This window comes from Aythya marila, assembly GCF_965140915.1.
Source record: "Aythya marila genome assembly, chromosome: 1".
Lineage (NCBI taxonomy): Eukaryota > Metazoa > Chordata > Aves > Anseriformes > Anatidae > Aythya > Aythya marila.
Window position 1 is genome coordinate 1,235,534 of NC_139042.1, and position 70,542 is coordinate 1,306,075.

A 70,542-nucleotide genomic window follows, 5' to 3' on the forward strand; every position below is an offset into this window, starting at 1 on the left:
TGATCTGCCCCTGGATGTGAGGCATCATGCAGCCGGCCCACGTAGCGCTCCTCCAGCCCTGCGGAGGCTGCTGGCACTCCATCAGATAACGAGGATTTCCTCTTCAGGTTATCAATAACTCTAAATAGCTCCTGAAGAGTTCCCCTCGTGCTGCCTCAGAACACGACAGGCTTGCTCAGCACCAGGAACAATGCAAGGCTGCTTCCAAAGACCAAGATTGGGTTGGATGCCTCAGTGACCTCTTCCTTTGTCAGCAGCATGCCCAGGTCCAGGAGAGGGTGGGAGCCTCAGGATGAGGTGTGGAAAGGAAATTTGGCCTCATCCAGACACAGTTCTCACTGAGAAGTGCAAAGTGAACTAGTGGGACTGGTCAGCAAAGGACCAAGGGATGTCCAGCCTGGAGGAGGCAGAGTGGGATCCAGCACCAGAAAGGATGCTGCCTTCACCAAGATGTGCAAAGCAAAGCATAGATGGAGGATGGTGACCCCCATCTCCTTGCTCCCCTTGTGCCACCACCACTATCAGCTCCTGGGAGGGCTGTGGCATGTCAGCATGCCTCTGGGTGTACAAGATCTTCCCCAGCATTTCACGAGGGCAAAAAGAGTCCCTGCTCCACAAAATATCCAAGCCACCTCTTCTTTCTTTGTCTTTCCCTAGCCCAATCAATGATGGACTATTTTCTCCTCTCCCTTCTGTTTGGGAATTGCAAACATTTATTTTTCTTTTTAATCCAGGTGATGGCCTGCAGCAGAGCAAGGGAGAGGCCCTGCTCTAGGCTTGCTGCAGCTGAAGGACTCAAAATAAACCTTGAAATGAAATGAGAAACAAAACCAGGAACAGATCAGTGGTGAGTGCCAGGTTGAAATTTGCTTTATTTTCAATTTTTACAAGCAGCCACCCCAAATCCTGACCTTTCTACCCAGGACAGAACCCCCCATCCAGCCCCAGAGCATTTAGCCCCTACGTGTCCGGCTGAAACATGCACTTGGCTCTTTGGCTTTGCTAGGACTTTCTCACCTTCCTGCTAGGGGAGAAGCACAGCCAGAAACGGCGACGAGAACTTTCCACAGCAGGTACATTTAAATGCAATCTTCCTGGCCATAAATCACAGTTTAATCTGACACAAGAGTACACCTCAAGTCCTCATCAATTTGCCTTCCTGAGCTGCACGTGAACGTGAATATAAAGGGCTCCTTGATTTATCCAGCCCGGAGGAGCTGCACGGTGTTTCTTTTAATAGCTGATGCTTTATCTATCAATTCCCCACTCCCCCGTGTCTACTCCTGAGCAGGTGATTAGAATTTGTCGAGATCTATACTTCACCACAAAGCAGACCCACTTCCCATTACAGTTCTAATGCACTAGCTTTTATCAGGGGAAAATGCAAATATTTATCAGCCCCCGGATTTATAGGCACCAGAAAAAAAAAAAAAATAAGACATTACCATTTTAAAGCTCCTTTTCATTGCTTTTTCATGCCATCTTTCAGTACTGCTCACGTGCCTGTGCTGCTGCAGAGCAGGGGAAGGGCTGATCCCACCCAGACCCAAGCACAGGTCCCTAAGGTTTCATCCAGAGGGGTTTGAATTTCAAGGGGCCCTTTTGCAATATGCAAAGCCAATTAACTGATTAGCTGAGCCACCTGCTCACAGAAAGTCCCCTTCAGAGGCTAAGCTCAGGATAGAGGTGCAAAAGTTGTTTTGGGGGGATTTAGCCTGGATTTCCACCTTTAGCTGTAAAAGTACTCACCCACAGCTCCTCCAAAGCCCAGCATCTTCCTCTCTGAGGTTTGTATTTACCCCCAGAAGGGCATCCCTGGGCAGCTCTTTAGTGATTTTTGGACATTTCTGGGTCGGTCCCCATCAGGGCACCTGCCAGAAAAAAATAGGATTGCTGGGGACTCTGTGAGGAGTCCCCTGTGTCCCATCCATGCATCGAGATACATGGTGTTCAGCTGTTATTTCTATTACCCAGCATTTAAGTCCCTCATTAAGAGGTGTTAACTCTCATTTAATTCCCTCTCAGGATGGCAAGTGTTCATGTTTAATGAACTTTCTGCAGAGCCATCTGGGGAGATTTAAAACAACCCCTCCGGCAGCTGGTCGGGGTGTGATTAATGACGGCTGCGGACTCGAGCAGAGCAGAACCAAGGGGACAAGGCTCCTGCAAAGAGATGCAAGCTCAGTCGTGGTGAGCATCCCTTGCTCCTCCCCAAAAACAGCACAGCTCATGGCGAGGGGCCCCATCAGCCTTTCGCTTGGAGGAGAGGTCGAAGTCTTGCAACAAATTATTTGGGGACTGCGTACATGAGCACTTCCAAGCAATGGAGATGGGCAGATCCATTCCAAAGACACTTTCAAGCCTCCTTCTGTTTTGCTGCGCTGTTAATCTTTGCATCCTGCACAAAATCCTTAAACAGTCCCCAGTGCATCAGTCTCAGGAATGAAACTGCACAGAAATAAAAAATAATAATAATTGCTGTGCTCTTCGCTCAGGTCCATAATCAGTAATCCCCTCTGCTCCGTGGCTGTCCCTTCTGTATCCCCCTCCTGGCAATTAACCAAGGAGGAACCAGGGTTCACTGAAAGCATCTTCCAACCTTGCGTTGGCGATCATTTGCAAAGCTCTGACAGAGCCATCAACAGAACAAGAAATAATTTGGCAATAATCCTATGTCACAAGCAAAGATGACAAAGCTGCAGTCAGCTCCCCTGCACTTCCCCGACAGATAATGTAGGGAAATTCATTGAGCAGCTCAAGGCTGCTTACAAATAACTTCCCTAGGACCGGGGGCATGCTCTGAATCTCTCCACATGCACACGAGGCATTTATCAATTTTATTCACTTTTTTTTTTTTTTCCAGGTCGAAGCACTCTTCTCAGCTGTTCCTTGCTGCACCACGTTGTCTGTAGAGCAGCAGACCGTGGCCACGCATCCCTGCTGCTCTTCTCCAGCCACAGCCTGCAGGGGCTCGCAGCGCTCAGCCGGTGGCACCGGGCATTCCTGGGGACACGGGACATTTATTTTTCAATATGTTGTGGTCTGTGTTAGGTTTTCTGCTGCCTCGGTGAAGCCCCTTAAATCTTGCTCCAAGTGACAGCTATACGACTGCCCCTTGCTTTCCGGAGAGGTCGTTAGATTTTAGCAGCAGTGGCATTCACCCAGCGTTTTGCCAGGGGAATACTGAAGGTCCAGCATGTCACAGCGTTATGTAAGGCTGTAAAAATATGGCTTTCCCCCGCGTAAATCACATTTCTATGTCAGCAGCCAGCGAGCAGTAAGGGAATTTGTTTAACCCTGCCGTGCCTGGCAGCTGGGTCACCTTCCCACAACGCAGCCACGAACCCAAGTGGAATCATCCCTGCCTTTTCCCTTGTGGCCCCGAAGAGTTTGCCCCCTGTCCTTGTGCAGGAGTTGTAAATCCTTTCAATCCACTTATCTGCTTCTTCCTCCCCTTCGTTATTCCTGCTTCGTGCAACCCCAGCTGCCTGCAGCAGGAGGAGGCACATCCAGGCGTGCCCCTGGCATCGCAGCCATCCATCACCCGTGGCACTTCTGGCTCTCCTCCCCTGAGACCCATCACCATCACACTTCGTGCCTCTCCTTCAGTCCACAAACGCTCTCCTCACCCTCATTGTCTGTTGTCAGAGTCCTCACAAAGAGCAGCAATCACCGAGAAGGTGGCCAGCACAAAGCAGGGGTAGGATGGATGGGGATAATTCAGCAGAAGACAGAAGGAGATGGACCACAACCAAGCTTAACTCAATGCCACCAAATTCGCAGTGCTGTACTTTTATATGGGGATCTTAGCACAAAAAGTGACCCTTGGGTATCTCTCGAATGCAGCTGTGTCCTCCTGGTGCTCCTCTTTCACTGTGCATGCTGTAGGGAACACGATGAATGAGGCTCTCATATGACACCAACCCCAAGGACTATTCCAGTCTATTCAAGACAGCTGAGAAATGACAGCAGAATTATTCCCATTTTATATATTAGGAACTGGGTCCAGACTCTGACCACCATGTACCCACTGACAGAGCTGGGAATGGAAATTGTACCTCCTTAGCCTCCAAGCAGAGCTTTATTTGCAACTACCCTCCCTCTGTGTCTGAATATTTGTTTTACATCCATCCCTTGAGCTCAGCGACTGAATTCCTGGCTCAGGGTGGCTTGCCAACAGTTTTGCTCCAAACTGGTGGAGGAGTCAGGACTAGAATTACACTTCGTGTCTGCTTTGTGTACACCCAAAGGAAATTTGGCATTAAGGGGGTGCTTTGGCCAAGGCAAGACCCTAACTTGCAGATTGGTGTCATCATGGGTGACATAAACCTCTGTGCTTTGAGGCTGTTGACTGCCTCATGGATGCAATCAGCAGGGACTGGTCACCCACCAGCTGTGTGGTGGCCTCTTTGCCCCAGGGGATGTGTGCTCCATCCCTCCTGGATCAGAACTGGAAGGTGCTTTCTGGGCTGCTCTGCTAACACAATGCTTACCTGGAACAGCTGGGTACCACTTCACGTGCAGTCTGGAGCACAGAAATGGAGCTCAAAATCAAGCAGAAATTCCAGGCTGGGACGTGCACAACCTCCCCCCTGGCACCAGGGCATCCTTTCTGCAAGGGGTCCCGTCCCAACAGCATACAAAGGCAAGGCTGCCGCAGGGACAGCACTTGGGAGATGTATTTTGGGGTGGTGGCATGTTTCCCAGGTGCCCTAACAGAAGGTAGACAGGGATCAGCCCCTCTGGCTGTGGATGGAGCCATCCGGCTGATGCAGCACTTCCATTCCCTACGGTGAATTGCTGCCTCCTTCCTCGTCCCTCTTTGTAATTCGGAGGCCTTTTTCATTTCCCCTCGGTTGCTTATTCATACCTTAATGGCACTTGATTTTCAATGGGCTCTCACAGCCCTCGCCTGTGCATCCTCTGCAATGCTATTAGGCTTCTCGGCGCTCCTCTGTTCTTTAAACAACCTTTTCTGCATTTCCTGCAGAGACATCTAACTGTGCCGGGGTTACACAGCTTCTGTCGGCGTCCCCATCCAGCTGAACGTGGCCATTCTCAGAGGGTAACAAGAATAGCAACAAAGCCTTTGAAATATATAACAATTCAGATCTGAGTCCCTCGAGCTCTTTGTGTCGGCTGGTGCATGCACCGAGGAGGGAAATTGGTCTTCAGTGCTTATCAAGCACCGGTGCTGAGCTCCCCTCAGCTTCAGCCGGCCTGAAATTGCTTTTCCCCTTCCAAGGTAAAGCTCAACACCATTTAATTATACAGTGCACCAGTATGAGAAGCAGTGAGGGGAGTGAGTGGCAGACTTAAGAGCCCCTCAGCCTCCTGGTTTGGGAGTGGGGTCTTACGAGATGTGAAGTCCTCCTTGCACAACCCCTTCCCTGCTGGCCTTTGCTGTTTGGACCCTGTGTGCCTGCTCTGTGGCACGTCTTCCCTCTCCCAGAGATGTTTGCTGAAGGGACTGTGTTTGCTAAGCCTCTACTTTCCCATTTGAATCAGGACTTCTGCCTGAATCCCTTTCCTGGATGACGAGGAAGACGCGATCACGAGCTCTCCAGTGAATGCTGATACTGGTATTTGCTTTCCAAGCACTTAGCTGGTCCTCTGAGGCCTGGTGCACATCCACCTGCTAAGACAAGAAATGGCATTTCAGTCCCTTCATCATCACATTATTGTTTTTTTTTTTTCAGCGATTGCATCTTCCCTGCCATGGCAAATGCACCCGCAGCCCTGCGGGTGGGTGCTGGTCCTTGCTGGCCTGCGGGGAGTTGCAGCACCTCTGCTGTCCTCCCACCTGCATAAACTGAACCCGAATTTAGCAATTTCTCACCATGGGGGTGAGAAATGAGCCCTGTGTCTGCCCTTGCATGTGCCCACGGATGTTGTTGGTTTTCGGTGGGGCTGACAGGAGGGAAGAAAGGAGAGGGAGATCCTGCAGGGACAACTGAGAGGCCCGTCTAGATTAATGCGACCTTAAAGCTTACTCATTGAGGTTGTTTTTCAGTGCCCAAAGCACAGATATTTTAACTTGCTCCTTAATTTGCTCTTAAGGCAGTTAGCAAAATTCCTATTATCAATCAGTCCGTGGCAGGCTATCCGAGAGGCAAGGCCAGGAACTGCGCATTAATTGTGAATGCTTTGCTGAATTTACTGCATGGCAGGACCGAATTTTTCACTCCAGGATGAAGCATGGATGCGCCGTTTGACACAATCAATACTTTTCTAGATTGCCAGGAAATTATTGGGGCTGCAGAACCCACATGTGGAGTGTTATCACCTCTCTTGGGCGATGTACAGAAATATATCAACTCTTTCCCTGGAGTAGAGCATCCATGGATCAGCATGGGAAATAGGCTGGGGATAAAAGGTGACACCTCCCTGCCTGCAAAAACACCTCTGTGTTTGCCATTCCAGACCCAATGAGACCCTTATCCCTCCCAAAATTGTTCTGCTGTTGCTCCAGCAGAGCTCCTTGCCACCCCATCACGACAGCACAGCTGGATTCCCAACCAGCAAACCAAGGCAAATCCTCTCATTTTTTCCCAGTTCTCTCAATAAGTTTAAGTTCTGTGTCCAGTGTAACACTGGAAGCAGCACTCGATGACCATTAAAACCCACATGAGGTGAGAATCTGAGCAGTAGTTTAGTAATTTTTCTGGGAGTTTATCTCAAAGTAGCTTTTGACAGATCCATGGGAGATGTGGTTACTGGGAACATCCCAAGCAAGAGGCAGAGAGTCAGAGAACCTGCTTGGCCAATAGTAGGGACCATTTCCACCTTGCTTGGATCCAAGGAAGATGTGCAGAGGTATATGGCTGCCTTGTAGAGCTTAAAATGATTTTTAGGAGAGGGAGAAGCTGGGCTTTGCCTTCCTGCAGCTCTGAACCCAATTTTTTGCAGAAGCTCCCACTTGCAAATTTTATCTCTGAACAGATTAACTCCTTGTCAGGCCTCTTTGTAACAGCCTTTTCTTTTAAATTAAAACATCTTTTCCTTCTCATATTTACTCATCACTTTCCTGCAGTTTCCATCCAAGGATCAAATGCAAATGGATTTTCTGTGGTCTCTATTTGCTTGTGCTATGGAAAATTCCCCGTTTCAGGCAAGTTTCTTTTCAAGGGGCCATCTCGAACACCCTTAGATTGCAGATATTGAATATAGAAAAGAAAAAATAAATGGGAGAGGAAGGAGAGAAGGGTGTGGAGAGGTGGAAAATCCCATTATATCATAGTATGGGTAATTAGTGCAGGGATATAATAGACTCAGTACTACAAACTGACAACCAGCATCCTCCCAAACACCTGCAGCTAAAGGGACCTCAGCTCTGCCGTGGCTGTCCCTGGTGCTGCCCTGGCTCCTTCCCGTTGGCGAGGTGGGGAGGAGGGCAGACACCTCCCCAGGCCATTTCTTTTGTCACCTGGGTGTGTGTGACAGCTCCTCCAGGTCTCCAAGCCTGGTGACGAGTGGCTCCGTGACAGCTGGTCCAGCGCCTGGTGGCACCGATGCCCGTAAGCATCCACCACGCTCCTCAGCAGCAGGGAAACTCAGCGAGGTGTTTGTCAAAAGTGATGGAGGACCAAACCTTGGGGTCTTTAAAATTCATTGATTTGTGTTATGGGGAGCAGGTTTTTACTGCAGGTCATTGTCCCGAGCTGGTGGCCCCAACATCAGGAGATGCACAGCAGGATGGGCTTGGTGCTTGGCCACCAGATGGGTAGGAGACAGGCTAAATGCACAGACAAGTCCCTGCTATTTAGTGTGTAGATTAAAAAATACAATACAATACAATACAATACAATACAATACAATACAATACAATAAATGAGCCCTTAATAGTTGGCCATCAGATTTCTTTGTGAACCTGTTGCCTGTGCACCAGCTCTGCAGAGGGGCTCCCAGCATCACGTCCCCATGGAGGAGGCCAAAGCAGCATCCCTGTGCCCATGGGTCTGGATGCAGAAGAACTCAGCTCAGAGGGATGCCATGAGCTTACAAGCCCCTGGAGCATCCCTTGGTGAGCCCAGCACCCGTCACAAGCTGGCTGGGGCTGGCAGAAACCTCCTGAGAGCATCCTATCCAACACCCAGCTCGAGCAGCAACACCAGAGCTGCTTTTCCAGTGCCCTCTGTTTCCTCCCAGTGCTTTTTTCACCTCTACACCCTGCCCAGTTTCAGCTCTGTGCTCCTTGCTTGCTCAGACCTTTCCCTCTGCCCACCGTGCCCAGCAAACCTGGGAGGGACACAGCCCGCAGCAGGAGGAGATGCGGGATGGAAATCTCCTGCACAGCCTTTTTTTTTCACATGGAAATAATTTGGAGGAATTATTAGAGAGGATCCCAGCACGGAGGTGCACGGGGCTGGCAATATCTCCCCCTCCTGCTGCCGCTGCAGGAGCCTTGGCACTGGCTCCAAGAGGCTCTGGCACCAAGCTGGGGGAGCCAGGCAGAGAGGTGATGTGCCCTCACTGTTGGGATTTGTTTGCTCTAAATAAAGGTTTAATTAACAATATCCATCACTCACACCAAGAGGTTAGTGCAGTCCCAGTGGGGGTTGTTCACAAGGTTTTACAGGAGCTTTTTCTCATATCCAGTGTCGCCAGTTTGTTTCTCACCCCAAGTGCCACAACAGACGGCTCCTTCCCTCCTCCCAGCTTCTTTCCAGAGGGATGGCCACTGATGGGGTCAAACCTGTTGTCTCCCTTTAATCTGCACAGCATGGGGAGAAAAAAAATGAAAAATGAAACTCCTTTTAAAACAAAAACCTTTGCTGCAATCGGTTTCCTGCACTGTGTTGCAGGTCTGGGGAGATTTTGTAGGGTTTGGACACACCACAGTGTGGCCACCGCTGTCCTGGGCACGTGCTGCATTTGCAGTCCATCTGCAAAATCTTCAAGATTTTAAGAGCCAGCAGCTCCTGGATTTAAGATCCTGCAGGAAAAGCACGGATAGGAATGACAAGATCCCAGCAGCAGCTTGGAAAGAAGTCATTTTCTGGGGAATAAAGAATAAAGAAGTCTCATTTGGAAGCTTCTACCCTGCAATTGCCCTCAAGGCATGAGGAAAGACATTGGTGTGAAGCTGTAGCACAGCACCAAAATCCCTTGACCAGATTCAGAAGCAATGTTTCCTTGCAGGATCCCAATTTAATTGAGCCCAAAATGTCTCTCTGTGCCCTGCCACGCAGAGGCAGGAGTTCCCTGAGCAGGGCGATGCCTCAGTGTCCTTCCTCTGCTGGACCTGCCTACCTCCATGGACACGGGGACCAAATTTTCCACCCTTCCAGCTAGAAGGGGCATCATATCCAATCCCAATGCTGTTTGGAGTGGTGAGCAGGGCTGCAGCAAGCTGACAGCCAGGGATGCAAAAAAAAAAAAAATATATATATATATATATATATTTTATATATAATAAATATATATATATATATATAATTTATTTATAATATTTATATATTTTATACAATATTTTATTTATAAAATATATATTTATATAATATATAATAATATTATATTATATATAAATATATATAATATATGAAATTATATATATATTATATAATATATATATTAATATAAATGAAATATTTAAATAATAATTAAAATCTATAATGTATTTAAATATTTAAATTAATATTTAAATAATAAATAAGAAATAAATAAACCAAGAACCAAGCTCCACTCTGCCCTGGGGAAAAACCCACATGGGAGAACAAGGGGAGGAAGGATGGGGACTGGGACCTGGGAGGGAGTGAGGGGGACACAAGAGGGACAAAAGGGGCTTCCCAACAGATTCTGGGTCTCAACAGAGGCAGGCTTCATTTCTGGCTGAGCCATTAGACAAGGTTTTTAGGTCCAGTTCGTGAAGGAATAATCTTGTTTTGGGGTGCACCCGCTGCCTTAATACCTGAAGGATGGGTCCTTGTGCTCCACGGGTCTCTGAGCTCTCCAGATATTTCCCCTCTCTCCTGGTTTCTGGAGGTTGGTGCTTTGCTCTTAGTGCTAACGAGCCAAGAAGGCACCTGCAGAGGTTGAGTTGGCACTGAAATTTAATTTTAGGAATAGATTGAAGCTCTCCAGCATTTATTTTATCATTTTATTTTATTTTATTTTATTTTATTTTATTTTATTTTATTTTATTTTATTTTATTTTATTTATTTTATTTTATTTCATATTTTATTTTTGTAGAGGAAAGAGGGTATTTTCCCTTCTTGCACAGTCTGAGAAAGGGAGAACCTTCAGAAATCTCTTTGCCCATGTTGCAAGCACGCTGGCTGTTCTTGGACAAACAACCAAACCTGACTTCCTACAGACTTCGGGGAAGAATTGGTGTTTTTCAGTGAGATGCTGCATTTTTATTTATTTTTTATTTATTTTTGTCTGGCTACCTCATGGATCCCTGCAAATGCTGTGTACATCTACGTGTGCCTGCAGGTACGGAGCTGAAATCCTGAGGAGCTGAAGGCCTGGCCCAGCAGAGCCTGAATTTTCAGGCAGTCCTACAACACCTGGGAAAAATTATCTAAGCTTGTGCTGGATTTTTTGAATATGGGTTTTCTGAAATTAAAACACACCCACAGTCAGGCCAGGAAGAAGAAGAGCACTGACTGTCCTTCGTGCACCCTGGAAATAGGGCAAGAAAAAGGAGGTTTAGACAACCCCAGGGAGATTTAGGGTAGAGGTTGCAGAAGCTCTGTGGATTAGGATAGTTGAGTTCTCACACGTTTCCCAAAGCAACCACAAAATTATTTGTGGTCCTACTGAAGATCCCCACGGGTCTGCATGACCCAAGCCCAAAACCTCCTGCTCTTCCCCCAAAACTTTGAGCATCATAGGCTGCAGAGTTCACCAGTCCCATCTCCATCACGTTACCTCCTCTCTGCTCAGCCCTACAGGAGAGGGCTTGTGATTTCCATCCTTTCCAGTAAACAGAGCCGTGATCCAGGCTTTGAAATAATTACTTGCAGCCTCCTAACTCGCACCAGGTTAGATTTAAGCCTTAATTTAATGGTTTATCTGGAGAGCAGGAAGTAAGCTGGGCCTGCCAATTAGGAGCCATCTGTTTTCTCCTAATCCTTTGCAGGCTCCAGACCAGCAAAAAGCAACCACCACGGTGGGACCACCACTTGCAGACAACCCACCAGCTCTCCGTGAGACGATGCCTCCAGGGACCACGTCCAGGGGTGCTCAGCACCAAGTGGCTCCTTCCAGCCCTGGGGACCACGGCGAGGTCCCATGGGGATGATTTGGATCCCCAAGGACCACGACGGGCAGTGCTGGAGGGGTTGGAGCCTTAAGATGATGGAGATTGCTGTTTTGGGGAGTACCTTGAGCCCTGCTGAAGAAAGACCTTCGGAGGGTGGATGGATGGAGAAACTCTTGTCACGGAGGGGTGGGCAGATCCCTCCTGTGGAAATACCCATTTCCCAAATCCCTCCTTCCACCCCCCAACAGCCCATGGAGCATCTTTCCTCCTGGAGATGTGACCATGGCTGGGAGAGGATCAGCCCCATGATATGAGCCCCCTGCCCAGCTGGGGACACCCGTGTCCCCAGGGTTGGCACAGGGACCTTCCCCTCTCTTATTCCCCACATGCAGCCCCCAGGTGAGGCCAGATCCTGGAAACCAGACCTGGCTCTGCTCCCGAGCCAGCCAGTCCCATGCCCTTGGTGCATCACCAGCAGCTCTGAAGATAATAATAACTCTGGATGCGATCGCATCAGGCTTGCTCATCTCAAACATTGTGCAGCAGGACTTTTTTAGACCTCTATTATAAACTATTTAAGGGGTGCTGAGAGCTATCTGCCCTCCGATACGGGGACCCCGTGGAGATGACATCTCCCACGCCATGGGCAGAGCCCCCTTGGGGACGTGACCCAGAAAAAAATCTTTGAGAAGTCAGAATTTGGGGGCTCCCCCCTGCTCCCTCCCACGCAGCAGCCTCAGAGCAGCCCTTGCTCTAATTGTCGGAAGGTTTTTCGCCGCAACCTTGATGAAGCTTGGGGTTTTTTTTATACGCCAACCATTAAACAAAAATAAAACAGCAATAACAGAGGGATCGTTTGCCAGATGTTATTGCCACCCTCGTCTGCATTTTCTCCTGCAAAAAAAACCTTCTGGCTGCAGCGTTTCGTTCAGGCATCGCATCCTGGGGGGTGATTTCCCTGTGCCCCCACCCAAGATGCCCCCACAAAGCCGGGGGCTGCTTGCTCCCCGTGCCCCCCACAGCCTCCCCATCTCCTGCTCCCCCTGGGGGGAACCAGCCCAGGGGCTGCCCCATCCCTGGCAGGGGAAGCTCTTGGGGGGGAGGCTGCTTTGTGGGTTGTTTGTGGCTTTGATTCATGGTGCTGGAGATGCTCCTGCGGGAAATATCCCGCTGCTGAGTCACTCCCTGGCTTTTGACAGCAATCCCTCCCTGCAAACACCTTCCCAGCCCAGCGGGAGGCTGGATCAGTGCCGGGGGGGACCTGGTTTTGGTGGCCAAACCCAGAGCCCCCCGGCTCTCCATGTGTCCAGCCTCCCTTTGGCACAGTCAGGGGTGCCCCAGGCTCCATCCAACACAACCTCCTGACACCTTGCTCACCCCTAGACCTCACAAATGGGATTTCTCAGTGCAGCCCGGGATAAATCATAAAGTTGTTGGCCAAGGACAGTGCAGAAATGTCAAGGAATGACTCGAAGGTGCCTTGGAGAAGGTACCAGTGATGGATAGATGTAAACGTGGCTCCACAAGACCTTCCCATGCTGGGCTGCCGAGGCAGCTTGCCCACCCAGAGCTCTGTGCAACCCCTTGGTGACCCCCCCAGGCCACCAAGCACCCCTCTGGGGCAGGATTGATACCCCCAGAGAGTCTGCATTGCTGGGCTGACCCCTGCCCAGGACCATGCAAGTGCAACACCTCCTGTTTCCACCCACACACAGCACCTTTATCCCGAGTGGTCCCCTGGGTCAGAAGCTCCTGGAAAGCATCCCCAAAGCACCTTGATCCCCTTCTGACATTGCCTTCACCCTTGTCCCCTGGGTGGGAGGCAGGGGCAGGTCTGTCCTTGTTGGCTTTGGTCTGTGAGTCCCCTAAGACGCATTTCAAGCTGGCAGATCCCTGCGGTTCATAAAAGGAAATGGGATTCATTTTTCTCCCTTTTTTTTTTTTTTTTGCTGGGCTTTCAGTCCGCAGTGCCAAGCCAAAGCCCTCGATGTTTTACACCTCTCACTAATGCAGCGGTGCTTCCCAAAGCAAACTGTTTATGAACGCGCCACGGCAAGGAAGGGGGAAGGTCCCCACGGCGAGTTATTTATAATCCCGCTGATCACTGGCCTCCGCTTCTCCCCCGAGCACCTCGTTCGGAGGCTGGAGGCAGGAGTTTTCAAGCACACAGTTGGCTCCGTTGTCCCTTCTTGCTCAGAAATCATCACCGAATCTCCCCCAGGAAGAATTCACCATAAACGTTGTCTGCGGAGCTCCGGTTCATCGCAGGCGAGCCGCTGGTTGCTATATAGCCATTATTCGTCCCAAATTCAAGGCAGCCTCAAATAGCCCCAAAATCCTGTTGTGCACAGGAGAAGAGGAACAAACCACGGCCCAACATCTCACCTATCCCTTAGGGTCTCTGGGGACCACAGGACACTCAGGTCTTGTGCTCTCAGCGGGTTCCCCTTGTCTCCGAGGAGCCACGTTTCCCATCCATCAGCACGGCCATAGCCCTGTGTACATTTTACACTACCTATTTTTTCCCCTTTAGACTCAGGAGACCATTTATGCCACCTAAAATATACAAATCTGGGTCTTACCACAGTGCCTGAGCAGCTGGAAGGCAGCAATACCCAGGGGTGACCTGGCCACATCAGCTCCATCTCCATCACTGCTCCCTGGGGAGATGAGTGAGGAGACTTCTGCCCTGGAGCAGAGCTGGGCAGGGACATTCCTGTCTGTTCAGATGGATGCAGCAGGGGGGTGGCTAAAGGTTTTTCCATGTCCGTTGCACTCCAGGGACACTAAATTTGGGTGGCTAACACCAAACACTCTGGGCAAGCCCTGCTGGGACTACACAACAGCTCCATCCCCACCCGTGCTGATCCCCAGCCCCATGGCATAACAGAAGAGGTTCAGACAGGGACAGGGGACCTCCCTGTGTCCCCACCTCTCTCCGTCCTCCTCATTTTGTTTTTTAATTTCTCACAGCAGGACAGAAATGGATTTGCAACAGCTTCCTGCCCATCTCCACTCACAGTGCTGAGTGCTGATTTCAATGCACCTCTGCTTCTGATGTGCCTGTCCATCATCACCATCCCCACTATCACTATCACCATCATCACCATCACCACGATCATCACCACCACCATCACCACCATCACTACCACCATCATCATTACCACCACTACCATCACTACCATCGCCAACACCAACACCATCACCATTACCACCACCACCATCACCATCATCATCACCACCATCACCACCATGAATATCACCACAACCATCATCACCATCACCACAACCACTGTCACCACCACCAGCACCACCACCAGCACCACCACAAGCAACACCACCACCACTAGCACAACCACCATCACCACCACCATCATCATCACCACCAATACTATCACTACCACCGCCAACACCAACACCATCACCATTACCACCACCACCATCACCACCACCATCACCATCATCACCATCACCACCATGAATATCACCACAACCATCATCACCATCATCACCATCATCACCATCATCATCACCACCATCAGTAACACCACCACCAGCAACACCACCATCACCACCATGAACATCACCACCACCATCATCACTGCCATCACCACCACCACCAGCAGCACCAGCAGCACCACCACCAGCACCACCAACACCATCACCATCACTATTACCACCACCAACACCATCACCACCAACACCATCACCATCACAGCATGTTCAGCCTCCTCCACACCACCCCCCAGCCTACAGAGATGGGGAAGAAAGCCCCCAGGAGCAGATGGCACCAAGCAGATGTCCCCATAGCCCTGTCCCCAACTGCCAGCCCTGTCCCCAATGATCCCCACCCCTCCACCTGCCCTCACCACATGCACAGGAGGAGCTCCAAGTTTACCCCTGCTGTTGGACATCAAAACCAGGACTCCCCAGCTCCATGCCCAGAAGCCGCAGACCCAAGCTTTAATTAAATATTCTCAAGGTGCCGCACGCTGCCGTGGGCGAGAGTGTAATTTGTCATGTCTCTGTTATTAATTGTCGGTGACGATATGGGTAATTTCAGCCCCCCGGTCCCAGGCTCAGGAAAATTTATGGCTTTTTTTTTTTTTTTGCTTGGCACAGTCGCGGGAGCTCAGCTGCCTGGCGAGGAGAAGGATCCAGGGGGAGCACAAGCTGGAGATGCGGTGACCATCAGCTTCTGGCTGCCTGATTTGCCCTGGTCTCCTCTTTCTGTACCTCAGGAGGCTACGAGCAGCTCCACATCCTCCTGCCCTGGGTGCAAAGCTCAGCATCGTGCAGCACGGGGAGGCAGGATGCTGCTCACCCCCTCCTCCAGCCCACGTCATTAACGCGCTTTCCAACCCAACTCTGAAAATGGATTTGACACCCTGAAAAGCATGAAATAATATTTTTTTTTCTGCAGTGGTGCAAAGAGATAAACAGGCCCTGGGGGTGTTTCTGCAGCAAGGAGAGGCACGAGGCCACTCTGAGCCCTTTGCCTAATTACCCATCCCACAGCATCGGGCAGATAATTCTCCTCTGTGGACAACCTCCAATAAAACTGACTTAAATATTAAAACCTTGAAGAGAAATCAGCTTTTCTCACCCTTTTTGTTACCTATTTTGTGTATATGCTAATGGCCCGTGCCACTTTATTATACATGGGCCCTCCTGGCGATACAGATCTGCACGGGCTTGGTGACAGGTTGGGAGAGCTCCAGCAGATCGAGTGCACATGAAAATTCACGAGGAGGTTCCCATCCCCATTTTTGGGCAGCTTGAACACACAAGAAGGAGCCATTAGGGTGCTCCATGGCTCAGAGGGAACAGGATAGGATAGGATAGGATAGGATAGGATAGGATAGGATAGGATAGGATAGGATAGGATAGGATAGGATAGGATAGGATAGGATAGGATAGGATAGGATAGGATAGGAGAGAAGAGTTCAGTTGAAAAGGACCTTCAAAGACCATCCAGTCCAACCACCCAACCACCTCAGGCCAAAAAGGTCCACCCAGACCCCACCACATGCCCGTGTTCCCACTGAACACATCCGTCTTTGCATCTCCCATCCCCTTGGTGTCCATAACCAAGCTGTCTTCTGCACAACCCCATCCTCCCATCCATGTCCCACCTGGGTGTCCCCACTCCGTCCTTGGGGTCTGCATGGCATGGGGAGAGGCAAAGCCAACAACGGGGCAGCAGAAGTGCTACCAAAACTATTTCACACTGGGACACGCTGCCCTGTGGTCCCCCATGGCTCCAACCCAGCGCCCTGCACCGCTCCTCCAGCTTCCTATGGCTCGGTGGAGAATTTAGGGGATGCCCTGAGATGCATCCCACCTGCATGTCCAGGCACCAGCCAGACCTTGAGCATCACCTCTTTGCAAGGGGCAAAGCCTCACGATCACCACATGGCTGCTGTTGTTGTGTTGGGTTTGCGGGTACCCGACCCTGCAAGCCTCCCAAATCCCATCCCGACCATCAGTGCACAGATCCCATTAAAGCCAAGTGGTTGACACTGTCCTCTCTGTCCTCCCTGCAGAACCAGAGCCGCTTCCCAGCTGTTTGCAGGTGGCCAACGTCCTGTGACCAGCACCAGCAGAGCCCCGTTGGCTTTTCTTTAGGATCACACCACTCCTTTTGGTGCAGGGCAAGCCCCTGATGTTCAGACCCAGGCTGGAGAGCTCTGATCAACCCCAGCCCGCAATTATCCTGTAACCTCAGTAATAGGGTCCCCCTCTCTCCATGAATGATCCCCTGCAGCACCATAATGAAACCATCTCTTCCCTCTTAGCCCTATGGGTGGGTGTCCCCTCTGTGTCCAGCTCGCCCCATCCACCCCATCCATCCCTGGGACCAGCCCCATTCGACCCCATCCCTGTAGGGCCACATCCTCACAGCGCTGGGGCCACCCTGGAGCCATGGGGTGGGTGATGTGCGACAGATTCCCACTGCCCCTGTGCCCAAGGGGGATAAAACTTCCCAAATCTCACAGCTCCTGCGATGGAGGGCATGATGGAGAGGACTCCGACTCCTTGGGAGGGTCAGCAGGGAAAAACGCTGATGCAAGTAAATCCAGCTCACCGTTGGGAGGAAGACTGTGCCCTCCGGACTATTTTTGGCTTGTTTTTCTCAACTATGGAGCCACTGACCTATGATATTGTCGCTGCTGTGACTAAGGGCTCTGCAGTTGGAATCGCATCAAACGGGAGTTGGAAAGAGGGCAGCGCGGGTCCCAGGGGACCGGTAATGGGAGAGAGCCCTTCACCTCCTGTTTACACTTTAATGCCCATGCAGGTAATTCATTATTTATTGCTAATGTATTTATAGAGCATTACTAGCACGCACGGTGCTTTGCAGACATCTGGGGGAAAGGTTCCCCCCTCCCTCGGCTCTCGCGGTTAAACAAAGCCTCGGTTCTGCTGACCCATTGCCTTTGTACCAAAGCCCTGGTGCTTTCTCCCCGAGCTGGAGGAGCTGCCTCTCCCTCCTGGGCTCTGTGACATTTCCAGAGGTGCCTTTTTTGCTGCTGGCTCGCTGCAGCATTTGCTGCGTGCATGCGATGAGCAGGAGAGGCACCAAAGCCAAGCCCGTCCACGGGCACCCAAAGCGCCTGCTCCTGGCACCTTTCAAGCTTCAGCCTTGTTCTCAAAGCATCAAACATCACGGGTAGGGCCAGGATTTCATTTATTTGGCATGAAAAGCCACAGTGGTGCTCCCAGGGCTCGCACCCAGCTGCTCCATGCAGTTTGCAGGTCCTGAGTTGTTCCAGTGCCTCTGCCCCTGGCACCTCTCCATCTGCAAACAGATTGCACAGGACTGCCCCAGCCCACCTGCCTGCAAGTGGCTCTGCAAGCCCAGAACATTTACATGCAAAATCTTTGATACCACCCTAAAATATGCACCCCTTAGCACAACGCATCCAACCCCACCCAGGCGCTGAGGAATCAAAGAGCAGAAGCGCCGTGGGCTGGGAGCGATACCCAGAGGGATGGGCAGTGGCTGTGCCTCCAAAATGACCCTCACCCTACTCAAACCCAGTGGCCAAGGGATGTGGGTGCTGCCAGTGATGCAAGGAGGTCCCAGGTCACTGCTGTGCCTGGGATGAGCTCGTGCCAGCAGCAATAAGCACAGCTCAGCCACCGGGACATGCTGGCTGCATGTTTTGTCTCCCCATCCCCACTGCCTTTTATTCCACATTTCTTATCTGCACCCACTGAGCCAGGGGAAGGCTCCTCAGGGACAACGCTTGGCCATGGGCAAAGCACAAAACCTCAAAACCTTCCCCCGGGTTCTTCTCCTGCCTCCCGAGCTGGGCTAAAAGCTGAATTTTACAGAAGTTTTTTTTGTGATCTGAGCAAGAAAGGAAGGGAAGTCACCTAGGATGAAGCCAAAGCTGAAACGAGATTTTCAGTTCAGTGCCAGCCCTGTGCAAACACAGGTGGAAGGGTTTTTCAGAGTGAAAGACGAGTTGTTAGCAGCGGCTTCACCTGGAAAGGTCACAGCACAACACCCCTCACTTTCCAGCATTTTTCTAAGGAGCCTTCTGCAGGGAAAGGAGCAATTCCAGTGGCATGGGTGTGGATTTCAGTGGCATTAAAATGACCCAGCTCACACCACTATTGCAGCTCTTCTCCACCTCCCAAGCCTTGCACGAGGCTCTGCACCTTTCCCCGTGCAAAAACTCCCTCTTTGCACTCATGGAGCAAGACTTGAAAATGTGCCCAGGAGCAGCACAAAGGCCATAAGATGATTATTTTTTAAAATTTTTTTAAATTAAAAAAATAATAATAATCACCTTTTATGCCTTTGGATCTTCCCCTGTAAGAGCCAAGGGGCAATGTACGTTGCTGATCGCCCGTTTAAGGCTGGCCGGCACTGAAAGTGTTTCTACGACACCTCCGGTCATAGAAACCTCAGCCCAAAAGCACTGCCCACAAACCACAAGGAAAAAGCAAGAAAATCCCATGGAGAGTTAGAGTTGGAATGTGTGGGGAGGGGGAGGAGAGCCTTCAGCCTCGTTTGGCAGCAGCAGCAGGCAGGGAAAGAAGGGGACACCAAACCTCCTGTGGACGTGCTGTGAGCGTGAGCCAAAGCCCTGGCTGCCCTTTTATTCCAGCCCTTGCTAAAAAGACAAAAAAGCAACAGTGGTGGCAAAAAATGGGCCTCAGAGGGTTCCAGGGCTGGACCCACATCCCTGGGATGCAGCCCCTGAAATACCATGGGCATCATCAAAGTGGGGAAGGGGAGGCAATGCCGCAGAGCCGGTGGCTACGTGCTGGTGGCACGAGCCTTCAGTGCTCTTTGGAAGCCTTGGGAAGAAAATGTGATGGTCCAGATTGATTTATTGGGAGCAAATTGTATCAATCCCAACCTAAATCTCATTGCAAGGACACGGGGATGCTGTGAAAGAGGACACAACGGTGCACACCGATCATCCACCCCAAAGCAACCCATCCCCTGGGGGATGGAGAGAGACGGGGGTGTCCTCGGGGTGCTGGGGGCTCAGCTTTGGGTTTTGCATCTCGGGAAAGCTACAGCCCAGCTGGAGGGAGGCCAGGGAACAGCAGCTGCAAAAGGAAAGAGGGGAAAGGGTGAATTCCACACCCGCAGCTGGGATCTGAGCTGGTTTGGGGCTGGAACATGCAGGCTGCACATATCGGGCTCCCCGTCCTTCGGTGCGAGAGCAGACACAGCCTCGTGCTTAAATAATTCATGGCATAAAATTTGATGTGTTCCTGAACCTATTCCTTCTCTGCCACCCCTCCCTGGCTTTCTCTGGCTGCTGTTGTTCACTATCACTTTAAATATAGGATTTGTCCTTCCTGACAGCCCCATGTAGGGTGGCCGGGAGCAGGCACAAGGCACCCGCTCACACCGGCATCCAAAATGCACCCAGTCCCTGCAGAATCCAGAGGACGTTCAGGAAGAGGGAATCCCGATGGGAAAAAAAAAAATCCTTTGGGGAAAAAGGATTTTAAAAATTGGGGTGTGAGAGCAGGGAAGGGAAGAGCAGAAAAGCCAAGAAAAATGCAAATCTGCCCAGGCTGGGGGTTATTATTGCAAGCCCAGCTCAGGTCCCTGGAGGTTTGTAGGCACCCCAAGGGGTTCAGCACCCACACCCTGATCCCTGGGCTGCTCGGCTGCCTCTGCACCCCAAATACTTGGTGTCGATCCCAGAGCTGTGCCCCATGGCCAGGAGCTCGCATCCCCCCTCCCCGTCCATAGCAGCCCCTGGCCCTGGCAGGACCGAGGCAGGCTTTGCAGGCAGGAGCTCTTATTAGAGCAGCTGATACAAAAAGGAAGGTGGAAAATAAAATAAAATAAATAGTAAAATAAAATAAAATATAAAATAAAATAAAATAAAATAAAATAAAATAAAATAAAATAAATAATAAAATAAAATAAAATAAAATAATAAAAAATAAAAAATAAATAAAATAAAATAAATAAAATAAAAAATTAATAAATAAAAAATAAAATAAAATAAAATAAAATAAAATAAAATAAAATAAAATAAAATAAAATAAAATAAAATAAAATAAAATAAAATAAAATAAAATAAAATAAAATAAAATAAAAAATAAAAAGCCGGGAGGAGATAACGGAGCCCGATGCCAGCTCTTTTATTCTGAGTGCCCGGTGGCAGCCGCCGCTCTCCGGGCTGCGGAGCTCGGGGATGCTGCGGGGACCTGGGGACACCCCCGGGACGGAGGGGACCGGGGTGGCCCCGAACCTCTCCCCCCGGCTCGAAGGGGGCCGGGACAGCCCCCGGCAATTCCCTGGGCTGCGAAAACCGGGACAGCCCCAACCCTGCCCGCGGTGAAAAGGGACCGGGACAGCCCCGGGACGATCCCCGGGCTGGGAAGGATCCGAGCAGCCCCGAGCCGAGCCGGGCTGAGCCGAGAAAAGCTGAACCGAGCCAGGCTGAGCCGAAGCGGGTTGAACCGAGCCGGGCTGAACCAAGCCGGGCTGAACCGAGATAAGGTGAACCGAGCTGGGATGAACCAAGCCGGGCTGAGCCGAGCCGGGATGAACCAAGCCGGGATGAACCAAACCGGGCTGAACCGAGCCGGGATGAATCGAGCCGGGCTGAGCCGAGCCGAACCAAGCCACCTTGAACTGATTCGGGCTGAATGGAGCCGAGCCGAGCCGAGCCGAGCCGGGCAGCAGCAGCAGCACCGCACCCCCGACGGCAGCCGCCCGCCGCTCTCCTCCGCCCAGCCCGCAGCCCCCCCGTCCTCCCCCTCCTCCTCCTCCTCCTCTCCTCCCCCTCCTCCTCCCCCTCTCCTTCCTCCCTCCTCCTCCTCCTCCTCCTCCTCCTCCTCCCGCCCCCAGCCCGATTTGGGCAGCGGCGCGCCCGGCGCTTCCAGCAGAGCCGCCGGCTGCGGGCAGCGAGCTGCGGAGCCCGCTCGGCCCCGGGGGGGCTTGAAGGGAGGCAGCTCGGCTCCCCCCCCGGCCCTACCCGGCCCGACATCCCCCCCCTGCATGCCCGGGTGCCGAGCATGGCCCGCAGGCAGGCGCGGGCGGCGGGCGGGCGCTGGTTGCCCTGGCTGGGGCTCGCCTTGCTGCCCCTGGCCGTGCCCCCCGCCGCCGCCCCCGGGGGCTGCCCGTCCCCCTGCTACTGCGTGGCCACCCCCGAGCTGGTGCAGTGCCGCTACGAGCGGCTGGACGAGCCGCCGAGGGAGCTGCCGGCCTCCGTGCACAACCTGAGCATCGCCGGCAGCAACCTGAGCGTGCTGCGCCGAGCCGCCTTCGCCACCGCCCGCCCGCTGCCCGACCTCCGCCTGCTCCGCCTGCGCCACGACAACATCCAGGCCATCGAGGACATGGCCCTGCAGGGGCTGCCGGCCTTGAGGACCCTCGACCTGAGCCAAAACCCTTTGGTCTCGGTGGCTTCGGGCGCTTTCTCCGGCGCCCCGCTGCTGCGCACGCTGCAGCTCAACCAGGCGCTGCTGGCCGCCCCGCTGGAGGAGCAGCTCGCCTTGGCGCTGCGCAACCTCAGCCTGCGGCGCCTGGAGCTGGCGGGCAACAGGCTGCAGGAGCTGCCCTTCGCCCTCCTGCCCGCCGGCTTGGAGGAGCTGGACCTCCGCAACAACTCCCTGCAGCGGCTGGCGGCCGCCGAGCTGCGGAGCTTGGAGGCGCCGGGGCTGCGGGGGCTGCAGGTGTCCCTTGGAGCCAACCCGTTGCGTTGCGACTGCGCCCTGCGCCCGCTGCTGGTTTGGCTACGCTCCTCGGCGCCCCGCGTGCTCGACGCTCGAAGCCTGCGCTGCTCCGGGCCTCCTCCGTTGCGCGGCACCTCGCTGCTGCGCCTGCGGCCCGAAGTGTTGGGCTGCGGGGCCTCCGAGGGTGGCGAGGCCGGGAGGCTGGAGACGGCCTCCTACGTCTTCTTCGGCATCGTGCTGGCCCTCATCGGCATCGTCTTCCTCATGGTGCTCTACCTGAACCGCCGCGGCATCAAGCGCTGGCTGCACAACCTGCGGGAAGCTTGCCGCGACCAGATGGAGGGCTACCACTACCGCTACGAGCAGGACGCTGATCCACGCGGTGCCAGCACCGCCGGCACCCCCGGCCTCTGACAGTACCCCCAAAATCCACCCAATGCTGCCCCTCGACGCCTCCATCCCCGGCATCCTCCTCGATCCCATCCCGGTGCCGCGGCGCTGCTCCGGAGGCAGAGCCACCCCTAGGGATGCTGCGCGTGCCCGCGTTGGGGTGCGTCCGGGCGGGCAGCATCCCCCTTTGGAGGGCTCCAGACTGGCTCATCCTGCGCCCTGCTCCATCCCATCCCACTGGAACAGATCCTCTCCCCCGTCCCCGTGCACGTGTGGGCGAAGCGAGGGCCGGGACAGAGCCGTGGTGGCCCCGTGGATTTGGAGCCGCTCCCCACGCCGGTCCCCGTGTCGGACTCGCAGCGCACACGTGAGTGTTGGGCACATCCCGGGGAGCTGCGGGCCGTACCTGAAACTGTCCTGGACGTTCCCGGAGCCCGGACTCGACTTTGACCATGTACAGCTCTTTCCTATTAGATTTGTATTTGACTAAGGCAAAACTTCGCTTGGTTGCTCTTTTTTTTTCCCCTTTTTTGTTTCTTGCTCCACACCTGGAGGAAAAAGCACGGGCCGGCTTCTCTCCCCGAGTAACAACGTGCTTTTCCGAGACCATTGACCGGCTTTCCTTTGTTTGGCACCACTTCCATCTCTTCCCAGGCACAAAACGATGCAGCCGCGTGGGAATCGCCTCCGCGGGCTGCGTGCATGTTCCCCGGGGCACGCGGGGGCAGCTCGTTTCGGACCCTAACCCAGCTCCTAGACTAGGCTGCCTCACCACCTCGTAAGTTAAAACGAGCGAAGCAAAAGCTCCAGCTCTAGCGCACCTGCCCGTGTTTGCTTTAGAACCGTGCCTGTTACTATATCCTACAGCAAATATATCGAAAGCTGCATCCCTTGTATCGTCTGTTCTCTCTAAAGCTTCTTGCAGGGGGTCCCGGATACCCGCTGGTTATTGCGCTTGGTTCTCCAGAGGCAGGCAGGCAGCCGCGGGCTCCCTGGAAGCACTGAGTTTTGCTGGCGCTCCCAAACTTCTTCTCCTGGGCTGCTTGGGGGAGGCAGAGCGCTTTGGTGGGGTTTGTGCACGGAGCTCAGGCTCTGCCAGCCCCGTTTCGGGAGGCAGGGGCTTGGTAAATCATCCAGAGAGCAGCTTTCCGAAGCAATTTTGCGCTCCGGAGTAGTTTTTCCATAATTCATGAGACAGCCGGGTCTGCTGAGCACCTACAGCTGCAGGGAGAAGCAGCACGGGGCTGCGACTCGCAGGGTTTCCAAATGAAGTGGAAAGCTCGTGGAAAGTGGCTCCTGAAAATGCCGTGCCCGGAGGCTCAGCATCCTCGGAGGGCTGGGGACATCCTCGGTGCGTCCTCGGTGCCCGTATCGCCGGCTGCTTCGGGGATGCTGGGCAGCACTGCTGGTTTTGCAGGGTTTTTGCAGGTACGCAGCGCGTCGGGCTTAAAAATAAGGAAAAAAAGCAGCTGGGGTGTTTTGGGGGCTTTCTGCCCCCCCTGAGCATGCAGTGTGTGTGTGTGTACTCAGCTCCTGTTCATCCAAGGGGCAGCGCAATTCTTTCCATGCCCAGAGCCCCGGGAAGGACAGGACCCGGTGCAGGGTGCTTTGCGTTTCCCCCCTTTGCATTTTCTCCCTTTTTATTTTCCCCCTTTTGCAAGCCCGGCGCTGAGGCAGGTGAGCCAGCAGGGACGGGAGAGGTGGGTGCGTGCCGAGCCGGGCGTCCTGGCTGCATTCATGCGGGGGAAAAAGCTGCGAGTTAAACCATCCCACCACCCCGTGCGATGAATTACCGGGGAGATTTGGAGAGGAGAAACCCCAGCCTTCGTTCTTTGTCCACTTTCCCACCTCATCCCCTGTTTTCTCACCCCTGCAACCCCCCCTTGCAACCAAAACCTGAGCAATAAAAGGGGCAGGAGGGTGGATTTGCACACCTGGCTGCAAACCCTGCAGGGCAGCAATGACCTGGCCCCCCCCTGCTTTTGCACAGGAGGGATTTTTACTGCTGGTGACACAAGGATCTTACAAATCCAGCACATAAATGCCTCGCAGAGCGGGGAGAGCATAGGGGAGGTGATGGAGGTGGCTGAACAACCCTCAGCCCACACGGTGCCGACGTCCCAGGTTGGCTTCATGGAGAGGGCACAGGGACATCTCATGGGGGGGGTGACCCCTGGCCCCAAAACCCTTTGGTAAAGGTTTTCTGGAGCACCGTGCCCCCCGTCCCCAAGTGTGCAGAGCCCCTGGGGTGCATCCAACCCCCCCCAGAGAGGCAGAGCCCCTTAAGCCCAGGGAGCACGGGGTGCGAGCAGTTGTGTAATTAAGCAGCTGGAGGAGCGTAATTCTTGTGCCTCGTTAACACAAACATAATTCTGACAATCCAGGAGGATTATCCCATGGCTGGGGCCTGCTGGCAGATCTCTGGATTAGGGAGATGGAGACCTGTTGGCCAAACGAGGCTCAAAACGTGCTTTTTGGTTGCATAAACCCAGAGGTGCGCTGAGAGGGTTGGGATTGCTGCAATTTTTCCGCACGGACCCTTTCTTCCAAGGGCTCTGCGAGGCTGATAAATCCCCCCCATTGCTCTCAGCACCCCAAATCTCCACCCCCAGCTGCTCTAAGACCTAGCAAAAGCTCCCAAATTTGGTTTTCCTCCCTTTTTTCCCCCCCAACCTAACGTGTTTTCGGTGCTCGGGGCTGCAGGGTTTGGCAGAATCTCTGCCCCGAGATCTGTTTGGGTTGTAGGCAGGGTCAGCAGTTGTCCCTTGCTGGCTGGCTGCAAGGCAGGGCCATGAAATGGGGCAAAAAACGGTGTTTTTGGAGCTGTCTGTGTGGATCCAGGCTGTCACCGCGTGCCCAAGGCCAGCACAGCAAGGAAAAGCACCACGGGGCAGGAAAAAGAGGAACGGTGACAAACTGGATGAAAACTGCACTGAAAACTGCTCACCGTGCTCCAGAGGGTCATTAATTCATTAATTGCCCCATTCCTGGGACCTGGCACTTTTAATTAATAGGACTGGGTCCGGCCTGAACCTTAGGGACTCCCCCAGCACCCCAGGGCACCCCCAGCCTCATGACCGTCCCATGGGGACCCCAGCGAGGGACCACTTTGTCCCCTGCATGCCCAACACCAACGAGTGCCAAGGGTGGAAATTTCCTACGTTTCACCCATAAAAAACCCCAAAACCCTATAAAAAGGTGGGCTGCCCTACCCCTTTTTGCTTTCATTGCAGCTCCTGGGGATGGGACAGGGCCACGGGCACTCTCCAAGCAGGGGAGGTTTTCAGGATGAGCCCCTGCGTCCCAAACCCCTGGAGCTGTAGGATCAGCCCCTTTCCCTGGCCCCAACCCCGTTGTGAGCAGACCCCTGCAGCTGTCCCTACACCCACCCCGAGGCCAATAATTTGGGGTTAATTTTGGTGAGCTGGGGGGAGGATGGAGGCCAGAGCAGGGAGCAGAGGGGGTTCAGCCTTGAGAAGCAGGAAAAAAAAAGGAACAATTCCTGGGCAGACTTCTCTGGGATGAGGTCTGCAGCCGTCCCTAAAGGGATGCAGGAACCCTCCTGGGTGTGATGCTGTGCCCCTGTCTTATACCAACCTTCATGGTTTTAAAGAAGCTTTAAAATACCTCTGATTCCTGCCTAAAAAAAGAAGGAAAAAACCCCTGGGGAATGGCGCCCTGGTTCACAGATCCTACACCATCAGGAGGGGGAAATCTCCCACCAGCTTTAGGAAACGCCGCTGTCCGTGAGGCTTGGGGTGGCAGGGACCCACATGCAGCTGGGTAGGAGGATTTGAGGATTTCCCACCAATATGTGGCACAAATCAAGTCCTCCTGGTGGCACACGGTCCGTGTTCCTATTCCAAGGTGGGGGCAGTTACCTGGCAGCTGTTTTGGGGGCAATTCCCTTTGAATAAATTAAAAAATAACACAGGAAACATGAAGGATTGCTACTACGAAGAGAATATTTTATTACCTGTAACACTTCATTCAGCTAAATCCACGGAGCAATACACACAGAAATACTTCAGAAAAGTGCAAATTCTCACTCTATTCATAATATGCCCTAGTTTTACAGAAGAACAGACACTGGGTAAACGAGAGCACAGATCCAGAAACCCGCCAGGACTCGAGGCAAGGAAGGGAACAATGCGACTTTGGATACTTCAACCACCTGGTACAAAGCTACTACTGAGCACGCAAAGGGTGGGGAAGGAGAGCAAGCGTCCTGTGCACCAGGGGGCTGGTGGCAAGACGGGTTTTAATCATCCACGTGTCACCATGCAAACAACCCTCCTTGTTTAAGTGGGGAGAACAGAGGGGAAAAAGATGAAATAATGACAATAATAGTGTTAAGATTAAAGAGAACGGCCACTTAGATCTTTAACTTTATTCACCAGGGCTCACCGGTCCCAGGAAACATCTCATTTCTGCACTGGGCCCAGTGAAACCTGGTTCCAAGGTGTCCTGAAACCACACCAAATTATTTGCAAAGGGTTTCCTCTGTTTCTCAGACACAGGAGCCCCCGTTTAAAGCCTCAGTGCAGAGCTCAGCATCACTGCGGTATTTAAAACAGAAACCCAACTCCCTAATGCCTCAGGAGCCGAAGAGGAGACACCGAGTGCTACCTGAGTGCTGCTACACCAGGGAGCAAGGCCACAGATTTCAGCTTATCTCTAGTTGGAGGATACCTGAAACAGAGCTTGAGATCGGTCAACAACTGCCCGAGGTGGGTAAAAGGCCTCCAGGCAGCGGGCACTGCGTGTTTTAAGTCACCTCGATGTCTGAAACAGAAAGCCAATGAATTTTAATTCTTATTTGCATCATTTGCAGTGTAAATTAAGTATTTCCCCTCTTTAGGAAAAAAAGTTAGGCATTTAAAATTTAGGATATTAAGGGACTGACTCAGCCAAGATGCCGATTCCCTTTCAGCCTAGGGAAAGCAGTCCTGGCTGCAGGGAGGGCAAGCGAAGCAGACTGCCCCCACCCCATTTAAACAGGACCCTGTGTCAACAGCAAATGCAAAACGGGGGCTACACAACCTCCAGCTTTATGTGGACCTTCCAGTCGAACTCCCCAGGGTTAAACACGCTCCCTCCTTCTTTTCTACACCAGCCTGTTTGACTCACGCCATGGAAGCATCCTTTAGAGTTGCAGAAGAGACATGAGAATCACTTGAAGCTATCCAAGCCACAGACTGCACACTATATCACAACTAGAATAAAAAAAAAGTTGGCTAGAAGCTCACAGACATCCAACTTTGCCTGGCAAGTTCCCTGTACTTAAAAAGTTCCTCTCCTAGGCCCTTGCAAATACAATTTTACCCTATAACTGAGTGAGACAGGGATTAAGCCTGTCTCGTCAAAAAGAGAAAACACAAAAACAATCCCCCCTCAACGCTAAAAAACAATCAGCAGTACAATTGGAGGTTAAGCTGATGACTTCTTGTAGACCAACTTCTGAAGAGCTGCATTTGAACTGGAAGCACCTAGTGAACCACAGCCAGAACGTATTTGATCTCTCACCTGCTTCCTACTCAAGTTTGAAAAGCTTTTGTTCTTGCCTGTAAAGTAAGAAAGGACAGCCAGCAACTGGAGAAGATTGTGCACAAGCCCAACAAACCCTGACACGCTGTACAAGAAAGTTACAGGACACTGAAATGAGAGAATTACAGTCCTTCACAGTAAAAGTAAGGGAAACAAGGCAAAAGGGAGGAGATAAGGGAAATAGTTCCTCAAATGGAACAGTATAAATATATCAAACAGTTCAAATACGGGAGGAGAACAAGGGTAGCAGCAGTTTAAGATCAGCAATAGTTACTATACCCTTAAAATACATTCAATATCTTTGTGCCTGTCGCTGCCATTCCAAGAGCACTACTACATCTAGAACTTACTGCTCAAACCTATCGACGAGGAGAAACCTAGATCCTTAACTCCCTCTGTTCATTTTTTTTTTTTTTTACTAAAGATATTTATCTTTACTACAGATATTTAGCTCATGGACAGTAGCCAACTTCTAAGAGCAACGATTTGAAAATATACTCACAATTCTCTTCCATACTGCATTTATAACTCTTGCCTACTGAAAAAGCAGACCTCTGGGAACCTGCAGATTCCTGCACTTTGTAGAAACACAATTATTAACTCACAAGACAACTCCTAACGCTAACTGCTACACTACACACACAGCTGGCCTCATCTCACACGTTATGCTTTTTACAGTTTTAACCTTTACTCGTGTTCCAAGCGATTTGTTCTCTTTGAACTGCTAGTAGGGTATTTAGCAGCAAAATCCAAACCATCCAAGGTTTTGATTCTGCTGCCGGGCGAAGAAATGGCAAGACCTCCTTCAAATTCAGTGCAGTCAGAGCAGGAGCCGGGTTCGAACCTTTTTGTGAGAACTGAAGGCAAAGCATCAAAGTCCTGCCGTCACGCCTCCTGATACCGACCCAGAGCTGTACAATACAAGGAGTTATACTCTAAGTGTAAATGCTTTCACCCATTTTCCTCATCACATCAGTCACACGTACAATCAGGGAAAAAAAAAAATAAAGAGGTTTTTGGCATTAGATACATTTCACTCCATTGCAGAACATTTCGGAAACGTTTCCTCTTAAAATAAAAAATAAATAAATATCGGTGGTAAATAAGAATTTGTGCAACACAGACTCTCTGCGGTACATGTACATTCACATACAGCAAAAATACTTCTCCACGGTTATAGTGCAAAGCTTCTATCAGCATGAAATACCCGATACCCGCACAGACAGAGAAACCCCGGTGCTCTTTTAAAGCCGTCCAGGTGCAACACATACAAAACCACTCTGCACGGTCCTACGGCATCAAGCTGCAAGGGACAAGGAGATGGAGGACAAGTTTAGATATTTAACGGGGCAAAGCAATGGCTTTAACTTAAGTGCATCTTGCGTTCTTCTCACGTAACCTTCAGTTCAGTTTTTAATCTATTTCTTTTCTTTAATTACCGTAAAGAGAGCGGACAGGTGTCCACAACATCACTGACTTTATTTTGAAGGCTGTCAGCAATTTAGTAGCCAATGTTAATGAATATTATTCTCAGTTAATCCATATCCAGTTTTTCCTCAGTGTTGTTTCACTTAAAGCATCTTCAAGAGCTTTCCTATGCCAAAACATGGCTTTTGTATTTTGAATTGGTAGGCATCTACATGTTTCTGTATCAGTATTATGTTTCTTTTTAGAAAAGAAGTGATTTAAGAGGATCACTTTCTGCTCAAGCAAAGATAGAAAATAGTGAGAAGTAAAAATTGTGCCTTAAAAGAATACAGAAGGTAGTTTATAAGATTTGACAATAAGATTTAGTAAAAAAAAAAAAAAAAAAAAAGTCTGACCTCCATTCTCCCCCCTCCTTTTGTTTCTTTAAATACACAGGCATTATGACTCCAAGCCATCAAAACCAAAAAAGTTCCTAACTGGAATTTTCATACAAAGTGACTGAATTTCTGAAACCTTTAATAAAAATAACAATCAAGTCCCTTCAAAGATATGGGACTGGAAAAAAAAAAAAAAAAAACAGCTATAAAGCCTGTAGTAGTTACAGCAGGCAATTTAACCAAGAAATGAACAAGTTTCTACTCCTCTGGAAGCCTTGGAAAGGCACCAGGGAACTCAAAGAACAGACTGCAAGTGGAACTGCATGTGTTGCCACTGTCGTTTCACTCTCTGGTAAATATTTTAAGATACACACAGGAAAGGAACACCACAGCAAGAGCACCTTTAACAACAGAAGGATACTTAAGTAGCTGAAAAACGTTGTATCGGAACAACTTGTCTAAACAAGATATGCTAAGCACTGGATTCTACTTCAACACAGTCGGAAATTAAGACCTGTAAGAACACCACCAACATTCACTCAGAACAGCTAGGAAGAAGCAGGCTCTTTTTGTCAGCTTGGGGTGATCGCTTCCTTCACCATGACTATTCCATTTTAAAGCCTTTTCACATGAGAGGTGCTGGATACCTGAAATTAATTTAAGACGAGACCCCAACAATTACAGAGAACTGTTTTAAAGCTGCTGTGGCAGTTCATCTGCATTGGTGCAGGTCAATTGGTCTTTTGGTCAAAAAAACAGGAAAGTCTAGGTAATAAATCCCATCCCTCTCTTTTTACTTTCTCTATTTATCCTAGTTTGCTAGCCCAGAGTTCTGACAAAAGAATGCTTCTTCGTTATAGAATAAAAATGTAGCTGCTTGTTTAAACACACACACACACACACATTCAGTCAAGTCCTGTTCTTGGTTCCTTTGTTTGACATAACGCAGTGCAAGCAGTCACTTCTTTAACCAGGAGATCTAAGCGGAGCGCCAGATCAGTCCGTTCTTATCAGGTTCCAGAAAATTCTCGATCAAAGCCCCAATAAGCTTCTGAAGTTCTTCTTCCAGCACGGCTCTGTCACTAAAAAGGGAATAAGATGTCAGAGGTTAACACCAAGCATCTATTTAAAATATAAATTAAAAAAATAGCAAGATCTGTTGGTGATGGAGTATCTTTATTATGCTTCCTACATGGAAAGACTCCAACCTGCTTGCTTGAACAAGCTCCTTTCCAGTAGCTCAGTAAATCTGGTGGATTTCTGGCTATTGCCACTAGAGGGTGATAATTTTCCCAGCCAAGAGAGCACAGGAACAAACTGCTGCAAAGCAAAGCCCATGCAGAACTGCTAAGACACTGGTTATTCATTGATTTAAAAGTCAGAAAGAGATGCTAATAGAAGGGGGAGGTGCCCTATATTCTTCTCTACACAGAGTTCAGCTACCCTTCAAGGGTACGTGATTGCATTTTGACTTAAATTTAAATTCAGGGGATAGAGTAATCAGGTGAAATGTCACTGCTCACAATACAACATCCTAACACACTGATCCTTTCCCAATTTAAAGCTGTGTACTCCCATTCCTACCCTAGAAGTCTCACAGGAGGAAGGGGAACTCAGCTTCTTCTTAAAGAGGCAAACCAGGCTTTTTATTGACACGTGCTTTGCTCATGTACAGAACTTGCAACGCATTGGTGCCCTTCAGGTCACCACCTCCTTTTAGAAATGCACCCCAAAATGCTGCAACAGAACTGACATTCCTGACGCTCAGCTTTTAAGAATAATCGATGAACTCTGAAATATTTGCAAAGCAATTACGGAGAGAAGTACGTTTCGAAGCACCTAAAGAACATTTTAAGCCTTGAACCAGGGAAGCTTGAAAGCTTTTCAATTTCACATTCCAGATTGTGATTGCCATTAACCAGCAGCATTACTGAAATTAAAGGTCGTTGTATTTTGCTGACATATCAGAACAAACAGCAAAAGCCCAACAGATGCAAAGCATCATCAGTACTGTTTCCCTATCCACTTCCCCTACTTGTCCAGCCCTCTGTTAGGTTAGGGGCCATATTGTCAGCATTTATTTCTTCCTTGTTGGTGCAGCTGTTTGCCTCAACCATACCTTACCTTTTCTTCAGCAACTGACATCAGATGGTAGCTTGCCTGCTTCCAGGTTTATGGAAGCACGTTCCAACTGAATTGAGAGTCTCCCTACTCAAAGTGCATTCCTAGAGCAGACAGTCAGCAAGCTCTCTTACCAGAAGCTTGCATTTATTTGCTATGAGCTGTCATTCAGGAAACGTCCACCACTTCTGCTGCTATTCCATACTCAATTCAAAAAGTTGATTCAGAAGATGGGCTCTAGCTGTGTTGGACACTTCATGCAGCAATCAGCAGTGTTTTAAAGAGTAATTCAGCTTCCTCTGGAAATTTGTCTAGGCACAAGCTTGTGCATCCACGCACATGCACATTTTACAAGCAAAGTTAAACTTCCCATATCCACTGCCTGCCTATAACTGCATGTTTTGGTCAGAGACAAAAATATGTTCATCCTGAATTCCTGCCCATAAGTAGAAACAAATACTGAATCAGAGGCTCCTTTGTGCTATTTTCAAGTCATCTACTCTATCTCAGCTAGATAGAGAACCAAAGATAATTCATCTGCATCTGTTTACAAATATAATTTCAAAAAAATTTTTTTTTTTAACTGAAGAAGCTAAAAAGCCATGTGGTTATCAACAGGGGACAGACCTCTAATTACTATCCGGTACCTTGGAGCAATGCAGCAGATTCCCAAATGCAACAGGAATCCAACAGGAGTTTAAGTATACTTGTCATGTCAGCAGCAGCACAACTTCATTACATTTTAATTCCAAGAGAATAAGCAATTGGGTTAATAAAAGAAGTCTCCTACAGTAGCAGATGCTTAAAATTCAATTTTTTTGGCTTATCCACTATAGAGGGGATGTCTTATGAACAGGAACGTGCATCACTCAGGCCAGTTAACAGGCTGGAACAGCCAGCTGAGACCTCTAAGGAAGCAGCAGAGGAATCCCTCTCCATGCAGGAATTGATGCCTGAGTGTTGTCATTTCAGCCCAAAGACAGTTAGAAACACATGTATTTAGTCCTGCTACTGACCTCTGTTCGGGCAGCGCACACATCTCTGCGTAGTACTTGATCTTTGGTTCTGTTCCACTTGTCCGAAGGGTGGCAACACAACCATTTTGAAATGTAAAAGTGATCATCTGACTGCTTTTACTCACCGGCAGCACCTACACAAACAACACAACTGTATTACTTCAGGTGTATTTAATTTCCAGTCTCTTCAAAAACAGAACTTCTCCTGCAAAAATTCTTTGTAACTCACCGATTTCTTATTCGGCTGGCTGCTATCATAGCCAGTGGTAACGTCTCGCACGTGTAATATATTGTAAATACCACAAAACTTTGGGTAAGACTGAGGGGCATCAAAGTTCCGAAGCTTCTCAAATATCCTCTTGATAGTAGGAGGATCGTAGCACAAGAAATAGGAAGTCTTTGATATGTGATATCCATACCTACAAGAAAAGATGAATTTTTTCAGTTAAAAGATTCAGGAGTTTCCTGCATGTTTGGTATCTAAAGTCAGTCCCTGTTTGGAAAAACAACAGAAAAAGAATTCAGCTCTCACAGCTGTGGGAACACAGATATTTATAGGGAAATATTTGGCCTCTGAAGCAGATTTTTTGCATTACTCTGAACATCTCAAGGTATTTTTGAATTCCAGTACAGGCTTCAGTTGCAAAGAAATAAAAGCCAATGGGTTAGAACAGACTCGAGGGTCCCTTTCAACTGAACTAAGAACATCAAGTCCAAGTGCCTGACCACTTCAGGGCTAACCATAAGTTAGAGAATATTATGAAGGCCATTAGCCAAATCATCCTCTTGAACAATGACAAACACAGGGCATCAACCACTTCCACCAGGAAACTGATTCCACTGTTTGAGCACCATCACACTGAAGAATTTTTCCTGGTGTATCTGAACCTCCCCTCACGCTGCTTTGTCCAAAATAGCTAAAGAAAACACATTAATGAAAATTGCAACTTACGTTTCGTATACCTCAATGAGCTTCTGTGCCAGCGACAGGTTCTTGCTTTCCAGGTAGGCTGCCATTTCGGCTATGACCACTGCTGCGCTGACACCGTCTTTATCCAACACTGATGTGCCACACATGAAGCCTAGAAACAAAAACCTGATTGTGGAAAACTAAGTTGACATACTATTATACTGATTTACCGAGTGAAATTTTAACCTTGTTTCACATAAATGAAAATTGGCCAATATATGTAAGCTTTTTATTACTGAATATGGTTCCCCTCCTCTAAGAAATCTAGTTAACTTCAGGGTTAAAAGGGATAGAAAGATATGTACTGTAATCAATTGAATCCAGACTGATAATATCTGTTGTCTGAGGGTACTGTCAGTGTACTCTGCTAGACATATCAATTTCCTTGTTCTGTGCAAGCACAGCAATATTGCAAAGTCTTGCCAGTAATGTAAACCAAAAGAAATCCCTATTGATCCAGAATTAGTAGCCTAAAAAACACTGCTCCACAATACTGCCAGTCTGCCTTCTTTCTGAAGGGATTCATGAGCCAGATCTTAATTCCTTATTGTTAAAACTCCAGAAGCTTTTATGACTATGGGAGAAAACTAATATGGAATACACGCTCTCTTCAGGAAAGGCTTCCTTTTCAAATGACTTACTGTATGTGAACATGCTATCCTAAAAAGCTGCCATTCATCCTACGAATGGAAGAATCCCTACAGCTGAAATGTTCACGGTGCAGTTCTGTAAGAACAGTATCAGGACCAGAGATCTGATGGGATCATAACTATTTAACAGCACTTTCTACGATAGTTGTCAAGTTGATTTGATGAAAGCAAAATACCAGTACTAGTAACAAGAAGAATAGAGAACAAGCAGTACTTGTGTGTTTGTTTTCACAACTAAGACCACTCCTTTTTAGTTACAGTTCTGCTGCACTGCCCTTGACATTTTAAAGTGATAGTCATATACATACCAATAGACTCTTCAAAGGCAAAGAGAACTTCTTTTCCATTATCTAGGAGATCTTTTACTCTACTTCCAATCCACTTAAAACCAGGGAGTGTTTCCTGAAACAGAGGGGAAAAAAAGAATGCTCTATATACAAACTCTCTACTTAGTTTCAAGTCAAACAAAAGTGTAACCACTGGTCCCTTCACCTCCAGGATACTTCCTTGAATTGCAATCTTTCATGTCAGCCTTGGAAGTTCAGAGAAGAGGGAAGAACAGTGGATGCATTCAGGATTTTAAGGTCAAAGGGAAAGTCTGCTGAGTCAACACGCTAAAGCTGAAGGGCATTTTTCCTACTTTCATGGAATAGCTTTCCTGAATTTAAACCTCATTAACTGATCAACATAATAGGGACAGTAGACAAGTCAGACCTTCAATTTAGCTTATGAATCTAAGGCAAAGTGACACCAGATAGCATTTTACTAGTAAATACTCAGCTGGGACCTGAATATTAAGTTAAGGAATAAGCGTGCTTGAGAGACTGCTGTTATCTCTGAGATCTCTGATAAGTGCTACAGGAAGGAAGATCTTATAACATGAGAGAATCATGTAAAGGAAAATTTACAGCAGTTTGGGGGTGGTGGTAGGGAAAAGCACTTATGTTCTTCAAATCATGCAAAAAACAGTGAAAATTTTAGAAACTGATCACAAAGAAAAGGAAAGTACAGAGAGAGGAGGCTCTCAGAGGACACCAAGGGGTTCTTTAAATTCACAGCTGTTTTCCAGTCAAACGTGTTCCTTGCTAGAAAAATAGTATGAACGTTATTTAGTGAGATAAAGAAATCCTCTACAAGGCAACGACACTCATCCGGATTAATCGTATTTGGAAAGTCAAACAAAATAGCTTTGAACATCACTTCAATTTCACTTTAATTCCTCATTGTTTGATGGAACATTTTTTCCCCACAGGTTTAATTTCAACATGTGTATGAAACAAGACCTGAATCTTAGTATGTTTGTGCTAAGCTTTAGAGTATTTGCATCTCTTGTGGCTAACATCCAACAGCCTCAGTAATCAGAACTACTTACTTTGAATGCAGGAACTAAAGTAATAACCATCAGTCTACAGGGGCAGCACACATTTTCCTTTTTTTTTTTAAGCTTGAGTCAGAAAGAGTGTAGCCAGCAGGGCCAGGGAGGTGCTCGTACCCCTGGGCTCTGCTCTGCTGAGGCCGCCCCTCGAGTGCTGGGTTCAGCTTTGGGCCCCTCACTCCCAGAAGGACATCGAGGTCCTGGAGCCTCTGCTCACAGGGAATCAGGGCCAGGAGCAGAGGGAATGGCCTCGAGTTGTGCCAGGGGAGGCTCAGGTTGGCAATGAGGAGACATTTCTGCTCAGCAAGAGCGGTCAGGCCTTGGGACGGGTTGCCCAGGGAGGTGGGGGAGTCCCCGTCCCTGGGGGTGTTCAAGGAGAGCTTGGACGTGGTGCTTGGGGACAGGGCTTGGGGGTGACATTGGTGGTAGGGGGTGGTTGGAGCAGGTGATCCTGGAGGGCTTTTCCAACCCCAATGATTCTGGGATTCTATAAATCAGTGCAAGGTGATTAGGTCTGGATACATCCAGATGTATAGGACAAGAACCTATAGAAAAACATGTCAGGATATGTAATTAAAGTTTTGTGTTTCCTACTTGCAGATTTGCAGAGGTTGATACCACAGCCTGCATTCACTGTAAGGTGCACTGAGAAACAAGCTGCAGCTGCTAGTCTACCTGATACTGAAATCAGGCTTCTCTAGGTTAAAAGAGCATTCTCTGCATATTGGGATGCAGAAACAGTCCCAGCCAAGAGGCCGGAAGTTATTTTTCTATTTTTCATTTCATAAAATTGTAAGTGAAGGGCTGAGAGAGAGAAAAGAAAGAATACTGCAATCAGATTTTACTCTGCAAGATGGCATGATTAAAACCCACACGTACTTCAAAGTGAAATCCTTCTTTAAGTGCAATTGCTCTCAAAATTTTTGAGGAAACTGTGGTCGCTAACATGTAAACATTCTTCACATCAGCATCTTTGGAGCAGTTTTCCTTCCAGCATGAAAACATCCACCACCCAAACAAAGCTGCTAGCTCGTTGCCAGTGAACACTTTCCAGCAGCCACTGTAAACAAAACAGAAAAGAGAAAATTGAAGTGTTCTTTGAAGTTTCCTAGGAGCATGAAGATGTTTTCTGCAGTCACTGGATCAATCAGAATCTGAGCACACTACTGACGAGCTGCTCTACACAAAGCCATACTAAACAGGACTCCACATTCATCACATTTCAATGATTTACAAGCACAGAACATTCTATTTCCAAGCAAGAGGTATCAATTAAGTTATCTTACTATCAACTTGCAAACACCTTGTAATTTATTGGATGGAAGAATAGCAATCTATACGATCTATGCACTGCAGTCAGGCAATGCCTGCAGAGCTGTGCACTACAGTTACTACTTACACAATTATAGGCATTTTGGCCTGTTAGTGGGAGAAAAATAATTTATATTCAATATAAAGAAGCCAGGAAAAAAAACAACTAACTGTCTCAAGATAACATTTATTTGCCTGCTAGAAGTAAAAAAGTAAAAACTGCTTTTCTTACTTAAGATCTATCTTTAGCAACCACTGAACTTTTCACTTAAGTTTTACTTGGCCTTTTACTGTACCTCTAGTATTTCAGCCATTTTTTTTTCTGTATTAACTGATTTTATTTAAAACACATTATGGGAGGTAGAGTTATACTAGAACATGAAGCTAGCATGAAAAACACCCACACAGCTAAGGCACAACCAGAAAGGGTGGATTTAAGGTATGTGTCTATCACTTTGGGTCATTCTGCAGCATTCACTACCTGTTCCTCATTAAGAGAAGTAAAAAGGTCCCATTACTTACTTCTCCTGCTGCTCTGCCACTGCTAATCTATCTGCATCTGGATCGGTGGCCACGACGACTTTAGCGCTTTCTTTCTCTGCAAGCCTCAGTGACAACTCCTAGAGGGAAACAGGTGGGGGGCAGGAAATGAAATAAATGCAGTCTTAGTTAATTTACACAACACATAAAAAAGAAAATCATGCAGATTGCCCATTGAGTAAACACAATTGAAAGCCAGGTACTCCCTGTTCCTTCCCCAATTGGCTTTTCATCACAATATTGCATCTAAATGAAATCAAATCCCCAGAAACACATAAATCCGATGAAGTAGAAACTGAAATACCAGCACAGATTCTCCTTCTTCAGGATTTGGGCATTTGACAGTAGAGAAGTCTGGATCTGGATCTTTTTGTTCAGGTACTGGAATGGGGGGCTGAAAGCCAAAGGCCTTAAAAGCCAATTGCACATAGTCATGTCCAACTCCATGAAATGAGGTATGAACAAACTTCAGATTTGTTTGCATGTTTAGTTCCCTAGTAAGGAAAGCAGAAATTCAGTTAGGTTGCAGTTATTTTACAAGACCACTTCCAAGTCAGAAAGAGCAAGAGAAAAAAAAAAAAAATACAATTACACTTTATCCTATTCCGCTGATTTCTGCATTAATTTTAAAGAAAAAGAGTACTCATTTGGGCCTTCTCTAAAAATTGTTGGCTTAAAGCTCCCCCCCCTCCTGGAAAGTTAGGTATTTACCTACTGCTGAGCTGGCTGAAGATCTCCTACGGCTGAACCATTCATTTCTACATCAAACTCAAACCCTTTCACTATCCTGAAGATCTTATTCCCACTCTACTTCACCAAGGTTACTCATACTCCTCCTTTTACTCATGTTCTGTCCCACCTAACCTTCAAACTTAATCATTTTATTCCATTTCACGCATGTACACTTCTTTACTCTAAATTAAAGTGTTTTCTTCAGCGTTCTTTGAGCATTAAATAAAATGGCTCACATGAGAGTGTATTGTTGTAGCCTAGTGTTCAAAGGCAGGGACCAGACTTGAGTCTGAAGCTAGCTGCTTTACATGGTTCTGTTCTGATCACAGCCACCTAATTTAGTGACACATTGGAAAATGGACTGGGTGAGACAGAATGGGGAGATGACTGAAAATTCTTTCCACCACAAAAAGCACAGGACAACAGCCTCAAGCAGGCAGTGATGTCTGTGGCAGAGTGGAGCACCCAATTTCTGTGAACTATAAAGGCAGAAATCAAGGTACTGATCGAGGACAATAACAATTGCTACTTCCAAGTCCAAAACCATTAAAATTTTGGAAGACAATCCATGCCCTCCACATCTCCCCGGTAAAAAGGTTTATTGTATGGCAGCAGCCCATGCTACATCATTAAGCATGAATCGTACCTATCAGCACTCAATTTTCCACACTGTAATCCAAAGCTTACTTAAAAACGTAATTTAAGTACATTTTATTTTTATACAATACCTATGATAACAGATCTTTTTCAGATCTTCCATGTAACAGTCACAGATTTTCTTCAGAGGATCCTGTCTAAGAGGACTGGTATCCACTAGATTGTCATTCCAAGAGCCGTTCCATGGTTCAACGCACTCTTCTATACATTTTATGATTTCCTTGTCATGAGGAGATGTGATCTGTGCTCCATTTTCCCAATAAACCTGGTACGAGTTTAAAGAAAACAAAACAGTTTATTTACAAATATTATTAACTTCGTGAGTTCTCTTATCTACAGCATTCCACATGTTTTCTGCATCTTAAAATCACGGATAAAAGCACAGAATCAGACTCATCCAATTCTCAAGTCATTTTGGATCACACAGTTTATGGCTGCATTTATGTAACGCCAGTTTCTAAGCAAGCGACCTATTTTCAAAAAAAGTTATTCAGCCATTATGACTGAAGTCATCAGGACATGAAAAAAACAAAACTGGGAAGCCTACATTTAGCATTGCTGTACTCAGTGGAACAGAAATAAAACGTTATCTTCTGCATAGCCTGGCATTCCTTTTGATAAAAACAGCTTGTTTTCAACCTAAAAACAGATAAGCACTGTGTCAAGGTACTTGTTCTTCCCATAACTAAGCAACTGTAATCTTTCCAGCTGGAAACACTATCAAACCATGAGCTAAAAGAAAGTTTCTGTCAAAGAATTATGTAGATGACTGTCTTCCTGTGGGTTTTCCAACAGCATGGTTGGTTTCATTGTGTAGACTTTCTATTCAGATCAGTCTCTTTTCTTGGTCACTGGCTTTCATGAAGCACATAGGTCCTCAGCATCAAAACTATTGTTTTATCAAGTTTGGTTAAAATTGTCCAAAACCTTTAGAAGCTGCTTGAATTGACAGGAGAAACATTGGAGGGAAAAAAAAAAAAAAATAGTGAGAGGCTAGAAAAAACACTGTGCTGAAAAAAATGAAGTATTTGGTATCAGAAGACAGAAACAGTAGTTTTTTGACATCCTAAGCACTTGGAAAACTGATGGGGCTTATTTTCTTATTCAGTGGTAGGACTAAGCACAAGTAGAGGCTGACGTACTTTGCAGCTTGTCCCACAGAGGACAAGTGCAGGACAATCACCTCTGAGAGTCACCTCTGTGCACAGTGATGCTGGTTTTGCTATCATTGTCATTACACACTGAGCTGCTACTGAGCTCCCAGGCAGCTGAGCTTAAAGTTTAGATTCTTATAAAGTTAAGAAAGGAAATAACATGTTACAACACTGTATAAGCAGAATTCCTATTATGATTGTTATGCTGTTCCAAGCCTTCAAAAACAAAGCCATCTGTCTCACTGCCCAGTAAAACAAATCTCACACAGAGAGCACAAACTACTACAGTGTCATTAATCAAATATTAAACGGTCACCAACTTCAGCATCGTTACCTACTGCATTAACTAATTAATTCACTTAAGTTCGAGCTCAGTTTTAAGTTCATTTTTAAACCTGAGAGGTGAACTGATGAGTTGTTCAGGCATTCCCTCAGCTGCTGACTTGACTCTACACAATGCCACAACACTCTTGTGCTCAAGACACATAAGCAGTGTGATCTTTGGCTCCAGTCTCAGAAGAAAATGCACATAATTTGGAAGGATATAGAATGATGTGTTACTTGAAATGTTTTTTTCTTTTAATGCACAAGCACGCGTGCTTCAGAAGAAGCCAAAAATGCCTCCCAGTGCACCTAAGGCACACAGGTACTACTGGAAAGCAGCTAACTGATGCGTTACAAACCTCAGAGTTAAGCCTTACCTTATATCCATTGTCCTCCTTACGGTTGTGGGATGCTGTGATCATCACACCAGCAACAGCTTTCAACTGCTGAACAGCATAGGGCTGAAAAAGACACCCAGAAATGTTGATTTACCCAAGAATTCCACAGCTGGCACAAAAACATTACATTGTTAGGAGAGTTATGCAAAAGGATGCTGCAGAAATAGCTCTTCATGTTTCACCGGCTTATTTGAAAAGTACATAAACAAATGTTCACCATTCTGTTCTCTGTAGCTAGCAACAGAGAGATTGTTCAGAATATTTCTATGCTGTTGCACAACAACATGATTCTATTTCCCAATTCCATAAACACAGTTGTTAACCAGCCAACTGAAGAAAGCCTACACTTAGATTACATTAGCATTGCGAAAGAGGAAAAAGGTTGAAATAGAATGAAGGAATTCACCAAAAACTTGCTGAAAAACAAGTATTTGGAGCTAGAAACTAGATCAGCAGCATCCATAGCAGACTAGAAGAGCTCGCAAAATAGAAAAAGGTTTAGAGCTCTGTAAGAATAAGCTTCTCTGACTAGGAGAGAAAGCTTTGTGTGAGATATTAGAAGTGAATGCAGTCCATTTCTTCTGCTCTAAGCGGTGGAAGTCACGTTTTTAAACATACTATGTATGTGTATATAGTCACACACACACACAAATATTATGTTTGATCCCTAACCACACTCAGATGTTTAAGAACAGAGTAAAAACAGGAGAATGCTTCACCTGTAGCCTGCAATGCCTCAGCTACAGTGACCACTGTCCTAGCTGAGCAGCCTAGGGTGAGATGTGACTGTGACTATCTACACTCAGAATTCAGCAACATTTTTTTTTTACAGCCTCCCTGAAGAGCCAAGTGTACCGAGCATCCTCTGTTTTTCCATTTGAATGCTGGAATTTGAGCAGATAATTGCTAGTTCACGTTTTCAGTAAACTTAAATACTCCCTTAACTGCAGGGTTCAACAAAACGAAGGAGATGACTCACCACGAAAGGCGTAGGGACGTACGTTGAGAAGAAGTAGACAGGTACATCTTTAGCCAGTAGGACAGCTGCAGTGAGCTTTGCAAGTCTACCAACACAAAAATAAGACAGTCAGCCAACCCAAGTCCCCATGACAACCAATAGCTACAGGGCATTATTGTATTTTTCATTCCACTTGTTTCTTAAATCCCTCTCTTTGTCCTTTGCTTATATAAATAGCTGCATCCTACAGTTTGTACAATCAATGTTGTGCAGCTTTCAGGTTGTAGAAAGCACTTTTATTTATTGCCTGAAGAGTGCCAGGCACCCCTGTCAACGATGTAAATAAAACATTGATATCCCCTCCAAAAAAAAATACAGAGCCTGCTGGAGGAGTGACATTTCCTTAATTCAAGGATTGAACCGATCTCCCAGAAATACCAAAGTGCCAAATGTCAGCAACAGCAAATTCTGAAGAAAGGAACTCAGGAACCCACCCAGTAAAGCTTGTTCAGCAGTTTCAGGTTATTTCCTGAAACTAGATATATTCCTAAAACATAATTCTGCAAACCAGCGTGCTTTTAACTCTAGAAAGTTAGAAAGTAACCGTGTTTTTAAGCTTTGCCTTTATACTAAACTTTTCACTTCAAAAAGCAGGGAAACTCATTCTCTTTTACGAAGCAGAGTTTGATATGAAGCTGTTCTTTTCAAGGCAGGTACACACAGCTCAACAATTAACAGTGGGAAGTCCTGCTCCGAGTCAAATCCAATGAGAAGTTAAATAAAATGTTTTCTTTGCTCACTTATTTTAATAAACAAGCACTAACACTTGCTTATCTTGCCACGAGGGGTATATTGCAAGTCTGTTTAAGAATTCTGTACTCAGAATTCCACTGATAATAACCTGATATCACTTAGGAGTTTGAGAGCTAAGCGTGCAGTTCAAGCCCCTGAACTTTTGCTCCTGTAACACAATGAAGTCCATCAGTTTAATTACAAGATACCATCAGAACTCCTGCCATCCCCCTCCACGCTGGAACTGATGCAAAGGAAGGTGTGCTACTGCTCACACAGAGCCAGATGAGCGTGTTGATTGGGCTGAAAACACCTTTTTGGGGAGGCTTAATTTGATTTTAGAATGATTGGAACTATGAGACAGTTCAAGGGGACAAAGGCAGCATAATTGAGAATTGATTTGCTCCTTTGACACATGAACCATTAAGACTGTGCTGCCATCAAATCCAAATTCAAAGCTTTGTGTGGCTGAAAAGGGATGTTTTCCTAACACTTCCACATTTTTAAATGGTGTACAACAGAGGCAAATTGGGAAACAGCCTTGCAAATACAATGTAAGGGGTAAATTCAAAACCCTAACATCAATGCCTGGAGGATAACGTGCTGCACATCTCCATGGTGGGGGTTGGCCTGTTCTCCCACGTGCCTGGTGACAGGACGAGGGGGAATGGGCTTAAGTTGCACCAGGGGAGTTTTAGGTTAGATGTTAGGAAGAACTTCTTCACTGAAAGGGTTGTGAGGCACTGGAACAGGCTGCCCAGGGAAGTGGTGGAGTCACCATCCCTGGAAGTCTTCAAAAGATGCTTAGATGTAGAGCTTAGGGATATGGTTTAGTGGAGGGCTGTTAGCGTTAGGTTGGAGGTTGGACTCGATGACCTTGAGGTCTCTTCCAACCTAGAAAATTCTGTGATTCTGTGTGATATGATCTCCATGTCAGACAGAAAGGTGTGGAGATGCAGGCTTCATGGAAATGGAAAAGCTCTTAAAAGATGGTTGCTTCTTTGAAGAGTCACTAGTTTCTGTGCCCTGTAATACCAAGAACTTTTACATTCCTACAACGTTAAATGTGGACAGAAATAATAGTTAAAACAATTAACCACAGTAGCCACATGAACTACAATAATAAACTATAACTAAATAATAATTAACTACAGCATTGTTTTCTTTCATAAACCACACCATTACAAGCTTTGTTGCCCTAATGACAAGGAACTACGATTCCTCATCAAATTTAGAAAGCAGTTTTTAGGCATCATCCCTCCCCTTTCCCTGCAAAGGGCTCAATTTGACATCACGAGAACTTTATATTTAATCATCCCGTGTAAAATAGTCCCAGGGTGGAAATATTGAGATTACAGAGCAGCAAAAGGGCATCAAAATAGAGGGTTACAGTAGGCTGAAGGCAGAACTCTCCCAAGCAAGTTTCAATCAGATGTGTAAAGTGAAAGACAATTTTAACAACAGTGCATTAACATTTAGTGACTTCAAGCTAGAGATGCTAGTACTCTGAATTTACCTTCACATTTAAATTTCTCTCCAGGCTTAGCAACTTCTTAACGTCTGCCTAATGTTCTTGTGCATTTAGGCTGTAAATTCTTTGGTGAGGCGACTAGCCTGACATCCCACACGTGCACAGCAAGTGGTATTACAAAGGCTTTAATCCATGCCTCCCTTCCTTACTATTTACTATTTAGGGGAGGGGAAGTGTGCACAGTTCACGACATTAAAACGTTCTGATAGAAGGGAACGCATTCAAAGCCACAATTTAATTTCTAGTCTTGCAAATGTAATCAATACTCATACTTCTTACTGCTGCAGTTGCTGGTCACCTGACCTCGTGTGTCATATCCAACAACAAAGCCTCTCTGCTTAAAGTCTGAGAAACTCCTCTCCAGATACTTGTAGATCCCCTGAAAAGAGAAAAAAGAAGGGAAGGATTAGCTCCAGTGTAGTGTACACAAACGTTAAAGATGATTTTTCACATATGTTTTGTCAGTAGTCAGAACACGCCTCAGCAAAAACTGAGGTCACCAAAGCAGCACATTTCTAACCCCCCAAAAAAGTGTTCACACAAAGAAAGCAACCAAACAGTTGTGGGAAATAAAAGCAGCACAGTAAGTGACCAAACCTCAGAAATAGCCAGTAAAATCCTCAAGCAGCAAACGCTTGTTTTCACTCTGCAGCATGGCTTTTTTTTTTTTTTTCGGGAACCAAACTATCTTTTTAAAGACCCGGTAGAAAAAAAATCCAATTTTTGAAAATCCATCCCCTCAGACAACACAAGGACAGCGTTAGTCAGTGCTTGCCTTTATCCTTTTGTTCACAACACAAGTCACGCATCTTCCAGCGCTGATTCTAGAGTGCATGATCTAAATTTGCATTAAACTGCTGTTTCATCCTTACCCTCGGTTTCAAAAGGAAGTTTTTGGCTTCTGACCTGCTCCGCTAGATTAAAGTCACCCATTTATATGGGGATAGTGCAGCACAAATACAAGCTGTCTTGTCTGCTGTACATCACAGCAGAACATTTCCAATGGCAAGACATCAGAGAAGACCCCAGTGTGGGGAGAAGAACAGGGAATAGATGAAGGAAGCAAGTTGTTTTTTTTTTTTAAACCTGAAGGTGCTGAAGATTTTTCAAGTTTTTAAAATTGGTGGTGAGGAAAAATATGCCCTGAAACAGACACAGGAGGAAAGCAAACAGCCTCTCAGCCAGCAGCTCCTTCTCAAAAAAAAGGTTGGGGTGCTCTCTGAAATAGTTTATTGCAGTGTTCCAGCTTCACCTTCCATGGGGCCTTCACATTCATTCCCTTCCCACCTTGAATCTCCACCACAGAAACAAGGATGGAGCAGCAGCTTTAGACAAGATGGAAACCGTGTTGTCAGCACAAGTTTCATACAATCATTGGGGTTGGAAAAGCCCTCCAAGATCACCTGCTCCACCCACCCCCTACCACCAATGTCCCCACCAAGCCCTGTCCCCAAGCACCACGTCCAACCTCTCCTTGAACACCCCCAGGGACGGGGACTCCCCCACCTCCCTGGGCAACCCGTCCCAAGGCCTGACCGCTCTTGCTGAGCAGAAATGTCTCCTCATTGCCAACCTGAGCCTCCCCTGGCACAACTCGAGGCCGTTCCCTCTGCTCCTATCACTGGTTATCTGCGAGAATTGCCGTGTGCTACAGCTCATTACAACCATTACAATTCACTAAAACAAACACATCACCGTGAGCGTATCTTGGCCAAGCTTATCTTGACAGAGCTACCTCTTACCAGGACAAACTCCCTCTGCATGGGGGAGAAAGGGGAGATGTCAAGCTAGACTCAAAAGGATTTTTCCCCACTCCAAAGTGCATTTCTTTGCTACGTCCTTACCTGGCTCTGACTCCTTATCACCACGGAGCAAGCTCTTGATGAGAAAGCCAGACTCCTACCTGTGAAACTCAGCTTGGCTGAACTTTTTAAATAAAAAGATGAATGAATTTGCAGCAAGGAACACAGGTTTCTCTTCAGAGAACCATTTCAGCCACAGCTGCAGTGTTACTATAAAGGGATTAATGGAGAGAGAGAAACACTTGGATCAATTCTTGGCATGCCACTGGAGCCAGAAGCTGGCTGATGGCACGGTCACCAGCTGAAGTCACCTTCACAGCAGGCCGATGTGTTGATCCACAAACACGTTTGCACTGCCCCGATAACTTCAGGAACTTTCACTCCCAGTTGTAAGCAGATATGAGACAGAGGAATGGGAAAAGCCTGTTCACAACGTGAGCAGATTGAGTAACATTTAGGGAGATGAATGGCAGGTTTCTGACCGAGATACCCTCGTGCAGGCTAGCGGAATCTAGCCTGAGGTCAGGGCACGCCGCAGGGTTTATTCTGAACTAGTTCCTCAAGCACCAGGAAGTTGCACAACGAGGCCAGGATTTACAAACGAAGCAGCAGCACGTTGGACAAAGCGGTGCTGGTCAGGAACAGGAAGCAAAGAGGGCACAGAAACTTCTCCTTCAAGGTAAATTCCAACAGAACAACCACTACTCTTCTACGCACGGAAGAGGCATCATGCTACAAAGCACTCTTTACAGATGTAAAACCATTTCAAAGCATTTCTGTTTCATACTTACCCCCCCAGCAGCTTTCCCTCTCCCTCCTGCACCCCTGAACCTTCTCTGCTGGCAGTTCTAGGACCCCACACACCAAATTTCTCCTTCCCAGTGACAAACACCATAAGTATATTTGCTTTTCGAGTACACAGCAGCCCCTAATGCCAGCACCGCTGCTTGTCTCCCCGCTGTATATCCCTCAATCCTCAAACAGAGAAGCTGATTTATTTTTATTGCAGAGCAAGGGCCTCTATTGATCTCTTAGAGGTTAGACCTTCTGCTCTTTCTCCCCCGTGCCTCAAGCCAGCTATTTCTGCTGGAACATTTCTGGTAGCTCCTGGTGCCACTGGCAATCTCAATAACACCCCTCTCAGGGGGTGAGGCGGAATATTTCCTAGAACAGCCTCTTAAAACAGCTTTTTTTAAACCAGTTTTGACAGAGATCAATGACACCAAGAATTCTAAGAGGGACACGAGGGCTTTTTGGGAGTCCCCTTTGACCACAGCACCAGCAATCACAAATGAGAGCCCACCTCCCCGTACCTCCCAGCACGCCGTGGCTCCTTACCAGTTGTTATACTGGGCAGTCAGCTGTCCTCCACCCAAGTTCACACCTATTTTCTTCCAGGTCTGATTCTCCCTTCCTCAGAGGCAATCAAATCCAACACCTCTTAGGATAAGCCCTTTCCTTAAAAAGTTTCTCAATTTAAAGAGCTTGTCTCTCCTTTTTACAAGACTCAGGTTTTGATGGCGTCCTCATCTAACTCCTCCTGGGATTTCTGAGTAGCTGCTGCCAAATTAAAGACATCCGAGTCAACACCTTGCCGTTACAAACCTGGTGATAATTAATAACTCATTAGCAAGCATCAGCATAGGAATGTATAACCTTCCCTGCGGACCTGAAAAATTCTCTTTGGATGCACTGAAATATCGCAAATATTTCCCCAGCTACACAGTTCAGGTGATTCCCTTTTATCAATATGGGTCCGGTCTGCTTCCGCTGCCATGCTTTAAGCAATCCTCTTACTTGTCCAATTCTCTTTGATCAGGAAAAGTGAGGGAAAAGCGATGGTATCAAGAACAGGAAGGAAAAAAAAAACTTTGGTTGATGATTCAAGAGATAGTAACAGCTTTATGAAGTCTGCTATTTAAGTCTTTCACCTCCTATATTTAGCTTTTTTCTTACACAGCAGGAGGAAACTCAGAACAATGATGCAAAGGTGACACTATTTTTGTCCCTCTGGAGGTCAGCGAGAGTGACTAATAAAAGCAATTGGTCACAATATTTGAGCAGGAAAAATGTAGGCTTTCTGCACAAGTTACGTACCAACGACCTTCAGAAGAGTCGAAAGAAACTCCTGGATATCTGTGCCCTTCTGTAGCTGAATTTTGATGATACCGATAGAATCAGTAAGTGAAATCATAAATGAATTGCACACCGAGGTCTCTTTTGAACAGCCTGTAGCACGTCAGGACAGATTTAGAGAGACAGGGCTGCCCGTTTCAGGTGAGGTTCAGCAAACCTCTGTCAATCCAGCAGCTTCTGGAACAAGACCACTGGAAGTACTCAAATGAACGGATAAAACGCAGTGAAATTTACTCCAGAAATAAGTTTTCATCTGATTCTCAGGATGTTTTTTTTTAAATTCGATATGTGGCTTTGATAAAAAACCATAAATAGAAGCTGAGCAGAGAGAGCAAGTGACTACTGGCCGGTTTCTTAGCTTCAGAAATGCGTAAAGCTCCTGAAACTGAACTCACCAAGAGACTCCCCGCTGACCAAAACAAAAACTTTCCACTTTCTGCCAACAACGTGCACAAGCCAGCCGACCCGAGCTCAGTCACGCTTTCACAAGGCTCAAAACACAAAGGCAGCATGCAATCCTCAGGCGCCTGGAGCATGACCAACTCCAAATCCAACACACTGCGCTGGCCAGGAGGTAAGGTGACTTTTATTAACTTCCTCTGCACTATCTAGGTGTTTACCCTGCTTCAAATAAAGGGGATTGTTTAAACAGCTTAAGTAGTCTTAACGTTTTCATCCCTGACAGCATGTTATTAGGTTTTGAGCTACTGTTTTCGTCATCTCTTCAGCTCATTCCCACCATACAGCTCTGCTTGTCCTGTTCCAGCACTTACAGCTCACCACTTGGGCACCCAGGAGGCCAGACCTGAAGGAAGCACCATCCTCAGACGTATCCTATTTTGAGCTCAGAGACCTAAAGCGAGCTTTCTAAGCCTAAAACGAAACTGAAAAAAAATGAAACTGAAAAAGGAAAAACGATCAGAGATAAGGCCAGGCTCCAAGCCCTACAGATAAGCTCCAAGACGCTACTTCTCTGCTTTTACAAGCCCATGTGATGAGCCATTAGAATTTGTTTTCCCTACAAAAGTTTGGGCTCCAGCTGGACAAGTGGGACATCAGCAATATGTTTAAGCAAGCCCAAGCTGTTCCGAGCTCTAAATGCTTTTACTTTGCCCTGAGCCAACAGGCAAAGTGATTTCAGTTGTGTCTGCTGAGGGTGTTTCTGAGAATTAGCTTGCAAAGAGAGGAATACTTTAAAAAGTTTAAGTACACAGTATTACAACAAGATAATTTAGTAACCCTTTGTAAATCAGGTATTAAAATACCTTTTATCTTAAAGCTGAAGCACCATTTGCAAAAAGTAGTCAAAGCAGACAAGTTTCAGCAGGCTTCTCGTAACAAAAGCTTGTTATTGGTGTTCTGAGAACAACAAATGGTGACAAATGCATCAGTTCATTTCACGTTCAATACTCAAGAGTAAATGTCTTAGCTGTCCCTGCCTTTAAGTATATTTAATACACGCAGTCCAAACCTTTTTGTATTTTATATTTTCATAAGGAAAGGAAATACGGACCAGTGTTCAGACTTGTCTTACACAAGCTTGAGATCAGCACAATGGCAAATCAATTTGAAATGTATTCTCAATTAATTTACGTAGCTTAGTTGTGAAGATTAAATACTTCACTACCTGTTTGGAGGAATAACTTTTGAGAGGAACACTTCAGCTGAGAATGGTCCTGATACTGTACAATCAGTACATTTAAGTACAAAGTCACTCTGAGACAGCAATCCAGAAAAGGAGCACAGCTCTTTTGATCAATAACTAAAACATCAGCTGTTCCTTCCAGGAGACAGACAACAGGGGAACAAGTTCTTTGGGAAAATATTTAATCTGTTCTTGGACAAAACAGGGCAGCAAGGAACGGCAGAGATGGTTACACCTTACACTAATCAATAGGTTGATATTTGGATAAATAACATAACTCGAACATTGCTTGAAAGAGAAGCAGGGATGGAAACGAGGAGGCTGATCATTTTCCATCCCTCTTCTGACATGCGAGACCAAAATCAACATAGAAAAAAATGGTGTAAGACATTGAAGGAACAAGTCTAGAAGTTGTACACGTGCACTTTTGCTAGTCAGAACAACCTAAAAATCAGTTCAAGGACAAGATGCATTAGAAGTGAGGAGCCTGCCACCAGTCCTGACCACCACACAGCACTCCTATCATCCACGGCAGCCTCTAGGCAGCTCAACTCCACCCAACAGCTTCTCCACCCCTTCTAAACATACTCCCAGCACCATCACACAGCCTAATCTCTAGCAGAGGAACAGGAAATTAGGACTAAAGCCTCCATGGCCAAATCTTTACTCCACATACATGCGAACATACATCCTATGAGACCCTTTCCAACAGCACTGCATTCCTTGAACCCACTACACACCTATCAAAATGGCAATCAAGTTCCAAGATCTCTCTGTCCCTGACATTCATATCAGGAAATCCACCCCAACACGCTCTGCTCCAAACTTTGGAAGACCAACACCTGTTTTTTTACGATGTTTTCTTAGCAAGTAATTCTATAGCAATAAATCTAACCCAAACATGTAAGTACTAAATCATAGATAAACCATGAAACATCAACTTCCTTGAAGCAGTATGTAACGTAAGATTCGCAATTTGAGGTCCAGTTCATTCTCTGATTCAAATTAATTTCCTACTTCTCCATTTTAAAGTTTTCCAGGAGCTGCAGGAATGCAGGTGCACTTCACCACCACACTCCCCTACAACTCCTTGAGCCCACTGTGAGTAACACTCCCAACCACTGCTAAGGGAAGGTTATCCCAGAAGCAACATACACCACAGATGTTCTTCAGTCAGCCTACATTTGCTTTTTCATCCTACTTCTCACTCATTTCTCTAGCAAAGCCTGTTGCTTTTGCATACTTAATCACAAATTCGGCTAAAAATAGAAGAAAAGGGTTGTTTGGTTGGGGGTGGTTATGCTTTGAGGTTGTTTTTTTGTGTGCTGGGGTATTTTTTGCAGAATACTGAAGGTTCTTACGACAGCTAATGATTTCCACCTTCAGAGCAGCGTAACAGACTTCAGCTACTGGCCAAATTCCAGCCGGAGCGATTACGCTCTGCCTACTAGGATGTCCAGTTAAACCTGTTCCAACTATTTTATTTCCTTCCAGCCCTAAAACATTCCACGCTATCACTATGGCTGCTGTGTTTCGCCTCCAGCTTGTGTTTCAGGGCAACATTCCCTGACCCAAAAGCTTCCTGTGAGCTTGCTCAGTTCTCTGGTACTGAATTTCCCCACGTACCTGCGTTGACTGGATCACCGTTAGGTCATTGATGTAGCAGAAGCCAGCTCCCATGGCAGAGCGGAGCCCGGCAGTCCCAAAGGTCAGCCTGCAGCAGAGACGATCCCGTAACTCCTTGTGCTTCCCATTCTGTAACAAGTTCTCGATCTGCTCTTTTGTTTTTTGGTTCTGCAAAAGAAGATTCAAGGTCTTCGTTTAGTACTTGAAATCAGGACTAAAACTATACACGTTTTGTTTTTAATGAATTCTTAAACAAGTCCTTCCTACCCTATAAAAATCTCCATCTACATGAACTAGCTGACCTTGTAACTCTCATTTCCATCACATTTTTTCCTGTTTCATCCTTGTTTACGAAGCATGCAGCCATTGATGTGCTGATGTTCAGTTACCCACACACCTTCCAGCTACGTCAAGCCCCTAAGTGATGGGCACAGGCTTTAGAGCATGTTTTTCCAAGGCAGGTAGCACAAGTTAACTCGCAATCCGTGCTGCTGGAAGGCAGACAGAAATCTTCATTTCAAAGCCCTGTTTCCTTCCTCCCCACCTGCGGGAAAGGTCTGCAAACAAGCCCAGCAGAATACAGCTGACACTGTAAAATAAAGCTTGTCTTCCACAACAGAGCTTCTCTTCTCAATTACATTAACACTCAGCGAGGCAGGCAGGAGAGAGTCAAAGCCTCCATTTGTCACGAATTTTTGCAAAAGTTGTGCATTTGTCCTGCCAGAAAAGCCCAGTCATATTCAGTGGGGCTGAGGAAGGATGAGTGCTGCTCCATCAGAAGGTAAATGCCCCATGCATCACTGTAACAGCAACTGTAGCTACTCCACAAATTTCATTTTTCAAGTATTTTAAGGAAGGTCTGGATTTTGTCAGTTAAATACACAGAGTTAAAGCAACTCCAAAACTTCTACAATTACTGAAAAGCTCAGAAAAAAAATAAACACATTTAACACACAGTACGTGATACAGCCACTACGCAGGGAACTCACTGGGTTTAAGAGCTGGCATCTTTCCGAAGAAAAACCAATTCAACTCCCCAAAGCAGCAGTCCTATCAGTGAGAAGTAACCTTTATGTTAGATAACAGGGAGATTTATTTCCTATGTGGGGAGTTCCTGACCTGCAAAGAGTGCTTCTTGTACCAACAAAAGGGTATAAACACCACCCAAGTCAGGACTGAACACCAGGAAAGTTGTCATCCAGTGCCTTCAGCATCTAAAACCCAAGACTACAAGGGCTGGGCACCTGAGAAGGAAAGAGGTTGGCCAAATAAACCAGTAGGAAGCAATTCTTCTGATCTGACACCTACTCATTGTTCGACATTTATTGCCTTTACGAAGAAGGACAGCTTTTGTTTCCTTCATGTATAAAGAGATCATTTCCTACCGCTCAGAGTCCAGCTGAGGGAGCGATCAGATATTTCTCCAAAAGGCTGCCTTCAAATATTTACCTTCAGGCCTGCACAGAAGGGAAAGCTCCAACCCTACAACCCTACAAACGCTTTGAAGTCAGCCACGTGCAGCACCCAGGACATCACAGGGCAGGGCAGGATACAACCTGCTCCTTGTTGAGATCTCCCTCTGTCCCTACAGATCTGTTCTGCCCTCGCATTATCACAGCTACCAGCTCCCAAGGGTACAAAGTGCACTCACACAAACTCTTTCCTTTTTTTTTGTGGTTGACCCGCACCCTCAGCTAACACCGAGGCTAGGGGGACAAGGAGGGAAACTTTAATATTAATTATTTATGATCGTGAGGATTAAACAGTCACAGCAACACGAATCCCAGCTCCCTGGGCATGTGTAGGGAGAGGAGAAAGTCCTCTGGGACAAAGAGAATAAGGAGAGAAGAGTAGTGGTGCCAGTCCTTTTACTGGATGTACCTGCTGGTGCATCCTTTTACACGTTGATTCCTGGTTGAAGCAGCTCACCCATCGGCTGCTGTCTTGAAGAAGTGGATAAATAAGCACAAGTATTTAATAACTGGGGATTTTGAGGGCTCTGTGAATTCCTTTGGTCATCAAGAACCTCAGTCCTGTCTCCTGGCACCCAGTTTGGCCAGGACACAGCCCCTGTAAGCACATTGCAACCTCGTGCAGGCTTGCTGAGGACACAGCCCGGGCAGAGCAATCAGTGCAGAGCATAAAACAACAGCTCCTGTGACAACCATGGCACAGGGCAGCTCCGGCTGCACAAAACCTTCTCCAAAACCTCCTGCTTCGAGCCGAGCCCCACACAAGGGTTAAAGAAGGCAAACGGAATCTGGAAGGCGAGGGTGAGACACCCCTGACATTTAAAACAGAGGTCAGCCAGCGACGGCTCCCACCCTGCCTCTGCGGCGCTGGGGAACTTGCTCTGCACGGAGAAAAGATCCTCAAGAGGGTTTGGAAGCGCTGGGAAAAGCCTGCTGGAGTCACCCCCACCGCCTCCTCCGGGGAAGAAAAGCTTCTGTAAAGCCGGTATAAAAACACCAAACTATTTCCACTGCTCGACTTGAATCCTAGCAAAAAGAGAGACGTGAGCTTAAATTAGATTTTTAAGGGTTTTGTGCCTTAAAATAAAGGGCAAGCCACTGCTGTCAGGGCTCTCGGAGGGCTCCGCAACCAGAGCGAGCCGTTACTCACAGCACTGCTAAGTCAGGCCCCAAAATAAACCAAAAAACAATGGGGCACAACTACGAGGTCCCCGAAATGAAAGCCTCTTTTAGCTGCTCGGAGGCAGGCAGCCAGAAAACAAATGACTAACGCGGAAAGAGTTTGAGGCAAGAGGGCCTGAAAGCCTCGTTTCACACCACCAGAACTCAACACACGGTTCTGCCTTAAAATAAGGTTATTGAGCATCCTTGGAAGCTTTTTTTTTAGGATACACCCTATTGCTCACCTGCAGGAGGAGAACAACACGCACCACACCACCCGTTTCGTGGCCCTGAGCTCTGCGAGGCTGGGGCAAGGCTTTCCTGAAGCCACACCACCACTGTTACAAATAGATGAACTGTTTGTTTTCTGCCTTATCGATTCCCTGGGGAACAAAAACGGGTCAGCCAAAATAGCATCCCAACACCGGGGAGCTAAAATTCCCTGCAACTGGAAAAGAAAAGGAAGGGGAGGGAAAGATACAAGCTAAAGATAAAAAAAAAAACAATCCTAAAGCTTTCATGAGAGGACCTGAAACTGCTTAAAGGTTTTCCTGAGTTTCGGAAGCCAAGCAGGGCAGCAGCACCGCGTTGGCACCCAGTTCAACGAGCTCAGAAACACAAACTCAGCCCCTGAAGTGCCCCCTCTTAACTGCTGCCTGGATCGGTGTCGGTGAGCTCCGTCAGTCCCAGCGCAGAGCCCTGGGGAAGTTCCTTCATAATTAGCAAGTCCTGCACTCGGATTTTCCTAAATATCCTTTAAAAACAACAAACCAAATCCCACACCACCACCACCAGACTGCCGGAAGCCTTTGAAGCAGGAATCAGCTACGCTGTTTCACACAAGCCTAAGCCTTGAATTCATCTCCAAAGCCTCCGCAGCTTTTTGGACACGCCAGGGGCACAGGGCAGGTGCTCAGGACCCCGCAGCACCCGATAAGGTGGCACAAGGAGGCTGCAGATAAGGGGAGAGCAGCCGGGAGGGCCCTGCAGGGAAGAGGCTGAAAATGCACCAAAAAAGGGCCAGGGAAGGCAGGAGGAGCCTCTGGCTGGTGACAGGGCTACAGCCGGGTTTCTGAGCGTGGCTCTTACCCTTTTTGGCGTCTTTTTTTCCTCTCTTTCTCCCTGTTTGGTCCTTCCAGCCCTGTATTTCTCAGGGCTGCCCTGCCACGGAGGGGCGAAGAGGACAGGCAGGAGAAACAGCACCAGCTCCCAGCCCATCCCGGTGCCAGTTTGAAGGGCTCCCCCCTCCCCGAGCACAGCTTCTCCCTGCTGCGTGCCACCTCCCTGCTGCTCCTGCCCCCCAACAGCAGCTCTGCTCTCATCCTCAGCAGCCAAAACCGCGGCGTGAGCGCCCTCGGATGCGCTAAGCCCCCACCAAGATGTAAATTTGTGAAGAGCTCTTAATCGGCAAGCGGCTCGGAGCCTTGCAATTTGATATGTGGGAAACGAAGAGCCACCAGAGCCAGGCACTGTTTTCTTATCCCCATCTCAAGCAGACTACCAAGGAAACCCGGGGAATTATCTCGTTCTCACAGGTTTTGCGTCAGCAGCAGGCAAAACTGAAGAGAAGGGGGCTGTCAGGAGCTCGGTCAGGATTTCAAACCCAAATATTTCACATAACCTCCACCGCGAGTCCCGCGGGGCCAAGCGGCTGCGGTGGATTTTAAGAGGGAAGGAGATGATCCTGTCAGGGACACGAGGCACAGCTTCAACAGCTTCCCAAAAAACATTTTCTGCCTGAATCCGATGTACGACAGAACTTTGGGGTCAAACCCCACAGCAGTCAACGCTCTGCAACGTCACGTTTAAGAAAGGCTGGGAGTTTTGCTAAAAAAAAAAAGCATGTTTTCTGCAGAATTCAACATTATGCTCCTTTATTTTCGGTTCTGTATGGCACAACTGCCTACTGAAAGGGAACGGCACCCTCGTGGTGTAGCTCAGTGGGACACAAGCTGAAACAACTGCAGAATTAAGGTGCGAGGGCACAGAGTATTTCCCACTGATCGTTTCACTCCCCATCACGTAAATAAATGTTTGCTGCCAGGGTCAGATCTCAAGGCGAAGGTCCTGCCAGCAGAGCTGCAGTTCACAGCTCTCCCTCCGAGCAATCTTGGTGTTGCAGGCACTTTTTGCCTGGAAACAGGGATAAAAAAAAAAAAAAAAAAGAAGTCAGATTTGCTTCGCATTCAGAAAGCTGACAGCCACAAACGAAGCGCACCGAGCTCTGCCAGCCAGTCTCTGGTTTTCCATCAGGTTTAAGCTTTTTTTAAACAAAATCAGGGTCGGTCCCTTAGACCCAAACCCAGTGGAGTACATCTTTGTAGGATCTCCTGCCCAGCAGACGCTGCACTGCCTGTGGCATAGCCGATCACCGTGCAGACATAACTGAAGGCCAGCAGCAGCACCTGCAGCAAGTTTTCATTTACAATTTCCCTTCAAAAATTTGAGGCTCTCATTTTTTCCTCCTTCAGCAAGAAATGTTTGTTTTCTAGCCAGCCATTTTGACCAAAAAAATAAATAAAAATCAGTCAGGTGACAGTAGAGAGGCTGATGCTCAGGGCAGCCTGTGCCAGCGCAGTGGGGTACACTCACATCCTCCTTCTAAATCCTAAATCCTGCTCCCAAAAGCAAAGAGGCCCCAAGGAAGGGAGCTGCACGTTCAAAGTGTTCCTTGGTTTGGTGACAGGACTCAGGAGGCCAGGCTGATTTTGGGACTGATGACCTTGAAGGTTTTTTTCCCCAAGGTAAATGATTCCGTGAGCTCAGACAAGTGCTACCCAGCACAGATAGTGCTGGAGGAGGGTAGCAGGCCACAGACAGCTTGAGAACCTCAAAGACCCTTCAGATAATAAAATCCAGCCACCCACCGAACACAAGCCCACTGCTAAACCACGTCCCTGAGCCCACAAAGCCTTCCCACCCTCGAGCACATGGACGCTCCCGCCCAGCTCGGTGCCATCTGTGAGCCCACTGAGGGCACGTTCGATCTCCCCGTCGATGCCATTGACAAAAATCCTAAATAAAACAGGCCCCAGAAGCGAGCCCTGGGGAACACCACGGGGTGAGAGGCTGCGGAGCGGATCGAAGGCCATCCACGGCCACCCAGCCAGGATTTTCCCCGCTGAATTTCACAAGCCACAAGTCCTGCAGGTCACGCCGAGCCGTCCCCAGCCTGTCAGCAGAGGCAGGGTCACCTTCTGGGCATGCCTTTAATTTTATTTAATTGGGAATTCACCAAGATTCGAAACATCACCTTCAGTCAGCTCCACGAGCAGCTTTCTTCCAGCGTTTGGCCTTCAAACCCACCAGCCTCAGCAGCAAGCAGCAGGGCAAAGCTAAAAAAGGGGGCAGGGAACAGGGTCTGCTGTTGTCCTTCCCTTTTAGCCTCTTTTAGAGGCAGGCAGCCCCAGGAGCCAGCTGCACAGCCCAGTGGGGAAGCCACCTCACGTGCTGGCCCAAAATAAAACCAAAAAATACTTACAGAAGTGCTCCTTTGCACATCTTTCCTGCGAGTCTAAACATATTAGAACAGTTCAGTTGGAAGGGGCCTGCAAAGATCATCAAGTCCACCTGCCTGACCTCAGGGCTAACCATAAGTCAAGGGTTTGTTACAAAGGGCACTATCCAAACAAAAGTTTCCGTGCACAATATAACCCACTGCTGCTGAAGGGGAGCTCTCACCTTCATCCCAAAGCGCCCCGATTAATGTGCTGGCACAAAACCCGTCTACCCAGAATCAGCTGTCCCAATAGCTCATAAAATCCTACAGGTCTTAATGTTTGAGCTTGCAATGAATGCACGTTATTTTTGGAGAGCTTCTCTTTTCATCCATGGCCACCTCCTAGGCTTTATTCTCTGCAATTTCATTCTTGGAAATTCGCAGTAAAGGCTTTGTAAAAAAATAAAACCGGTGAGTTGAATGACAGGAGCAGGTCACCGGTCTGTAATTACCAAGTGCATTTCCTCTCAAAACATCTCAAAAGCTGCAAAAATTAAGTGGCAGCAGTCAGGAGCACTCCAAAAAAGCCCCTGAAAGCTTCCTCTGCTGTGCACAACAAGCGCTCAGCTCCAGCACTGAGCACACCTCATTTCTGTCCTGCTCTCTGTGTCATATCCTGGCCACTTTAAAGCCTCCTGAGAAAAGGGAATTACTACAGACAAGGTCCAATTTCCCGAACTGCTCTAAACAGAAGCGGTTTTCTTGGAGACAACAGCTCTGACACAGCTTTCTATACAATTCAGATGCCTTTAGGAGACTCGAGACAGTTATGGAAAGACAATAACAAAGTCGGAGAGTGAATGAATAGTGATTAAAGGGAGAAAATAGAAAACAAAGACTAATTGTTCAGCCCTCACTCGAAAGCCCTGGGAACAAAAGCGTGTGCCTGGTGTCTCGGAGCAGAACGTAAAGGCAGCAATCAAGGGGAGAGCAGGGAGATTTAATTAGGGAGGCTCCTCCGAGCCAGTCGCCAGCAGCGTTAAGGAAGATGCCCAGCAGTGGTGAGACGGGAGAAAAGCAAAACGATCGTCACGCAGGCAGTTTTCTCCCACCCACAGCCCAGCCTTAATCACAGTTCGTTTTAGAGGAGGTGAGCACGTACACCCAAACCAAAGGGGACGACGGGGAGGCACGGCTCGAATTAATTACAGCGAGGAAATTTCAATCAAGCTCGAGGACAAAAGCTCCCCACAGCTAAATACAGCGAGGGGGGGAAAAAATAGCACAGGCGTTTTGCTGTGATCAGAGGCAGTGAAAGTCCCCGGGGGTGAGACAGAGCCCTTGTTTGATAACAAGGTTTGTTGTCTGATAACAGCCAGCCTCTGGAGACCTCGTCTCCTGTGCCTGCGATGCGACGAGGAGCTTCTCCTTGCAGCTTTCCCTCCGTGTCCCCTCCTTTGTTTACATCGGGTGCCGCCGCACTGCCCGTGCCCAGCCTCCTCCTGCTGCTGCTGCAGCCCTCCTCCGGCTGCTTTGGAGCCCCAAAATTCACAGGGCTCCTTCAAAACCTCTCTAATTATCAAGTTCAAGCCCCGGAGGAAGTGTCACGACTGTCACCTAGAGAAGCTGGGGGTGAACAGGTGCCTCTTCAGCTGCTATTTGCCTGGCTAATTTCAGGTTTGTAGAAATATTATTATTTCACTAGTGCTGGGCTTAATCAGCACTATTTTTTCCCCTGGTAGCCTTTAGGTTTAAAAGGTGTAAACCCTCCTAGATCACACCCGTTTGGGATCAGCACACACTGAGCTGTTTAAGAGCCTTTTAGCAAGGTAACCAAAGGAAAGTCAGGCTCCAAAACCCCTCGGTGCTGGAGCTCGGCCTGGCTTACCAGGTGTGGCACCACAGATATTGTCACCTACCTGCACTCCTCGCTGCTCCCAGGCACTTCCACGGGCACTTGGTGAGCGTTAGCTTGACAAAAAAGGAGGCAAATGGCCCCAAAATATCCCCCCCCTAGCACACAGCAGGCTGGGGCAGGACCACAAGGAAGCCACCAGCAGGGAGGTGCAGCAGCCTGTGGGGGTGTTTGGGTCCCTCCCCACCCCCAGGCGATGTTTTTAAGCCCAGCCCGTGACGTTTTGGTAAAGAAGCAAAAAATAATAAGCCTCTCGGCAGCGGTTTGGGGAAAATAAGCCCAAAAAAAGGCATTATTAGCGAGACGATCCCTCAGGGGAATTAGCACTGCGCTAACACAGCCTGCAGCCCGCCAGGTGGGCTCTCAGCCCCCCGTAACCCCCGAGGGGGGTTAGAATGAGGATATTTTGGGGGAAATAAAGGCGAAAACGGTCAAAATGCCAGCTCTGCGGGCACCTCACACCGCCGGGCAGGAGGTGCCTCGGCTCGGGTAGGGGGTGCAGGGAGGACTGCCAGCATCGCGCCCCCGGCCCTCAGTGACCCTCAACAGCCCTCAGGGGCCCCATCCCGGTCCCGGTCCCCGCACCTTGTCCCAGCTCAGCCACTGCCACACCGCCCGGTCCAGCTGCGCGTCCCCGGTGCTGCGGGCGGCCGTCAGGGGCACGTTGGAGTTCACGTCGCCCATCTCGGGTGAAAATGGGGAAGAAGGAGGAGGAGGAGAAGGAGGCAGCAGCTTCACTCCGCGGCACTGGGCATCGCCGGGAGGGCTCCGCAGGGACCCGAGGGGCCGCAGCCGCCGCCCGCTCCCCTCAGCGCCGCCCGCACCGCTGCTTCTCCACAGCGAGGCCCCGCCCCCGCGCCGCCCTCCCGCCAATCAGAGCCCGGGATTGCCGCTGGAGGGGCGGGGAAATGCGGTCCCGCCCGCCAGCTTCCTGTCGGGAAGTGTAGTCCGGTCCGGGCAAGACGCGCAGCAAAGTGGATTGGTTGTTGTCAGACAGAGAACTACAAGTCCCGGCAGGCCTTGCGGCGTGCCGCCTTGTGCCTTAGGGGGGCAGCGGGCCCGCTGAGGGGCCCGGCCTCGCCTCCAGCCGTCACACGGCGCTGGGGCCTCGGGTGCTGAGGAGGCTCCTTGGGTGTTCCTTGTTTCCACTTATACACAAATAAATAAAAATAAATAAATAAATAAATAAAAATAATAATAAATGAATAATAATAAATTTCACTTACAAATAAAGTAAATAAATGTGTGTGTGTGTATTTAGGATATCCCGTGCTGCCCCACTGAAGGGGCGCGCTAATCCGTCAGGGTGATGCACACGAGCAAAAACCTAAAAAACTAAAAAATCTCCTTAATTGTGCCCATGTCAGCCCCAAGCCAGCTTCCAAGCTTCTCGCTTTTCTCCCTCTGGAAGGAAAATGGCAATGAAGGAAACCTTGGGCAATGAGCCCCTGGTTTTGGGGTGTTCCCGGACAGGCTCCAGCAGCATTTAAATTGATGTGAGGAGGGAAATAACAACCCTCACCCCCATCCCAGTCAGCCCCAGTCGTAACTGGGTTGTCCCCCTGTGTGCTCAGCCCTGCTGCCATCCCCAGCAGCTCTGCTGAGGTTGCCATAGCGATCGCAGGCCCTGACGCGAGGCTTTGGGGTCCGCAGGGTGATGGGACCGCGCTGTGAGGTTTTTGGGGTCCGTAGGGGAATAGGATCGCTGCCCAAGGGATGCTGGAAGAGAAGGGAGGTGTGAAACAACAGGGCTTCACGGCTGGGAGCAGCACAGGCCCCTGGGGAGGTGGAACGAGCTTGATGGGAGAGGAGGATGCAATGGAGGGATGGAGAGATGCAGGGATGCAGCGTGGGGTATTGAAGCTGCTCAACATAGCTCTTGTAAGCTATACAAGGGAACAATCTCTAATAAAAGCTTAGAAATCGTTTTTAACATCCCTCCCCTTTGAAGCTCTCAAGTGTATCTTGAAGGGAGCTGGTTCCTGGCTGCAGACACAAACAAATCCTCTGGTCCAGAGGGCTGGCTTGGTACAAGGGGGTGAACCTATAAACTGTTGCACGGGGCTGCTGGTAGGCAGCAGAAGAGGTAAAGACATAAATAAATCAGCCTGTTATAACTGAAGGGCTGTCCTACGGCTGTTTACGGTGTAGAAGGAGAAGAAGATGGAGCGAGGAAATCACACCTAACAGATGAATCCAACAGTCAGCGGGCGAGATAGCTCTTCTCTGGGGGGATGTGGGGAATCCATCTGTTGGTACCGATGCTCGGAGAAAGGAGGCAGCCCGTGGGGCAGTAGGAAAGGGTTCTCCAACCAGAGCTGCCACGCGATGAGACAGAGATAACCCTGCTAGACCAACCCGAGCACAAACTGCACAGCACCGTGCTTCCCATCAGCTTCGGCATCACCCTGCAGGCTTATGTACCCGATACCACCTACTCCTTCATGTTATTTCCTCTCCCTTTCTCATTTTTCCCTTTCCTCTCTCTCTGCATATCTCCTCATAAAGAGGTGGCAGCCTTAGCAGCTCTGGTGTAATCCTGAGCCCAGTTAAAGCAGTGGCCCAAGCAGCCAGAAGCCAGGACATTTTTCCAGATCTCAGAATAGCCGACGAGGGTGGCTCCCTCAGGGAATGTGCACGAGAGTCGACACGAGGCACAGCTTCTTCTCTTCGTATCTTTGCTGCTCTTTTCTGCTCCTTCGTATTTTATTTTCGAGGAAAGGCCCAGCACAACAGAAGCTCCAGTCTATAAAAACTTCATTTTCCCCAAAAAAAGGACAATGCCTATGTTAAATGCCTCTCTAAAGCCTGCCAAGCAGGAACGTTTCTTACAAGAACTCTGTAGCTCTTTGGAAAGGCAGTGAGAGAGACTCTTAAAATTAAGCTTCATATTTCAAATGCTTCCATTCGTAGCTACATTTTTTTTTCCTTATGCTCTTAATGAGAGCTTTAAATTATTCTGAAGAGTAGTCTTCTGCCATCAGAGCAAGCAGGCTGTTTCTTTATATGGCACCCTGAATCTCATAAAATAGTTTCACACAAGACAGTGACAGCCGTGCCCACACCCCACGTTATCAGTGCTCAGCTTCCCGGCCACAATTAAAAGCAGGATTTGACCTTCATCGCTGTCGCTTAAATAGGAGAATGATCAGTCCTTCAGTTATGGGGGATCCTCCGTGATTATTTCCCTGAAGAAAGATAAGGCAGCCTCATAGAAGATAAGAATCTGTGTGCGTGTTATTTCTTTCTTGGAAATAACCACAGCACGGAGGGGCTGAAACTTCTCTGCAGGATCTCCTGTGCTGGGAGCTGCCAGCGCCACGGGGACCGTGGTGGGGCTCAGCTGGAGGGAATGACTTCATCCTAGCCAAGACACACATCTACATGTGCCTATGTGCAGCTCTCTGTGTGTGTTTTAAGGGAAAGGCGCTGCTCCCCGAGCTGCTCTGACACCCAGAGTGCCCCCATGTAGCATAACTGCAGCCCGTGCCCCCAAAACGAGAGTCCTCTTTTAACGTAGACGAAATAATGCAAGTTAAAAGAGACTTGCTAATAGCACACAGCTCCTGTTTGGGGTTTAAATTTACGCACTGCAGGGGTAAAGGTGGTTAAATGCACCCGTCAGGGCTGGGCTCGCAGCGTCTCAGTAGCGTTCCCCCGAACAATGCTGCGCATATTTCGCTCCTACCAACGCGCTCCGTGCTTTTTCAGCTGAAGAATGGCCGAGCGCACGCTGATGTCACAGCAAAGCAGAAATAAAAACCGTCTGTACGGTCGTGTGAGCATCCTCAGTGACCTGGCACCGCAGAGCAAATCCTCGCCCTCAACAACCCGGATTAGTTCTGTTGGTTACCCAGAGCTGCCCAGCCCCGCGCCGGAGAGCCTCGGGGCTGAACCCAGAAGGTGCAGTGTTTCCATGGCAATTTTGCCGCACGTAATTTATTCCAAATAAGCCTCCGAAGGGCCCACGGCTCCTTCCAATGATATTCTGGGATTCTGGGCTGTTTTTTCTGCCCCCTGGTTCCTGCAGTGAGACGAGTCACGCGGGATGAACCCAGCGCGTCCTTCCAGCTCGCTCGGCAGGCACTCCGCATGCCCTTGCTCCGTGGCACGGCTTTTGTTTTATTATTTATGGATCCTGAACAGCCTGTGCCTCTTGGGTTACCTGGTGATAATGCAGCAACTCCCATCCTTTCATTTGCCTCGCTCGGAGCACCGTAACGCCAGGCAGGCAGCGCAACCCTAAACCCGGGCAGCGATAACACCCCTGCCAGTCGATAGGGTGCTGTGTGGGGACGTGCCTCTGTGGGGACGTGCCTCTGTGGCCCCAAATGCCATTTTTAACCTGATCTGGGGTCCAAACAGCTGAAGTCTTTGTCCTGAAGAAGCACAGGCTGGCAGGAGGGAAGGACACAGCAGCAACCACTGAGGCTGGGAAGCTCTCCGCGGCTTGGTGCTTCACGGTGGGAGCCCTGGGGGGGCCTGATCCTGCACTCCCCAGCATAGACAACATCCTCCTTGGTTTGCTGAAGGCTTAAATGCCCTAAATAACCCGAAAATAATCAGAGCTGCTGGAAAACCTCTGCTCTCAGCCCAACAGCAGGGCTGGATCCTGGGGTGACAGCCCCTGCCAAAGCCCCCCCTGGGTGTGCCACGTTTTGTACCGGGCAGCTGGGTGCAGAAAACCCACGACAGGTCCGGTTCTGCCCACAGCAAACACAAAGAAATTCAGGCCCGTCGCCTCTCCCCACCCTAAATTCTCGCCTGATCTGATAAAAGAGCATTTTATAGACTCCGGTGAAGGAGGTGGGAAAGCCGCGGCGAGCGTGGGGGAAATTTGGGCACCTCCTGCCCGCTCAGCTCTCAGCTCTCAGCACCCCAGGGAGGCCGGATTCAGACGCCAGCCCCCTCGTATATCAAAGCCTGTCCTTTCCCAACCAGACCTGGTTATTTTTAATCCTCCCCGCTAGGTATTAATAGCCCACATGCGTGCTCCGCCGATCGGTTCAGCCACATCCATCTGTGGAAAAGATGTGCCGGGCCTGTCTCCTCCGATGGGAGAGCATGACAGGATCATATCAAGCTTTTCACCCCAATTTATCCCTTTGATTAATCCCAAACGAGGGAATAAATGGCATGGAATTGAGAAAATCTGTACAGAAAACTTCCTGTAAGGGGAGAAAACCAGATCCCAGCTGGGATTTCCCAACTGTCCATATGAATAAATGCTGCCTCGAGCTTTATTAAGAAAAGCTGTATTGTTTTTTTTACCCAAGCTGGTTTTTTTTACCCCCTGGTGCAGATCCTGCAGGTACCCGTGCGGTAGGCAAGCTGAACTGAGCTGCCCCGTGACCAAACGGTTGGTTTTATGGCCAGGCTTGTGATAAATTCACAGCAGCTTATCACCAGCACCTGCAGATTGTCCTGCCGGGACTCACCCCGGCGCAACCAAGTGCTCCTGGGTGGCTTTGCTGGGGGAAATTGGGGTTTTCCATCGGGGAATTGTAAAAACAAACTCGTAAAATGGGTTATTTGGGATGGGTGAGAGCAGGAGCTGCGCCCAGCGCTTGGATTCCCACCTCTACGGATGGACATCCAACACGTCGGGGTGATAAAAAATTCAGGGCCACGAAGGATGTGAAGCTAGCCCAGCTGAATTTTGCTTGTTTTTGCAGGTATGTGGTTAATTTTCTCCTGAAAATCAGTGATTTGGGGGAAATGGATGCTGTGGACACCGAGGGAAGTGTCCAGGAGCCCCGTTCCCCCAAAACCACCTCGCCACCCACCAGAAAACTCCATAGGACAGCGCTGGCTGTGGCCAAACCCTTTTCCCCTTGCAGGAGGACATCGTACACCGTCGCTCTCGGTCCCTCCTGTTTCACCTGGTGCAATTCTCATCAAATTCTCCCCAACACGATGCCCACAACCCTATCACTGCACCCCAAGCTGCCTTAAACCAGGGTCAGCCCCAGCTTGCCACGCACGTAACGTTCCCACAACCCTTCCCAAGGACGGGGCAGACGGCTGCAGGTGTCGTCTCAAAAATAAATTAAATTAAATTAAAATAAAATAAAATAAACAAGCAACCAAATACATTGGCCTTACACGCGCCCTGCGTCTTTCTGGCTGCAAACCCTAATGTAATCAGCTGCAATCTGCAGTTTGATTTGGTGGTTTACCAAAATTTAGGGATTGCCCAAAGCCAGCGCTGCCCCAGCTCTGCTCTGTGCCCGGGCGAGCGCCCCTCTGTGCTGTTCCACCCCATAAGCACCACCCATAATCACGAGCCCCTAATTAGCCCCCAAATCCAACCCCGGCAGCTGAAGCAAACCCATTTGGGGAGGTTTCCAGTGTATTCCCCATGTCCCCGAGCATCCCCCAAGGCAAAGGCCACCAGGTGGCACTGGCACCTTGTCACCCAGCCCGATGGTGGCTTGTGGGGACACCCAGGGCACCCCCTGGCCTTGCGCAGACCCTGATCCTAATATAATTATGGGGACAGGAGGAGGAACCAGCAGAGGGGAAGTCAGGAGGGTGACAAATTCTGGAGCAGCTTGCTCTTTCAGGAGGGTTTTTCCCCTTCTAGGGTCTTCCCTTCATTGGGAAAGCCACATCCTGGGGGGTTTTGGGGTGCCCACCAGGCTGTCCCATCCCGGGGACCCCACAGCAGGTGCTCTGGGTTTTAGGGGAGGGTAAACACCGCGGAGGTGGAGAAAACCCAGAGCGCAAATCCACCCGGAGGAGAAGGAGGAGGAGGATCTCATCCCGGCTGTGCCCTCCCGCTCTGCTTCCCCGGAGTTATTTGCAGATAAAGGGTTTGTTTGCCTTTCCCAACGCCGTAACCACAAGGCAAACACCCGCGGAGCCTCTCGAGCCCCCTCCTGCCTGGTGCCCAGGGACAGCGGTGGCATTTGCTCCGCCTGAAACCCTTCCTGCACCGCGTGCCCAGCCCAGGAACGGCAACCGACCCCAAAACGCAGCCCACCGGGGACCCCAAAAACCCCTGCAGCGGGTTTCACGCCCGGAGCGGGGCTGAAGGCATGGAAAATCCCAAATTCCTGGGTGCCAAGGTTGCCAGCCCTCCCCGAAACGCCGTGGTTTGGCGGCGCGGGCGCAGGCGCCGCAGCGGCGTTTGAGTGCAGGAGGAAGGTGCCCTACAGGCCAGACCAATTAGACAGTAATTAAGCCCTAATAAGCAGATTAAGACCTCCGAGGGGCCGCTCCGGGCGCCGGGGCTGGGTGGCTGGTGCTGCCCTACCCCGTACCCTTGCAGCAGCCTGTTTGGGAGGACGGGGACATTCGCCACCCCGTGGGCCAGCCCCAAACCCGGCTGCTTGAAGAGCGGGGACGCAGCCGAGGAGCCCAGGAGGGTCCAAGCCCGTCCCCTTCCCGTTTGCCCCTTGGAAAACACGTTTGGGAGCCGAGGTACAAAAGGCCAAAGCTACAGCCGGCAGCACCCCGCAGGAAGGAAGCAGGAAAAGCGCCGGCATCATCGGCCAGAGCCCGGGCGGACCCTCGGGGGCGCAAGTCCCATCACAAAGCCATTTTGGCCACCGCCGAGCCCTCGAGGGGCACCACGCTTGGAGAAGAAGCAGACACGAGCCCTCGGGAACCGGCACCTCCTTTAATTCGCCGCCAGCAAAGGCCCGCCACCGTTTTTGCAGCGACAGCTTTTAGCAGCAGGAAAACCCACCCACGAGCCCACGGTCACCGAGCTCCTGGCACCCCACGGCACGCTTTGGAGGGCGAAGAGCAGAAAAGAGGCGAATTTTCCTCCTCGACAGCCCGTGCCAAATTCAGCAGGGCATGGGAACGGTGGGAAAGGAGCTGCCCCTGTTGTCCCCACGTCCCCACGGTGTCCCCAGCAGGGACGGCTCCACGGCACCGGGACCTGCCCGCGGGTCGCGCCGGGCGCGTGGATCCCGGCCCCTGACCCGTTTTGGGGCTTTGCAAGCGTCAGATCATGGAGACCCGGTTCTTGATGTAGACGTGGTAGGGGTCGCTGCGCTTGTCCACCTTGCGGGACCGGGTGTAGCCCAGGATCAAGCTGCCCACGGTGGCAGCGAAAAGGGTCATGACGAAGAGGATGTACATGTAGGCGTTGTCGTCCCGGCCGCCGGCACCGCGGGCGCTGGCGTTGCGGGGGGCTGCGGGGCGCAGGAGGGTCCCGTGTAGAGTTTGGTTCAAGGCATCCAGCATCGCCTGCAGGCTCCGGTGCCACGGCTCCGTCCCGTTCTCATCCTCCATCTCCTCGCCCTGCCTGAGCAACAGGGGGGTGCCGTCAGCCCCCGCGGTGCGGGAGCTTTGGGGTGGACCCAGGGGTGAGCCCCGAAACGGTGCCTGGAGCGCAAGGAGAGGGGGAGGAGGGGTGTTTCGGTGGAGGAAGGAAAACCCCAAATCCAGCCCCGTTCCCATTAGCAGAGCCCCGGTGACGCCCACGGGAGCTGGGGGCACCCAGCTCGGGTCCCCCCCTGTGCCTTCCTGGGATTTAACACTATTTTAATTCGGTGCTGCTCCCTTCATCGACCCCAAAAAAAATCTGAGGGAGGGTATTTAATGTTTTCCGTCAAATCCACTTGAAGGCAGGCTGGGTTCAGCACCCGCTGCACGTGCACGGATGCCTGTAGGACATCCTCTGACGGACAGACAGACGGACGAGCCCCCGCCAAGCACTTCCCCTACAGAAATCGGTCCCGACCCCAAACACCTCCCCGGGCTGGCGTCACCTTCGTGCCCAAGGGACGTCCTGGGGTCCCCCCCAGCCCCCGCCAGGACTTGCCTGGGGTCCCCCGCCCTAAAAAAAAAAACAGCTTTGGGATTGATCCTACTAAACACCCACCCCATTCACCCCAAGCAGCCCTAGCCAGGGGGGCACAGATCCCTGCACGCCCCCATGGACCCATCCCAAGGGGTGTTGCTGCCCCAACCCCCCCGAAATTTCCATCCCCACACACAAACTGGGTCCCGGACCCCCTCCAGCCCCCCCCCCCCAGGACATGGGACCCCTTTTCCAGCCCACCCCAAAACCCCCGTGCACAGGCAGCTGCCTCCCCCCTAAAAAAAAAAAATAAAAGGATCCCCCAAATACGAGGTGCAGCAGCGAGGAGGAGGAGGAAGGGGCTCGGGGGGGGGGCACCCGTGGACCCCGTTGTCATTATAAACACCTGGAAATCAGGGAGAAGCCCGAATTTGGAGAATTTCCAGCCAAAAAATTTAATTTCTCCCCCACAGAGCCCTACAGCGGGGTGCACCCCAGGGTGTCCCTATATCGTAGGAGGTGTAGGGGTGGGAATTAAGGGGGGGGGGGGGAGGTTTTGGCACTCACCGGGTGCTCTCGGTGCCTGCACGGCCGCCAGGCTGAGCCGGGACTGGAGCATCGCGGGCTGGGAGTGCCGCAGCCTCCTCCCCTTCCCGGGGCAGAGCCACCTGCCCCAAAGCCACCCAGCCCCAATAGGGCCACCACCAACTCGTCCCCAAACCCTCAAGGATCCCGTCGTGGTGTCCCCCCCCCCCCCTCTCCGAGCCCGGATGCCGGTTTTATAGGGCCGGGAGAGCCACCCAGCTTTGCGCTTCCCAACCCCGCCACGCTGCCGGTCACGCTTTCCTGTCCCTCCTCCGGACAAAAGGAGCAGCAAAAGTTCCCAGAAAGCTGTTTTTTTTTTCATATAAAATCTGCCGATTTCTGTCCACCAGGAGCAAAGACGGAGATTTCAGCCACCCCGGCCTCTCCTTCTCATCCCAGGGGTCAAAACGCATCCAACCCGGTTGTGGGTTTTAGGGGGAGGTCAGCACGCATCCACCCCCATTGTGGATTTTTTGGGGAAAAGAGGGAAAAAAAACCAAAATCTGCAATTGGGGTAATTCCCACAGTGCTACCAGTTCCCATTGAGGCTTGTGGGATCCGTCCCTGACCCCAAGCAGCATTATTTTCACAGCACCTCCAGGAGCCCCAACCACGGGGGTGTCACAGCATCAGCACACCCCTGGGTGCCCTATAGGGCCGGCGGTGGCACTTTGGTTTTTGGGGCTGTCCCGTTCGCCAAACTCCTGTCCCAAAACCAAGCAGGGGGCAACCCCATGGGGGACACGACGAGCCCCCAGCTGGTGGCTGGGACCCCCCCGGTGCCTTCCTAGGCTTCGGGTTCATCCGAAAAGACCAAGGCGCAGCCGAAAACCTCCTGGAAGCAGTGGAGGAAGGGTTGTAGGACGTCGGCTACGGGGACGTGGCGGCCCAGCTCGCGGCTCAGCGAGGTCACCCCCATCCCTTCCAGCCCGCAGGGGACGATGTGCTCGAACCAGGCCAGGTCGGTGCAGCAGTTCAGCGCCAGCCCGTGGGAGGTGATGTAGTGCCCGCAGTGCACCCCTGGGTGTTAAAGGGGGGGGGACGGGGACGTGAAGGGGGGGGAACCCAGCAGCTGGCAGCAGCCCCAAGGTGCCCCTCGTGCCCCGTGCTCTCCCCCTTGCACACCCCATTGCCCACCCCATTGCCCACACCATTACACACCCCATTGCACCCCCCTTCCACTCCCCCTTGCAACCCCCTTTGCCCACCCTATTGCACTCCCCCTTGTCCCCCATTGCCCACCCCCTTACGCACCCCATTCCCCACCCCATTGCCCCTCCATTCCCCCCCCCTTGCACACCCCATTCCCCACCCCGTTGCACCCCCATTACACCCCCCTTCCCCCTCCCTTCC

At 49.2% G+C, this 70,542-nt stretch overlaps 3 protein-coding genes across 6 annotated transcripts; 1 reads left to right on the forward strand and 2 right to left on the reverse strand.

Annotated features, from left to right (window-relative positions):
• Positions 1-21,719: 21,719 nt before the first annotated feature.
• TPBGL (trophoblast glycoprotein like) lies at positions 21,720-22,928 on the forward strand (the record flags this gene model as incomplete). The annotated part of the gene is made up of 1 exon (XM_082751588.1): positions 21,720-22,928. The coding sequence occupies one exon, from the start codon at positions 21,720-21,722 to the stop codon at positions 22,791-22,793; it is 1,074 nt and encodes a 357-aa protein (XP_082607714.1). The 3' UTR covers positions 22,794-22,928.
• Positions 22,929-26,722: 3,794 nt separating this feature from the next.
• Positions 26,723-60,642, reverse strand: PGM2L1 (phosphoglucomutase 2 like 1). 2 transcript variants are annotated; one of them, XM_082784141.1, is made up of 14 exons: positions 60,432-60,642; positions 51,860-52,027; positions 44,923-45,029; positions 42,349-42,433; positions 41,349-41,432; positions 39,565-39,758; positions 38,409-38,598; positions 38,087-38,184; positions 37,133-37,313; positions 35,187-35,280; positions 34,211-34,340; positions 33,488-33,677; positions 33,259-33,392; positions 26,723-31,203 (listed from the first exon to the last, which is right to left on the reverse strand). In XM_082784141.1, exons 1-14 carry the CDS (start codon positions 60,528-60,530, stop codon positions 31,101-31,103), a joined length of 1,857 nt encoding a protein of 618 aa, XP_082640267.1. In that variant the 5' UTR covers positions 60,531-60,642; the 3' UTR covers positions 26,723-31,100. The 2 variants fall into 2 exon arrangements, 1 of the variants encoding a protein (XP_082640267.1); XR_014319411.1 differs by having other exon boundaries at positions 31,192-31,203; positions 33,259-33,409.
• Positions 60,643-67,458: 6,816 nt separating this feature from the next.
• Positions 67,459-69,980, reverse strand: KCNE3 (potassium voltage-gated channel subfamily E regulatory subunit 3). Of its 3 annotated transcripts, none has more exons than XM_082784599.1 (2): positions 69,172-69,980; positions 67,459-68,102 (listed from the first exon to the last, which is right to left on the reverse strand). In XM_082784599.1, the coding sequence occupies exon 2, from the start codon at positions 68,091-68,093 to the stop codon at positions 67,803-67,805; it is 291 nt and encodes a 96-aa protein (XP_082640725.1). In that variant the 5' UTR covers positions 68,094-68,102; positions 69,172-69,980; the 3' UTR covers positions 67,459-67,802. The 3 variants fall into 3 exon arrangements, with proteins under 3 accessions (XP_082640725.1, XP_082640724.1, XP_082640723.1); XM_082784598.1 differs by having other exon boundaries at positions 67,459-68,106; XM_082784597.1 differs by having other exon boundaries at positions 67,459-68,186.
• Between the last annotated feature and the right edge of the window lie 562 nt (positions 69,981-70,542).

Coding starts and splice junctions, on each gene's coding strand:
- PGM2L1 (XM_082784141.1), bottom strand. CDS start 60,530: ATGGGCGACGTGAACTCCAACGTGCCCCTGACGGCCGCCCGCAGCACC. Junction 42,434..44,922: donor AGCAACTGCAGCAGTAAGAA/GTATGAGTATTG, acceptor TTGTGTTGGTAG/ACTTGCAAAGCTCACTGCAG. Junction 41,433..42,348: donor ACGTCCCTACGCCTTTCGTG/GTGAGTCATCTC, acceptor TGTCTTTTTCAG/CCCTATGCTGTTCAGCAGTT.
- KCNE3 (XM_082784599.1), bottom strand. CDS start 68,093: ATGGAGGATGAGAACGGGACGGAGCCGTGGCACCGGAGCCTGCAGGCG.